This window comes from Argentina anserina, chromosome 3, assembly GCF_933775445.1.
Source record: "Argentina anserina chromosome 3, drPotAnse1.1, whole genome shotgun sequence".
NCBI lineage: Eukaryota > Viridiplantae > Streptophyta > Magnoliopsida > Rosales > Rosaceae > Argentina > Argentina anserina.
In genome coordinates, this window is record NC_065874.1 from 18,455,821 (window position 1) to 18,527,909 (window position 72,089).

General features: G+C 37.9%; 4 protein-coding genes across 7 annotated transcripts; 2 read left to right on the forward strand and 2 right to left on the reverse strand.

Annotated features, from left to right (window-relative positions):
* Positions 1 to 5,492: 5,492 nt before the first annotated feature.
* On the reverse strand, positions 5,493 to 7,907 carry LOC126787987 (aluminum-activated malate transporter 2-like). The gene is made up of 6 exons (XM_050513922.1): positions 7,625 to 7,907; positions 7,378 to 7,518; positions 6,985 to 7,257; positions 6,564 to 6,679; positions 6,282 to 6,428; positions 5,493 to 6,021 (listed from the first exon to the last, which is right to left on the reverse strand). Exons 1-6 carry the CDS (start codon positions 7,887 to 7,889, stop codon positions 5,536 to 5,538), a joined length of 1,428 nt encoding a protein of 475 aa, XP_050369879.1. The 5' UTR covers positions 7,890 to 7,907; the 3' UTR covers positions 5,493 to 5,535.
* A 3,500-nt stretch (positions 7,908 to 11,407) lies between these two features.
* On the reverse strand, positions 11,408 to 19,722 carry LOC126786789 (transcription factor LHW). 3 transcript variants are annotated; one of them, XM_050512714.1, is made up of 12 exons: positions 19,183 to 19,722; positions 17,927 to 18,148; positions 17,738 to 17,819; positions 17,092 to 17,133; positions 16,948 to 17,007; positions 14,502 to 16,331; positions 14,305 to 14,406; positions 13,837 to 13,977; positions 13,626 to 13,751; positions 12,537 to 12,684; positions 12,401 to 12,455; positions 11,408 to 11,862 (listed from the first exon to the last, which is right to left on the reverse strand). In XM_050512714.1, exons 1-11 carry the CDS (start codon positions 19,275 to 19,277, stop codon positions 12,436 to 12,438), a joined length of 2,868 nt encoding a protein of 955 aa, XP_050368671.1. In that variant the 5' UTR covers positions 19,278 to 19,722; the 3' UTR covers positions 11,408 to 11,862; positions 12,401 to 12,435. The 3 variants fall into 3 exon arrangements, with proteins under 3 accessions (XP_050368671.1, XP_050368672.1, XP_050368669.1); XM_050512715.1 differs by lacking the exon at positions 11,408 to 11,862 and having other exon boundaries at positions 11,996 to 12,455; XM_050512712.1 differs by lacking the exon at positions 11,408 to 11,862 and having other exon boundaries at positions 11,996 to 12,684.
* Positions 19,723 to 34,767: 15,045 nt separating this feature from the next.
* Positions 34,768 to 40,059, forward strand: LOC126787971 (uncharacterized). 2 transcript variants are annotated; one of them, XM_050513893.1, is made up of 7 exons: positions 34,768 to 35,055; positions 35,140 to 35,189; positions 35,326 to 35,388; positions 36,158 to 36,403; positions 36,755 to 36,916; positions 38,390 to 38,479; positions 39,686 to 40,059. In XM_050513893.1, the coding sequence occupies exons 1-7, from the start codon at positions 34,793 to 34,795 to the stop codon at positions 39,877 to 39,879; spliced, it is 1,068 nt and encodes a 355-aa protein (XP_050369850.1). In that variant the 5' UTR covers positions 34,768 to 34,792; the 3' UTR covers positions 39,880 to 40,059. The 2 variants fall into 2 exon arrangements, with proteins under 2 accessions (XP_050369850.1, XP_050369851.1); XM_050513894.1 differs by having other exon boundaries at positions 38,429 to 38,479.
* A 3,665-nt stretch (positions 40,060 to 43,724) lies between these two features.
* Positions 43,725 to 44,963, forward strand: LOC126788764 (E3 ubiquitin-protein ligase PUB24-like). The gene has a single exon (XM_050514775.1). It carries the CDS (start codon positions 43,725 to 43,727, stop codon positions 44,961 to 44,963), a length of 1,239 nt encoding a protein of 412 aa, XP_050370732.1.
* The last annotated feature ends 27,126 nt before the right edge of the window (positions 44,964 to 72,089 follow it).

The window sequence follows — 72,089 nt, forward strand, 5'->3', positions numbered from 1 at the left end:
CTGCTGCTGTCGTTAGAGACGACGATAGTCGTGTGTTAAGTTGATCAAGGACTTTAATCGTCTGTCAACGTCTTATTTCATAGAGGCCTGGATCATACGGTAGTGGACCATTGGATCGAGGGCATCATAATCTACTTTGAGATGATTGAGTACCCTGAGAAAGAGAAGAAGATGATATCGACACTTATTAGTGATAGTTCGGTAGAGGAGATGGTAGGATTGACTCCTACATCTATGAGAAACTCTTTATGTGTCACTTCGCATTTGGAGTGTTCCTCGAATTGGAGACAATGAAAGACTTGTCCTATTGTGAGTGGAAGTGGAGAGTTCTCTGCTTATTTGATTGTGATTCCGGATCATACCTATGATGTGATCATAGGAATTGATTGGTTGAGTACGCAGTACACGGTGATTGATTGTTTTGACATGGTGGGTTCATTCGTAGACCCAGGAAACCAGAGTTTCGTATCTTTGACTCGAGGTGGATAATGCCATGAGAGCTTGAGTCATGGCATATGTTGAGTATGTGGATCTGAAGTAGCTATCACAGACATCGTTGTGATATCAGAGTAAAGTGAGACGTTTCATGAGATACTGTGTTATAGCCCCTATAACGAAGACGCCGTATGGATGAGACAAATGAATTCAAAGACTTAATGACTGGTGCGATCAGCTTAGAGAGGCTACAATACTCTATGAGTTTGACATGCGATCCAGATACTTGAATGCTAACAGGTTTGAGTATATAGTTTCCTATCAGGGCAGAGAACTATCAAGGAGTCTTGATAGAGAGAGTTGACCCTATATTGAGGGATGTTCAGTGTTTAAATGTTAAGGACTAGATTTTAGTTATGCAACTAATCTAAGTTGAAGCCTAACAAGGTTGAGATATTATGTTCAGGTAAGAGATGTGTAGACTATAGGTTGGAGGTGGTTAACGAAAATTTTCGTGACTAGCATCTCTAACGCTATTGGTAACAGAGTGTAGGGCGTATGATACGTCCATAAAGTGGTAATATAATTATTGAATTGAGATTCACATTTTGTCGACGTGACATTCCAAACTTGTTTTGGTTCGGCTATAGACAATTGATGTTACACATTGTTCTTGGCTGAGCAAGAAATATAAGGTGATGGAGAAATCTCAATGTGGCGATATGAATTAATTATTTGCTAGATGAGCATTTAAATGAGAACGCTGGTCTTTCAGGATTTAATTATTTTGGTGTTGGGAATTGGAACTTCATAATGCCACAGGTCCAAATGAGACGCAATGGCGGTGAAGTAACTCTATTGAAGGTAAAGTATGAGATGACCTTAGTTTAGTGGTGTTTTAACGAATTGGTCGTGACAAGTACCTTCTAACTGGTAAAGAAATGGTTGAGGACTAAATTTTCTTTTCAAGTGCAAGTGGCGTTAGTGTTGGAGACTTAGAGGTTCTTTTCCTCTATGCATCAGATTGTTTATTGTTGGATAAAGCGAAGTTGACTGAAGTGTTCAACAATGGATAAATTTTACGATAAAGAGTAATCAATTATATTACTGCTTACAGAGAAGTTATTTTGGCCGAATGCGTTGGCCATGAGGGTTCTTAATGAAAGTAAAGAAACAACTGTTTAGAGTGGTGGTATAGCGATCATTTTGGGTTAGTTTTGAGGAGATGGTAGACCTAATATCGGGTTCTGTTGAAGTAATTACTAAACTTATTAGTACTACAACGGTGGGAGGAACCAATATCTTAGATGATGCACTGGGGCATTTGTGTGGGACCGTATGTCATGCATTTGAGGCATGTATGAACCAGGGGGTAAAGTATATCTCAGTTGTGGTCGTGTTGGATTTTGCGCTGTAAAGTTCACCTAATTTTTCATGTTCCACCGTTGGGAGATAAATACCTTCTTTATTTGAACCCCAAATTGTGGCATACCACTCATGGAAGCAGGAAGCTGTAATTAATTTTCGACGGTAAGTTTTGGTGAGTGTGATGGGATGCGTGATGCGTCACTCTTGTGGTGGCGGTAGAGATTCTCTATTGCCTTGTGCGTATATTAGTCGATTCTCTGGTGAATTGTTTGAGAGTAATTATTAATCCAAGGTGGTGTTCTGTGGTGGTTGTGAACTCAATGAGTTAAGATTTCTTTATCGTGTTGCCGATGCAAATATGGTACTTGAGTGGGTATCACGCACGACAACTTTTTATGGTTATAATAAGATGATCATGAAAGGGGATTATTTTGTTGATTGGAAGGAATGGTAGGTTCGTTATTCTAACGATGATTTGTGGTGAAGTCATGAAGGTATTGTCGTGATAAAGCACGTTTATTTGAAAACCACTATGTGCGATGAAAGTAGTAGGCATGTGTTAATCATTGATTTGACTCATGTTAGATGTTGAGAGTTTTGACCATGCTTAGTGGTAGGAGCTAACTCATGACGTGAGGATAGTCTGTCAAATCGCAAGAGAGTGGTGAACTAGACAAAATAGGGCGTCGACGCCTCCATGCTGAAAACATCTTTATGTTTCAGGAGGATGATTATATTTTGAGTAGCTCACATGCGACTATTATTGTTAGGACATGTGACAGATTGTCTGATGGAGGAAGTTTGAGGTAACGGAAGATAGGTTGAGAGCTTGTATGCTGGATTTTAAGGTAGCTGTGAAATCATTTGAGATTGATTGAGTTCGCCTACAACGACAGTTACCATTCCAGCATCGGCATAGTACCCAATGAGGCACTTAAGGTAGACCATGTCGATCACCTATCTGTTGGGCCAAAGTTGGGTGCAGTGAGATTTGGCAAGAAAGAAAAGTTGACCGAGGTATGTTGGGCCTTTGAGATTCTCGAGAAGGTGGGAAAACTAACCTTGCCTACTAGCATGTCGGACGTTCACAACGTCTTCTACATTTCCATGTTGAGAAAGTATGAACCTGATGTGTCGCATATGTGATCGATCATAACACCATTGAGTGAAGGAAAATACCACTTTTGTTTTGAGCCGGTTTGTATTTTGAATAGATCCACACAAAAAAAAAAGCTTTGGAGGAAGGAAGTGGAGCTAGTCAAGGTATTGTAGAGCCATCATGATGAAGGTAATGCATCATGGAAGCTAGGGTCGGATATGAAGACGAGATACCCACAGTTGTTTATTGAGTGAACTTGAATTTCGGGACGAAATTCCTTTTAAGGGGGGTAGAAGGTAATAACCCGAATTTTTAGAAACTAAATGTCGAGTATTTTCAAAGTGTTAAACTTGTGAAATTAATTCAAAACGACAATTGGAGGTTTGCGACATTTCGAAACGAAAACGGAAACCTTCTCGGATCATTTAATTAGAAAACGTAACATTACCGCAACGTATAAATCGACTTTTATTCCGTCGCTCGATTGCGAAAACTTCCTTCACGAAAGTCGTAGAGCTCAACGATACAAGTTCGTGGACACGTTACGCGTTCGAATCGGACGTCGGACGCGAAAGTTATTAACGTTGGAAGTTCGTTTCCGATTTTGGAAATAGTATAAAAGGAAGGATAGGAGATTAAAAACCAGAAAATCAGCTCGGGTACTGTTCACCCGACCAAAAAAAATCTTCTCCGGCCGATTTCTCCAACATCCGATGTCGCCTCGTGTCGTGCCACCTATCAAACTGACGGGCTCGACGATCTCCATCTTTTGGGCTACGCCTTGCACTCCGGCGACAACCACACACGGTGCAGCAACCGCCGGAAGTTACTGTTGTGGCGGCGCCGCCTCCTCCGGCCACCATAGCTCGAGATTCTTTGAGGGTTTGGCTTGTCTCAGCCCAGCAACATTTCTACAAAAGGAATCGAGCCAAATCGAAGTGTAAGTTCCCGAATCAAAATTTCAATTTCTAGGGTTTCTGAATAGTGCCGAATTTATGTTCTTCGTTGTTTGGACTGTTTAGGCTCGGATTTAGACCTTGGTGTCAACTAGGAAGTTGTTGGAAATGTTGTTTAGGTTGTGGTGGTGAAATTTGGTGATGATTTGTGGTGAACAGTAACACCGCATGAGTTTGTTAAAATGTTTTGTCTTCGGACTTGATTTTTGTACACCGCATGACATGTATATGATATAATGGATTATATATATATTGTATAAATGGTAAATATGTATATATATATATATATATAGTTTGCTATATAATATACTGTTATGATTTTATCGTGATTTATGTCATTTTGATGACGAGATTTATATATCGAGCATGTGATTTTGATTTGTACAATATGATGTGAGATTATTGTACGTAATTTTAACATGGAGATTGTTAAAATGTTGATTTGTCTTCGGACTTGATTTTTGGTACAATATGATGTGAGATTATTGTACGTGATTTTAACATTGAGATTGTTAAAATGTTGATTTGTCTTCGGACTTGATTTGATACAATATGATGTGAGATTATTGTACGTGTTTGGCAAGTCGGAACCTAGCCTTTGGCCGGGCGAAAGTTACGATACAGTTAGAGCTCTAGTCTGTCTGCCGGACATCGGGTAGCGAGGAGGTTGCCTGAAGTCGGACTTAGGGTAGCGAGGAGGTTGCCTGAAGTCGAACGTTGGGTAGCGAGGAGGTTACCCAATGTCGGGCGTTGGGTAGCGAGGAGGTTGCCCAATGCCGGCGGTGTACTACGTGAGGGGTAACAGAGGTGTACCAGCGCTCATTAGTACCCGTATTATAAATGCATTTGGGTAAACAGAGGGGTTACCCAATTGCTCATGAGTACTTTCATTTTCATATTTTTGGGACAACCAGATGGGCCGTCCATTTACTCATGGGTGCATTTATATTTGTTGATTTGTGGATTCCCGTATATATTGATATGCGAGTGATGTTTTTATTTTACTCATACGAGCTGTAAAGCTTACCGGGTTTGTGTTTACAATCCCGGTGCACCAATTCGATGGTGTAGTGGATAACTCTGCAAGTGTGGATTAGCGGGAATTGACGGACTGCTCAGAGAACTTGAAGTTATATATTTCCAGCTGGTGTGAGGATGTTGTGTGACTATTTTGTGAGGTTGTTGTGAGGATTATACATTTCCATTTGTTATAATGTTGAATTATAATTTGGTTTGTAATAATCGGTTTGACTGAGTTGTATTTTGAACTCAGAGATGATCCGCTGTGGCATTTTAAATGATTTCGATTCGTTGAGATTGTTTGGTGTTTAACGACTTTGAAATTTTGAGTTTTTATGCTCGAAATTTTAGGGTCGTTACAATTGACAGTATTCTTGAAGTAGATTGAACATCGTACACATATTTAGGAAAATTATGTTTTTTTTTAATACATGAGTCTAACAAAAATCAGAGCCCTTCACTTGCACGTAGAAGCGAATCAAGCGATCGAATGGATCAAACCACCCACTTATTTAGAATAAATCATTAAATCTCAGAATATGGTAATTAAACTCTGGCTTCATAGATGCCCAAACTTGATACAATATCAGTTTTGGGTATTATGTCACTGCCATCAATCTATTTATCTATTATACAACTTTATATGTAGTAATATATTTACACTTCAAGTATTTGTTGACCAGATTTACCAATGTTTACTGGCAAAACTGGGGGTGACTCTGAAATTTTGATAACAATATGGGGGCAGTCCATCTTATGATTTTGTCCTTCACTACAAATTTTTATCAACTCGTGCGATCTTTCTGGTGACACACTGGCTTCAACAGTCGCAAAATTTGCAAGAGACCCAAGTTCATAAACAGACTCAGCAATTTTCTCAGTGCAGTTGACAACATCAAGTAGTAGTGAGCCTACTGTTGCTGCAGGTACCACTTCTAAAGGATCAATGTCTTCCCACAAGCCTGATTTAAGTAAGGACTTGAGAGACTTTGCTGCAGCCTTTGCATTAGCAATATGGGGATCAGCAGAGGGTGATTTGGTCATTGTCCTGAAATCTGATGCTAGTGCCCTGAGTGCTTTGCCAGATTCCAAGCTCAGTTTTGTGCAAGATTCTTCAATTCTATTACGAACTTCGAGTGATATCTGCAACACATGTTAAACACAATGGTCAGTACGGACGTTAAGATTGACGTTATTAACAGCAGTTTTTTACTTCTTTCTTTTATATATATTTTTCCCATACTATCTAGCTAGAATCTCAACATGTATTAGCACCCTTCTTTTATAAATGGACTTAAACTATTTTTTTCCTTTTTGTATGATTGATTAAGTTGATATGCGCAGATGTTAAATTAGGTTTAGACTAGTCTTATATCTTCTATTGAGTTTTTCCAAATGATTACTTGAGTGTCGGCTGTTATCAGGCGGCTATGAAGAGCTTCAATCCGATAGGCGCATTGCCGAACTAAAGCTCCGAGCTTCAGGTATTGTGTCCATGGATGACGAAAACTGAACCTACCATGACCTGGCTCCCATCTTGCAAAGTTAGCCTGCAGATTGGGCATGAAAGTTAGAATCAGTCTCCTTCATAGTTTCAATGATTAGTAATTAAACATCGGAGAGAGATACAGAGAGAGAGAGAGAGAGAGAGAGAGAGAGAGAGAGAGATAGAGCATTAAACCCACCAAGGATTCTTCGCTGCTTTTAGAATTCAGAACACTTTTGTATCCAAGCAGAAATGCCTTGTCATCTTTAGACTCTGCAATATCCTCCGATAATTTGAAGTATTCACTTCCAAGACCTAAAAGGTTAATTTTTAATTAATTAAATGTGTAGTTGCAAACATACTAAAAAAAAAGGTAATAAAATGATAGTGACTAGAAGTAGTGGGTTATGAATTGTTCGATCTTTTTGGTTTTTTGTGAGTTCTTACGTTATAGATTAACTCCTACTAATTATGGGACGAGCGATAGTACGTACGTGACTGCTAATGGAATAATTAATTAATCTTTCTAAAGTAGTGACTTAATTAGAAAATACAATATGTCCTTGGTGCGTTATTGTACTTTGTGAGTTTTTGAATGTTATACGAGAAAAAAAAAATACCTTCCAAGAAATTTCCTAGCTTTTCAATGTTGGAAGCTATGAGTTTTTGAAGATCTTCACCAGCCCAGACAGGACAAACCAGTATGGTTACAATTATACATGCAGAGCCACCAATGAAGATGGTGGATAGCCTCTTATAAGCCAACTCCAACACCTCATCATCCCGGAAACCCGATACCGATATCAACGAGAATGTCAATATGAAAATCAACAGCCCGTAGTCATATCGTGCCTTAATTTTGGGGAAGAACCGTATGAACGTTGATGTAGCAGCTGAAAGGCATTCAAATATTGGATTATAAATTAATGAAAGTTATCGAGACAAAAGAGATTAAGAAAACTTGCTGATCATTATAAATTAACGATCGACGTTAAGAGATTATATATATTTACCTTGTAAGAACACAAAAACACTTAGTAGTATGGGTTCACCGATGTGTCCAGATAAGCTAGCCAGGTGATGAGCTCCGAGACCTAGACCACCAGCTACTAGGGTTGCCAATCCTCTATTCAAACCTTTTCCAAGTGTAGCTCCTGAAATAAAATTTACATGCATGTCTTAATGTTAATGGATATACCAGATTACCAATGAGTTAAATTCAGATAATATGAGACCATGAACATATACATAGATACGTACCAACTGAGAATTCGAAGACGACGATGACAGTCATAACAGCCCACATTGCAGAGGCACCAAAACTGTTGTAAAGTGGTTGATAGTAGTAGAATAATGAGACCATGGTGATTGCAAATCCTACTTTAAGAGAATGAGTAATTCTTCTGGGGTCATCTTCCCCAAGCTTCTTTGTTCTGTTTGCAATCTCAAAGACCTTGCCAGTAAACTTTGCAGGTAAACCAGCTAATAATGACCCTATTTTCTCACTACTTGCAGAAACCATCATGATCGATATGATATGAGAGAGAGAGACAATGAATGGCTGGAGGTAGAGGCTGGAGGCTAGGATATATTTGATGCTTTAGGAAGCGCACCAGGCTTGTTATTTATAGGCAACAAGAGATGAAAGTAAGAAGGTTTGGTGTCTATTTGAAAGCGCACCGGGCTGAAAATAATATTATAACCATATATATTTGAGGTAGGCTATGAACACGTTTTGGTGTCTATTTGTTTTTTGGTACGGGGAAGTACGAGACGCTGTTTATGTGAAACCAAGGGGGATTGAAACTTGAAAGTTATACAAAGCAAAGGAAGGTTTGAGTGCGTTGCAGCTCGGGGTGGATGCATTATGTTACCCCATGAACAGAGAGAGAGAGAGAGAGAGAGAGAGAACAAGTAGATCCTCAGTTAAACCAAAGAGGAGTCCCATCAAAGCATCACTGGATCAACTGGCTCTCTTTTAAATATTCTTTCTACCTGGAAATGACCGGTATATTCATTCATTTGCTTCTTCTACTACTACTGGGAGTAATAATGTGGAGTGGCATATATATACGTATGATCTATATCCACCTTACCCTTATCGAGCCCTTCGTTTTTATTCATTCATTTGATACATCGATAAATTAATTAACTAGTTATTGTACATTACAATTGTATTTCATTCTTCGGCTAAAAGTTCCATCGTTACTTTTCACCCGAAACTTTAAACGGAATAGTCCTTTCCCAATAAAATTATCTTCATCCATTCTATATAGGGAACTAGGGAAGGACACTCGACCAATTTTGATAACTAACTCAAGATAATTTCCTATTTGTTCTGAATTACTCACTCTTTTATTTTTTTAAGGTGGCAAGTCTTGTATTGATTGGAATGTAGATGAACGCTATAATGGAAGGCACTTTCCGAGTTAATTTGAGAAAATGAAACCATGCGAATTGCGAAATGAACTAAAACATAGTTGTCTCTATGCTGAAAAATGAATAACCATTGCACCACTAGTACCACCACGGTCCTACCACCACCACTACTCACCACACTCGAACCATTGTACATAAGAGCCTTGAGCCACAGGATTCCACAGCCTTCGGCTTATTCTTGGACCCTTGAGGACATCCTGGCTTGAGACGCATGACCGGAGAAACTTGCAGTATGGTGAGGCAAGCTTAACTATGGAGAAAAAGGTAGTTCCAAGTCTGGAACTTGTAAATTCTCGCGCTCTAATCTGGGGTCACTTGCTTAGGGAACGAGCTTTTTAAAATTTCGAATGAGTAACTCTCGTTAATGACCGGAGACTACATAAGAGGGAGGGAAGACGGTGTTGGAAAAAATGGAGAGTGGAATTAAGATATGTTGCCAGTTCCGCCGCAGAGACGACAAGGAAGGAGAAAGTAACCCTGGATGGCACCATCTGAAAATCTGAATTGGATTAGAGGTAGAGCTCGAAGATGAACTCACCTTAACGCAAATGTCAATTCGTCATTAATCTGAAACTATTGCCTATCTAAATCTCCATCACTGTAAAGAAACAACATTATATTGTTACCTTCTAGTCGCACCCGACCCCCACTATGTTTGGATAGAAGCAACAATCATCTTCAAAGAAGACGTATATATGAAAAACACACAGCTTCTTCAAAATTTCGTCGTCGTCATGTGCTGTGTGGAACTCATGGCCTCCGCTATCACCTAACGAAACCTAGGGTTTCGTCACTCGAGGCTGCTCTGTGCTACTCAGAGGCCTTCACTCTTGTACCCTTTTTCTTTTCTAACATATCGGGTTTTTTATCAAACTCTTAACTCACCCCAGATTTACAAATGTCAATGATATATTAACAGTTTAACACATCATGCCAGTTACGCGAGCTAGCTGACCAAAACAGGTCCCCGCTCACCGACATCTATGTTAATGTTGTGTTTTTTAACCTTAATTTTATCGTGCCATATTTTTTCATATCATTACCACATTCATCAATAAAGTTATAAATTCTAATTCATATTTTGAGGATCAAAATCTGTTAGAAACAAAATCATCCACTTGATCAGATCGACTAGTTTTCTGAAATCCATTCTCCACCTTTCACTCTACATCATACATGCTAGCCTGCAGAGTCGGGTCAGATATTGTACTCGAATATAACATCTCCGAAATAAAAATCTGAATGTCGAAATAAAAACTCACTTTTGGTGATGGAGATGGACTACATAGCACTGAAAGTCTGGAGGTACGATTAGAATATGCTACATCTTTTTTTGGGATTGAATATGTTCGAGTCCGGATTTACTCTTCAGCCTTAAATCACGTTTGGCACAACTCGTTGCTTTTTCCTCTGCTGCTAGCCAGTAGCTCATTTACGTACCAAACCTCTTGTAACTTGTAAGGTATAAGATTCGATGAACTAGTTGCATTTATATCTTTATTTTAAAGAATATATTTGGAAACATTTTGTGGTATATTGTTGTATAGATACATGAAGGCGGACTCCGTATATAAGTATGTTAACTTGATTTAATTGATTTCGATTTCTCGTGGATCTCTGTATCTAACTTGGAAGAGGTCCTTGAAAAACAATAGAAAAGGAACTTGGAAGAGGTTTCTTTTTTATCTGAACTTGGAAATTTAGAGAATGATAATGCAGTTTCTGTGAGCACAATCGCACTAGGCTGGCCACTAACTGGATTGTTCTATTGATTTTCAGGTGACCAGAACCATCCAAATATGACTTCTAAAATCTAGTTAATTAGCCTCAAAAGAATGGTCACTAGGGGAATAGGGGAGTAGCATCTTCTTTTGACAAGATTACGAAACTTTTGGGATATGTGATGATTAAGATGTCTACGATTAGGTCCATATCAAATTATGTGGTATACCTGTAGCAATAACCATCTAATGTTTTTTTTTTGTTAGAAACACAGCATATTTAATCTGGTTCCTGAGAACCGATTAAGACTTCCACTTATAAAATCTGAATGCTTTGAGCCTTTTATTTCCAAGGTTGTAATTTCATAAAACTAACCAGTTTGCTTTATTAAAAACAATGTAAAGACATTGAAGTTATCGAATCTGTGAGTTGTTAAATGTACTGAATAAGTCGATCATCATTTTAAAGCAACCAAGCTAGAGTAATGTGATACAATAATCAATTACTTTCAAGATAAATGGCAATTTTAAGTTTAGTTGTCAAAATTAAGGTTGGATATGCTATTTGTATACGTATATATTGTAATTTTGTTCTCTAAATTTTTTTTTTAATCTGATGCTCATTCACTAGTCACTATGCATGCTATATTTGAAACTTATAAATACGTGTAATAAAACTTACATGTAAGACTAGGCGCTAGGGTGATCATGCATCTACTTTAACATAAAGTAATTAGTTATCATAGTTTTAACAAAGTTTTTAAGTTGCAAATTTTTTTACAACTTGAGTCGTGAATATAATTAATACTAGTGTTGAAAGTGATAATATTGCAAATTTGACGACTCAATTACAATTTTGAAGATTAATTTTACTATTTTAACGACTTAAATAGTAAAATAAAATTTATGATTTTGAGAATTCTGCTACAAATTTGACAGTATTACCATTTTGAGAACTCATTTTTATCCTCGTAAGTTGATCCATACCACTTTCAGTCCGTAACACGTTTACTAGTTTTGACTTTTGACCTCATTACTTATAAAGAACCATCTGATATCAATTTGGTTTGCTATACCAGAACCGACTGCGAGGAGAGGCAGAATCGATTTCTACACCCTCCATAGTCCCCATGGTCGATCATAGAGGGAATTTGCAGAAATTATGCACTGGGATACGTATTTCCTTCCAAACCTCACGCTCAATCCTATAGCGGACTTCTCAGATGCTCTTCTTCCAGAACCAGTAGTTGGAGAATATTCAACTTTCAAAGGAAATCCGGTGGTTGGAAAACCTTCCACCTCTGTCCTTCACGGGAAGAATTTGCCCGGCTGACTTTGGATCAGGTGACCACTATGACTTGTAATATGTGCAACTCTGAACTTAACAAAAGGAAATGTATAATGTGGATAATGCATGTGAAGGTGTGGAGTTTCCATGGACTGATGATGTGGCAATATGTGCAAATGTGAATTAAGCTGAAACTAAAACATCAAGATTAGCAAGGATGAAATACAGATGAACCAGAAATAATCCATACACCCACTCTAGGAATGAAACTTTTCACCACTATACATTTGTAAAAGTCTATATCCCCCTAAATGGCACACACTAGTCTCTACATAAACAGTCTGAGTGCCCAATCATGTGGCTATGAAAACACGGCTAAAATTCAAATATATGGTACTTATCTAGGTAAAAGAAAACGCAGATGAAGAATGTTTGAGGGGCCTCAATTATATAAATCTCCCCCTCCCCAACAGTGAGAAAGTCAGGAATCAGGGTTTGTGCTAGATGACTTCAGTGAAGGTAAGAACCCCAGAGAGCCTGAGTCTAGAATACATGTTTGTCATGGCAAGCAAAAACTTGGCTCGCTCTGAACATGTCCAGACCAGCAAACTTGAGCTAACAGTTCATCTCAAACTTTCCAGCCCTACGCGATGCATGTTTAGATCAGCATGTCCAGATCAACAAATTGTGCTTGACAAGTGTCATTGAAAACCAATAGGCCTACCAGTTGCAGGTATCGGCGTTGTTTGGGCGAAAGAATGCTGGACCATTCTCTTGATGGCAGTGACTGATGGCACAGTGCCTTTTACAGTTTGCTCCAAAAGGTGAACAAGTGACATAAATATCTCCATCCTTGTTACGTCTCTATTTGCCTGCATATAGATACGATACATCAGAAATAAGGCGGTGAATGAAAAATGATACGAATTTTTTTTCAAAGGAAAATTGAATAAGGTCACAAAGAAGAGTTGACTTGGAAAATGGAAAAACACACTTGAAGAGATACACAAAGTAAACAAAACCTAGGTGTAACCTCCTCAAAAAAAAAACCTTGGTGTAACATGTGCACTGTGTACAGGATTGAATTAGTTTAAAGGTCAGTATCATAAATCACACTAAATAAATAACGGCAGAAGCAAGGCATATATACACAAATTGCAAGTCACATCAAATCTTTTTTATTGTATGCATTTACATTTGTAAGACATAACATATTTTGAAATTGATATCACTTCCAATAAAGAAACTCAGGCCATGGTCTAGAACAAACTTTTCACACTAAAGCTGGCACGCTTCTTTGCTAGTAATATGTAAGGTTCTCAGATTCATGTCATGCTATGTATCCAACAGGTTTTAACTTTTAAGGGTCAAAGAGGCATACAAGTATATAAGAACTGAAAAAACTTATTGGTTGCAGGAATTTAATACTTCACTGACGCATAAAACATAAGTTGAGTGCAATATCCCATGCTACATTTGATGCTGTACCATAATAGGCATAGTATTGAAAGAAATTTAATAGTCTTGAACCAGATTTGACTCTGGCCATAAGTAAAGGCAAGAATTACTGATGAATTCACCAACAGATTTTACACTTTTTTTTTTTTGGATCACAAAGTTCCAGCAATCATTGGTCGACTTTTTATAAAGGAAACACCAACGTGCTAATAGAAAAAACAACAGGAGTAACTGAATTAGAAAAAGGAAAACTTGTGGAGTAAAAAAAAAATCTAGAATGAAATAAATAAAAGGGATATCAAGACTCTTAACGAGAATAGTTGGAAACTGAAAAAGGCTTCTTTGTTTATATTACCTCTACAGCAAAGCGCGCCCATATCTTATCATTCCGATTTTCCATCATTCCCTTCAAGATGGTCAAGCCCAAACCTCTAATTAAATCAGCAATTTCTAAAAAGAAACCGTGTTCTTCACAAAGCATCTGCCGGAAAACAAAAAAATAAGTGATAAATACACATCTCCAAGCATTATTCCAATTTCCAAATAACTAAATGTTAAGTCGCTACCTCCACAAGCATCTGGCGAGGGGAATCCAGATCCTCAACTATGATAGGGCAGACCATAGATTGTGACCCAACATCAAAAGCCCATGTTGCCCTTCCATCAAAGTTATCTTTTAAATGAAGTCCAGTTTCTTTGCCAATAATCTGCATGGGCAGCAAAATGACACAAACCATCTCAAAAGGTTCCCGTAATTGTTATATCAGAGGCAAACAACAATGTACCATTGATCCAATAGTTGATAGCATGTAACACAGTTGTTTCTTCCTAGTTTTATACGTCTCTACTACTAATTTATGGCATTATGAGTATTATATATAGTCTGTCGATATAAACAATTTCTAGGTATCTTATAACGCACAATACATCAAAGTTTTAGACATCTCATATCTGAATCCATCGATATGATTCCTCTCATCCATGAGAGCTAGATTGTTGTTTAAAGGTATGGAGCAACTAGAAAGTGTTTGTACCTTCGCCTTTCCTGTTTGTTTTAGCTTATCAGCATGCTTGGTGACACTTTGCAGGAAAAGCATATGCTTGATGGTCCGTTCAAGAAGTGCATCTATGCTACACTGTGAAACCATATAACGGGATCAAAAGAATGGCATCAGCATCAGAATATCATAAATAATTCCAAAGAAATAGAACACAAAGATAAGGGGCATACTTTTGCTGCATTTGGCACAATTTCTCGCAACTCTTTCACACGATCTTGAATCATCTGGCGATCTTTTGGTCTTGGTCTAGGATTCTCACCAGGTTTCAGCCTTTTGCGATTTGATTTCCCCAATAGATCAGGCTTCTTAGAATATGCAGTTGAAACACTACTCTCATGCTTTGATTTATTGCCTGATTCAACCCAAGAACTAACTTGAGATCCATATATGGATGTAGTTTGTGAACAGTTTCCTGCATCATCTCTGCAAATCCCAGATAGGAAAGAATTAATCTCTACCAAGCCTGCTTTTCCAAGATCCTTAGGAAGGTCCAATGTTTCCCCAGGCACATGAGTAGATACACTAAGCTGTCCGTAAGTGGGAGAACCACTAGGTATGGAAGAGGTACTGATTTTTGTCAATGTTGTTTTACAAGACAAATTATCATCAGAGCTCTGCTTGATAGTTGAGTGACCCTTTGAGACCACAGCATCTAACAGATGGTCGGCACCTGCCCCAGAGAAGATGCTACCATTTGATATCCCTTCGCTTGCTGCACAACAATCAGAGACCAAATCCTTCACATGTGCAAACATCACTGCATTCTCAGCAAGATCTCTTTTGTTTGAACCTGGTTCATCAGCCAGCAAACTAGTCCAATTGCCATTAAGCAACTTATTTTTGAAATCCACACCCAAAACATCAAACAAGTCATCCCCTGATGAAATTTGAGCAGACACATCATCATTTTTAGTATTCAAAGATCTGGCGGTACAACTTATATTAACAAGACCATCATGAGAACTCCGAGGTATGTGATCACTCAAAGACACATGTTCATGTGGATGAGTAGATGGGATGTCAAGGGCTTGAAACAATTTATTTTCTATCCTTTTCTCCACTGGAGGCATATCACTCTGAGTAAACTTCACTTCCCTGGAAAAATGAGAGCCTTTTGAAATTATGTCCTGAGAAGCTGATTGATCTGCCAAACTAGATAAAGAAACCCCGTCTGTTTGGAATGAATCAGTCTTTTGAAATTTAACCCCAGGCAGATAAGTTCCAGAGAGATTCATGTTGGCTGCCCCATGTGGCTCTGAATGAGATCTTGTAACTAAAGTTGGCCTCAAATGAGTATACAATTCACCATGTGCTTGACTTCCTTCGAGCAATGGAGTGGTTATCAAACTTTTTCTCTGATCCAGGTTTAGAGTTCCATTTGTTATTGAGATGAAACTATTTGATGCACCAATTTTGCTATTAAGATTAGGAAACATGCTACCACCAGATAAAATCAACTCTAAGCTGCCCTGACTAGCAGCTGATTGAACAGAACCACATGGGTATTTGAGTCCACACCTTAAATTAGAAGGTGCAAGGTGGTTCAACCAGGCCTCAGAATTAGAGTTGATCACTTCAGCAACCCCAACTCCATTCCTTAGTTCGCCTCCACGAGAAAACTTTGGCTTCATCAGCGTTTGTTGAAGATCATCAGGAATTTTAGACAGAGTTTGGGTAAGGTTAGGAGTTTGACATGTTGAAATGGGAGCTTGAGAAATCTTCTGAATTTCTTGGAAAATAGAATGGGAAGGTTGACCAACAAGCCTGGGAGCCTGAGACGATGACTGATTTTGATGATTGTAGCTACTAGTCATATAACTGGAGCTTGTTGCATGTCCACCTAGATGGCCAGTTGTCAGCATTCCTGTATTATACTGCACCCCAGCTTTCTCAACTGAACTTTTTGCATCATAGATTTCAGATAAAAGAGCACCAGGAACACATCCAAGTTGCAGGATCAGATTCCTGACGTCATTAATGAATCCTATATTCTCCATAATCTGAAACAGGAAACATTTATTACGTTGGGGGGCAACTGACACAACTTAAGAAATATACTTGAAAAAAAACAAAAACAAAAAACCATAACTTTAGTCATATAAGGAGAACTGAATAAACTGAAAATGTTAGCAGTGTTTCCAATAATGGTCGCAGGAGAAAGTTGCACATGATGGTCATTTTATGTAAAATGAAAACTTCCGGTCAGCAAATTGATTCATCTGTCCCCAGTCTCATGAGTATCTTTAATGCATACAAAGTAACCAGTTCCAAAAAAGGTTTTATTAAAGTATGAGAAGGTCTTGCCTTTGTTAAATACAGATAAATCCCACGTTTTCACTTTAACATAGTACCAAAAAAAGAGGTGGAAATTGAATCAAGATGACCAACCAAAGATTTTTCTATTGGTTGGACAAATCTGGTCATGCTGATAGTTTAGTGAGGAAGCAAATGATGAGAAGAAGATATGGCCGAAAAGCAGATAAACCAACAGAATATTATATTTTATGAAGGAATCAAACGTCATAAAGGGTCATTAGAACCACATACTAAAAAGGACTGAAACAAAGGTCTTCGTAACTTTTCTTTCGAGCTAGAAGTGATAAATAGAAGACTTACAGCCAAACTAGAACCAAGCTGAACAACACCGTGAGGGAGAACAGGAATAACTGCAACTGTCTGCAACCAAATTGGACACATGTAAAGCAATGAGACAACAAATATAGAATGCAAGACGGTCGAAGATGTAGGAAACTAGCATACCTGCATTCCAGCGGAAAATTGGTGGTGCATCTCATTTAGGACCTGAAACAGCAACATATACCAAGTAAATAAAGAGCATCGGAAAAATTCCAAACTTGAATAGCAACAACTTTATACAGTAATAGCTTGTAGCCATAAATGATATCAATGTGTGTGACAGTTTGTGAAGAGTTCTGATACTGAACTTCCATAATAGAACTCATACTAACAAACAAATGCCAAACCCTGATATGGCCTTCAAAATTTAAATCTATTTCTTCAGACTATTAGGAAGAGTCCAAATGATATAGCAGCTTCCACTTGAATTTAGTTTTACCGGTTCAAGTGTAAACTAGATACATCAAAAGACATCCCAATACACACATGCATACAGATCAATATTAAATATTTTGCTATTCTACCCACTCAAAAGTTTAAATTCATCCTTCTTCTCAAGAAAATAAATAAATAGTTCATCACATGGTCAACATATAAAGATTGTTGAATCCCAATCGGATACGTCTGTTCTTATATGAGTATCGTCATCTGATTCCATTCAGCAGTTGAGACTTACGAGCATGAAATTGGTATGGTAGAAATTTCCTACACCATCTTGACCAGTAAAGGAATTTTTATTGGCAAAATTGGCTAGCTAAGTATTGTATACCTCTGGCGGATGGGCATATATAGAGTAATTCCTTGAAAGAATCCACTGATGATTTCCCGTAAATGCAGCTCGTCCAACTATTCTGAAAATTCCAAAAGAATAGTTTTTCAGATGGCTGTTTTCAGCTAACAAAGTAACCACTTACATAACGTGTAAAGGCAGATAATATGTTAAAATAAAAAGGCATACCCTTCACCCACTATAGTAAATGGTTTATCCAACAACATTTTGTTAAGAAGTGCAGAGACGATTTCCTCTGGCTGATTGTCATGAGAAGAGGAACACACATTAGAGGAAGCCCAACATCCTTCCCACTCTCCAAATGGTGATTCACCACTCTCAGTTCGAGCAGTGTTTGTATGTCGAGAAGATAGTGATGGTTCGTAATGAGATTCTTCCCAAATTATTAAACTGCAACACAATTGACATATTTTCTTATTAAAAATAAATTAAAGAGGCTCATCAATATACGACTAGACAGATACATATAATTCCAACAACTATATCCTCTGAAAGCAGGTAAAACAAAATGCACATGCAGACGTCAATTGACATGACACATGCACCTTCCTGACGATGTATCATATTTAATTTGGATTTCTGAATGTTCTGCAACAAAAACTTAAAATAACTTCTGATAAGGAAGAAAAAAAACATAAAAGACCAAATATATATACAAGACGAAATAAAGATTTCAAATCTTAATTTAAAATGCCCCAACTAAGTAGTAGCTTCAATAGCTGGACACCGATTTCATTTCAGAGAAATGTCAAATTAAACTGCTAAAGCCAGAACAGAAAAAAAAAAAAAAGCAATGAAGTATAAATTATCGTATCACAACTGATGGAAAAGAGTTACAATTCAGAAGAAAAATAAATAAAAGAGGGGGATATAGACAAATAAGGAGGATAAATACAAAATGAACACATTATAATCAACAAATTCTTTCAGAAAAAGCAGCAGGTTTCGTGAAACTAGTTTTTCGGCTTGGATTCTTTCAGACAAAGCACAAGCACCAAAATATAAACTTCCAAAAATAGAGACAAGAGACACCAGATGGCGAGTCCAATACAAGAGAACAAATAAACAATCAAACTTCAACATCTCCGAATATACTACTAATCCCACTGAACCAAACAAAAAGATACTGTTTTTATTACAGATCCACTCTGTTTGAATCAAAACCAAATTAGCAATAAATCTCCAAAAGCCTCGAAAATATATATGTTCTTGATTACCAAAACAGGAAAACCCTCGCAATCTGTATTAAAAATCAACATAATCACATATAATTGACCTCAAGAACAAAAAAATCTCACTCAACTTTTGCCAAGCTTTTGAGAGCAACAAAGAAATGAACAGCCTCTAACTAGTCTACAAATGCATGGAGTTATCGAACCAGTCTGCTTATTCTACAAATTAAGAGCAAAACGAAGCTTACTTACTTAGGGTTTTGACAGCCGATTTTCCAGAAAACGGCATAAGCCCAATTATTAGCAGAGCACAGCCTCTTAAGCGCTTCCTTGAGCAAAACGCCCATGATTATCTCAAAAGCTTCAAAATTACAATCACCAATACAAAACCGAGATTTCCAAAGCTGAGGGTAGAAATGTCAATTACACGCCGGAGAGACCACCGGGTACGACTCAGAATTTCCGTTCGAGCCTAACTCCCGCGGCACGATCCTCTCCCCGCCTGCTTCGTCCTCAGTCCGCCGCTGCTCTTCCTCTCCGGATCCAAGCTCCACGCCGCCGATCTCACTCTCCGGCAATCCATGAAAAACGTCCGAGTGCGAGAGTAACAGTAAGCGAGAGAGAAGCTGGAGTGATAAGCCTACACTATTCCACAAGCTTCGAGCCTGTACAGAGCCTCCATTTCTCTCTCTGAGTTTGAAAACGGGGTCGTTTTCGGTCCGGTGTGGAAGATCTAGAGAGCTTCAGCTGTGCTGGTTCTGCTTCTACTGTGAAATTCTCTGTGAGAGTGTTGGAGTGCGCTAAAGTGCGCCACAATAATAAAGATTAAAGAGAGAGATGAGGGTGAGGTGAGGATTGGATGACAGCCCTGTGACGCTAGCTGTCGCTTTTCATTCTTTCTTTCTTTTTCACTGTTTTTGTTTTGTTTTGTCGTGTCTTGTTGTCAGATTGAGACGTAAATGTTGTTCCGTCTGAACAGAAATAGCTAGTGCGGGTTGCGCTTGTCACGACGCCACTTGTGAGACTCGTCTTTCTTTAGTGGTTTATTACGGGAGTGCCATTCCTCGCGGCGGCGATTATTTCCGGGAGAGGAATTTTTTCACTTTCTTTTTTGTGTGTTTTGTTTTTGTTTTTTGTGTCGTATGAATATCCAGAAAATGATGAAGAATGATTAAAGTCGAGAGAAAAGGCCATGATGAAGGAGATTTGACTCTTCTCCCTTTCTTTTGTGGCTTTGCTTTCTGAATGCTCTTCTTTGATCGCTTTTTTGTTTGGCTTGTTCTTGGCCTCGCTATCGGTGGGATATATGCGGTACTAATTAAGTTTTTTTTTTTCGAAATGAGTACTAACCGGGGTGGTAAAATGGTGAATGAAATTTTAGTTTTAAAATTTGAATGATCTTACAAGTTAAATCACGATCGTTGGAAGATCTCTCTCTATATACGCTTATTTAATATTATTGATTATATGAATCGCATTACCTAAAATTATACAACTCTCATTAACTATAGTTAACCAGTTATGGGTATAGTTGCTTCCGCTAGTCTCAAAACCTAGGATTAGTTTATGAGAATTTCTTTTGATTCTATTCTATTGTTGTTTTTTGTTTTTATTTAAACTTGAATTGAATATGCCTTGGGTATGACTCAGGTTTGCTGACAATAAGCCAGTCATTGTCCCATGAAAAGCTTGAATGAAGCCAGAATATTCAAGTAACCTCTGCATTATTTATAAGACAGCCCAAACATTGTTAACTACTCTTCACTATCTAAATCATTAATCTAATTTAAAAACAAAAACAAAAAACGACTGCTACAGAATTTGTATTTACTCTAATATATGGATTCAAATATATTATAGAAATAAGAGTCAATTACAATCGGTGGATATAATCTCATCAAGAAAGGGAGGAGCAAAATTAAAAACGACATCACATGATCTATTGTTAAGAGCCCAGCGAGCAAGAGTGAGCAACGCAATTTCCTTCTCTACAGAGATGAGTGAAGGTGGAGCCTGACAACTAAGAAAAAGATGCAAAACATCCTCATAAAAAGAATTCTCATAAGGATAGCAGAATCATGAACTGAGTGAATAGCATGCACTAGGAGACTAGAATCTGATTCAAAACGAACTGGAGCAAAGCCACGATCCAAAGCTAAGCTGCAAGCAGCTTTACCGGCTAAGGCTTCAATTTGAGTAGGGGAGAACACTTGAGAACCCAAGTCTAAAGCACCATACAAACACTAAACTAACCACTGTTAGGTTTTTTCCATCCGAACCTAGGGAGAGGAGCTTTCGCTGAGACAACATTAGCTTGAAGCCTTGAAGATATTTAGCATACCATATTGGTGTCTTCTTTTGATTTCATTCTTTGCACCAAATATTAAAAAAAATAGTGAGGGCATGGAAAGATGGAGCAGTAGTTGAAGACACATGAGAGTGTGTTCCTTTTTGTGCTTTGCTCTGCTTTATGCTAAAATTATATATTGTAATTTGTTCTACCTTATATGTGAATGTGCCTTGGAGTATACAATATCAATTTTTTTGACTGAGATCTGTAGTCTTTTAAGCTAGCCATTATTCGATTCTGCATATGCAAGGGTACGATTTACTCCATCACCCGATTAAATACTCTCTATTTTCACTTTTAGGAAACACCGTTATGCATTATAAGTATACCGATCAAATATTGCTTTTTATGGCCCGAGACTAATATTTGTCAAGGAGTCATATATATCAAAATGTTTCTTCTCCTTGCCTACGAATGAATTGAGATTTAAAATTCAATCAGTATCAGTAGGTTTCGAGCCTATGTAGGGGTTACAGACCAAGCCTTTTACCAATATGGTCGATGATTCAATTCAACGTAATGCGTCAATTTTAACCGTAATCTAAGAATTCAAGGAGGTGACAGAAGTTACAGACATAATTGTGATCCGAGAACACGTTAGCTAAAAGCCGTGAGAGGGCTATTACGGTATTACCATTGAGAAAAATGATCGCCTGTTAATGAAGAATTGAAGATCTCGTAGCAAGAAATAGAACAACGGTACATATACAGTAGGGATTATACAGTTACAATTTACAACAACGTACCCTTCTTCTGGAAAATTATTACCTCCAATTAACAATTCTGATCTCCATCAATTAGCAACCGGAAAAGACATAATTAAGATATGCAGATTTTTCTACGCCAATAAAATTCCGAGTCCTACACTCGTACATAGGATTTAGATGTCTACCAAATTATATATATGATCATGATGAGCCAAACAACAATTCTAACAACGTCAGCCGATCTGCTTGACTAAGAAAATTTAGGAGAAAACGAAATGGAGGCAAAAGGTTTCTCAGAGAGAGTGAGTGGCATTGTCCCAACAAAGATCACAAAGTCAAAATTGTATTCATCAAATACAAAGAACTAGAAAAAAAAGAAAGAAAAACTAAAATGAATGAAGGTTGTGCATACATCACTATATGGATCGATGAGTGGAGATCATTATTTAGGTCCCTGTGGGTGGGGGAACTGGGGATTGAAGTGATATCAAGAAAACCCCACATCTAGGATCCATCAGTTATTGAGTTTGACAAGTCTAAAGGCATAAATCCCCATAACAACAATGTGATGTGTGTGGGAGAGAACACGGGGGTAAGCACCATGAGACAAACGAAGCATGAGAATATTGACCATCAAACATTGCCAATTAGTATGGTTTTATCTCCCCAATCCTTTTCCGATATGCCCAAATCTGCAACTTGTCTATACATTGATAGATTGGTACGTTTGAGGTTTGCGACAAGGAAAATGTGTCATATTTCTAAGATTTTATCTTTTGTGGAAGCTGATGTATATTCACATGCAGAAGATGCGCTCAAGTAAATGGCGCTCTTGATCGGTGCCCAGCTGCATCGGGAGGTTTCACGACGGGGGTCGCTGCTCCGGTGTGACATGTGATTGATGTGAATAGTTCTTAAGACGCCGCGGTGGAGTGCTTTTTCTTTTAACTCTCGATGCAGCTTAGTTATGGCACTGAATAGTTCAATTCCAATTAAAAAAGTGCAACTGAATAGTTGCTATAATTTAAACATAAGAATTTGAATAAATATTGTAAGCAATAGAAACAACATTATGTTGTAGGGAAAATGGAATGATCTACTCATCTCATTGATAATCCCTTTTATATATGGGTCAAGATTACAATATAAATAAATGGTAATTACAATGACAATTAAGGCTACATAATGGTGATTGATCTGTTACATCCGTTGACCATAAACGGCATTAACTTACTCCTTTATTTGCATTAACGAAGGCACACTAATGGTGTTTTTCTTTCAACACTCCCCCTTGTGCCGAGTTTAAAAATATAATGGTGCATAAGATGTTGCCTCATTAAAAACTTTGCCAAGTAACAAGAGCATAACGCACCTATTACATTTAAGATTAACATATATGTGCTAGACTCCCCCTGATGTCTGCACCTCCCCCTGATGTCTGCACCTCCCCCTGATCTTTACATTAATCATGAGAGTTTTGATAACTTTTGCATATTTAATGATGCATCTTATTTGGTACGTATTTCTTTACGCCAAATGTGTAACGACGTGAATAGAATTCATTCTCATCATGTCGTTTTACATTTTCTTTATAGGGACTATAAACCTAACCTTTAGGTATTGTTGTTGCGTGGGCGCTAAGCTATACATCGAATGAGAGGTCGAGTCAAGTATATTGTGTTAAGTGCAATAATGCGTCTTTGCACTTGTATAGGGAATCTCATTTCCTAACACTTATTCGTCATCTTTCAATTAGACGAAAACGGATCTATCTTTAAAGACTTCGACTGATCATGGGAGCTATGGAAGACTCACTTTTAACCTTTAGAGTACTTAAAAGCCGATTGATGGTTTAATCATCAATATTACAGTCCTCAAGATCCATTTTGAGACTGTGTCTTCCCAATGATCTTTTCATTTTTGACTTAGGATTTGTAATTGCAACATCTTTTTAGTTCATCAAAAGACTCTGTAAATCTATATTGAATACGCAATGACATAACACATCTGATCCTTATTCATAATCAAGTATTTTACTTCGTGAACGTTTCAATTCCTTTTGTAACACTATGTGATCTAGAACCATTTCTTGGGTGGATAAAGTCTGTTCTATGACTTTCATGTATATCTATTAATTTTGATCCCCATAAATATACCTTATTTCACTATTCATAAGCTGCATTTGTCAGTTTTTCGGAAAATACCAAACTGATAAGGTAGTGGAGTGCAATGACTTTCATTACGAGAATATCTCTTTATGGTCCATTACAAAAGAATATTTCCTCGTAGTCGATTCAAGTGTGTTTGTAGAAGACCTTGTGCCATAAGGTGAGTTTATACTCTTAATTCTCATACGCATCTTAACAAAGATATATGATAGGGTTTACACTTGCGGTGTCGGCTTCACCTGCCCAAATACCTATCTCTTTGTTAGTGAACTTTAGTTCATGCTGGATCGCTTCTTTCCATTGGGCCAAAGTTACTACGTTGTTATTTCTCAACGAAGTATGGTTCGATATGAAGACTCAATATCCTACATCCTCATGTGGTTTATATTTGGTAGAGATCTCTATATATTCAAAGGATTTGTCCTAACATCTGAGGCGTCCCCTAGTGATAATCAAAATCCAGGAATTCTCATGAGGCGGATTTGAGATTATGGATCAATGGATCCAATTGTGCCAAACTCGTTTTCTTCCTTTAATCGAGTATATATCGAACATAAGGTGGTCTCCCACTCTTCCTTGGAGAGCCACGGCCTATGACACCATTTATGCCACTTTATGGTGTCAACATGCACCATCCATGGTGGCAACGCAATGCCCAATTCCTTTTGGATGGCGTCATGTCCTCTTCTTAGGACATTGAACCTTGCAAGTATATTTGCAGCTAATATCTGTGATCTCATCACTTTGTGCAATAGTGGGGATCAATATGAGACATAGTGGGGACAAACGACGAAAATTCATGTCGTTCCACTTGAACATTCTTTGTTCTTATCTCCCCCTAACGACAAGAAGACTATCTCATCAAAGTAATATTCCACATATCTAGCGGAAAAAGAGATCGCTTGTCAAAGTTGCAATATAACGGACTATCTGGATGCTCGTCTCCAGTGAGAACATTTATTCACATTAGTTGGCTTCACCATTATGCGATGTGGCGTCGCAATTTGGCACGTAGGTTAACCTAGTTGAGCTCAAGGATTGTAGATCCGTGTCAATCCTGGCGAGCTCAAGTATTTCGATCCTTTGATGTTATCGATTATAATTCCTTGTACAATGATTAAGGTGATAGCCAAAAACTAGTGAGTAATAAGTTGTTTATGCAAAAATTACATTACCCTAAACGGAAAGATTGGTGTGCGTTACAATTTACCAATATTAAGACTAGTACTTTAGTCATTTTCCGTGAGACCAAGTGGGTTTGTAACTAGCATAAGTAACATTAGTTTTAGTAGTGAATGGTGTGATGACACGTGACCAGCGTGTCAACACATCAACCAACACCATAAATTATTTAAAGTATCCGCAAGTTGGTTGAATTAATCCACATAATTTTCGTTGGATTCAATCCTTGAACACAGTGAGAATACATATCCTTTGTATAGGATGATCTCAATCCAAATTTCTTTGAAAAATTGATAAGATTTGAATGATTAGCTTTATATACCTAATCACAATAGATATAAGAAGCATAATATGGTGTTAGTGCATATACTTATGCATCAAAAATATCATTGTTCCGTCTTAGGGGAGCGACGAAATCTGAGGATGAACTTACATCTTCAATTCCTCTATAAAAAAAAATTTAAGGATTTTAACAGTTCTTTGTTTTCTTAGTTCTTACTTCTATTTTATCCAAAAAATATGAGTGTCCTGGTGTAACTCCTTTCATATACGAACACATATAGCACGACTGGGTATCCCAGTAAATCGTGTCAAAGCCCAAATATGCCAAAATCATGAAGGTCAATTTATTTTGACGTTGTTGGATTTATTAAGCAGTTTCATATATACTTGCTAAATGGACATATGAACTTCTATAATACTCGGTTAAATCCACATTCGTTAGAGATAGTGCAAAAGAAGTAAACTGTAATCTCACTTATTCATTTTACATGAAAAAGTCGTTGACATAAATACTCCAAACATTGAAAGGTCATATTCTCTCTTGTTGGCTCTTGTTACATAAGATACTAATGAGGTATATAGTTAAGACATAAAAATGGAATATAAACTCAAATTCTTTAGAGTAATTTGATAGAATCGTAAAACGATATCTCCATATCATAATGCATGTATATTTTGAATCCCGAAGGATTATATATTAGCGATCATTATTAATATTATTATTTATATCCACGGATATAGTACGATTATTCTTCAGTACTACTATTGTGGGGATCGCATGATGCATTTTTTTGCATTCAGTTATTCATGTCATACTAATATTTTGTGAAATTGTTTTACTTTATGCGGTACTTCGCAAAGTCAAATATTAAAAATCGAACAATGTATATTAATATTCGAATATTCTCAATTCATTGAGAAAATTCATAACCTTGGTTGTATGTCAACAATTGCATTAAGGTCTTGTCCAATCCAAAAGCACTTCAATACCGAAAGTTTAGGCATATATAATAGCCTACAATTATATCTTGGAAAATTAGTGACAGACTGTAATTGAAGTCTGAAACATTTTGAATTGGCATAGATTTATGTCGCTCTTAAAATTGAGGAGGTTTCTACTCGTAGTTTGATATTAAATATACTTTTTCAAATTGTCGTACTCTCATTACTCTACACTCTTTTTGTAAGAGCGCATTCAATTGCTCATATCATATCCCCTATGCATTTTTTAAACGGTACATTGTTATCAATTATCATGGATCGGTTTGTATGAACTTACATGTTCATAATATTTGCCATTTGCTTTAGGGTTATTTATTCATTATTATCCACAATTCATTCTAAGAATTGTTTTTTTTTCTAAAAGACATTTATTTGTCTTGAGAGACATTTCTTTGTCATTCAAGATTTTAAATGTGCTTCCAAGTTACATGCAGGAAAACATGTTTGCATAATTCGATCATTGTTGAGCCTTGGTTGGCTTGTAGGGGAAGTTGGTACTCAAATTCATTAGAGTCCAATATATGTTGTGCTGGTTTAACCAACTGTAAATAGAGTACGAGACTTATTAGTTTCGCAGTCTAAAATTCTAAATAGACTTACACGAAAACATACCAAAATACATTATGGCCATTTTAGAGCTTTATGAAGTTGCTTTATCACCGTAAAGATATACAATTTAATTAACTTCCAAGAAATACAAATCGGATTGCAAGACAAAGAATTGAAATGGTCGTATTTTTCGATCCTTCATGAAAATACTTTATCACAAGAATATGATTGTCCTCTCTTTGTTTTTGAATTATAAAATTATCATGAAATTTCGTTATCATGACAATGCTCATATCATATGCTACATAACATAAGTATAAAAATTATATAAACATAGCATATGCAATAAATAGAGCATATCATTTAACATGGTTAAGTAATTTAGCAAGATTAAGTAGTATACATAAAATAATTTGCTCACATATGCTCAATAATCATAATGCCAAAAAATAGCATGATAGTTCATTCACATGCCGAGTAACAAATTTATTTAATAAAAATGGCATAGCATATAACATGTTCAAAATTCGGAGAATACTTTGCTCACGTAACATGCATAATTTCATATATATATATGAATGAAATTCTATAAGTAAGAAATATAATTGAGATCTTACTTTCATGTGAGTTTGTCCTATAAACCGCATATTAAGCGATTTTTAATCTCATAATTTCATGTTGCTCGTCACATGGTTATGAATAAATCACATGCAAAAACAACAATATTTACATGATTAGTGACTTTAATCATATATATGTGATTTAATCTCATTTAATTTACCTTCCAAAAATAACTTTCAAATTTACTGATTTAATCACTAATTTAAGTTGTACCATTTACTTTTGGAAGAAAGAGTAAATCAGGGAACGGTAACTATAGGAGAAAATTGTTTACCAAAAGAGTTAGAAACCCAGAAAATCTTTCTCAGCCAACCCGTATTCAGGGATTCAACCCGGTTGGAATCATCACCTCCGACGACTGGTGTTGTGGGCGCCAACGTAGATCGGTTCCCCATCCGGTGGCGCTCTCCTGTGGCTTTGGATCACGCCGGTTCGAGCCTTCATCAGTGGATCGCCGAAGTTCAAGGCTTTCTGCGGTGGTGTCCAATTGTCCAAGGTAGATTGGCAACGTCCAATGCTTGCAGCATCGTCCGATCTAGGACGATCGGATCGTCAGGGCTGACATGTTATGGCTGAATCATCGGCGGAGATCGCGTCTCTGCGCTGGGGTCAAGGTCTGCTATTGTAGATTTGTGCCAGGCGTGGTTAGTGAGAGGTGGCGTCAATGCTTCTAGTCGTCGGTTGCCATTGTCGCAAGGCTATGCGTTGGTATGGGCAAGACAAACGGAGCAGATCAGAGAAGACAGAGCCATGCAGATCGGCGACGTTGATGAAGCAAACAAAGATGTCGACTGATTCTGGTGCCCAGAGAAAATTTTGGGTGCCCAAATGATATTTGATTTCTACTGTCTTTTTTCTTTCGTCGTCTTCTGCAATTTTCTGGATTTTTTCTGTTTTTCTTCTTTGGCTGAAAAAAAACTCAATTGAAGGCATCGTGCTGATAACGTGTTGTAGGGAAAATGGAATGATCTACTCATCTCATTGATAATCCCCTTTATATAGGGGTCACGATTACAATAGAAATAAATGGGAATTACAATGACAATTAAGGCTACATAATGGTGATTGATCCGTTACATCCGTTGACCATAAACATCATTAACTTATTCCTTTATTTGCATTAACAAAGGCACACTAATGGTGTTTTTCCTTCAACACATTAGTAATTTTCTGGATGGAAGATAAAAGATTCAAACAAACAGATATCTACCTTCATTTTCATTTATAATGTGGTTCACAATCAGATACACAGTAACACCTACTTGTTGAACGTTTTTCACAAAAGTTGACTGCTAGGCTACAAAAGGGCAATTGTATTCTCACTTGCATATTAGAGCAAAAAACTATTGAGTTGTCACAGCCTCATGTAGTCAACTTACAATTGTAAAAGATCTATGCACAGTACACTGAATTAGTGGTGAGGATGATGTACTTCCATTATGTTGTCTGCCATTTTATGATCAACTCATTGCTAACAATGTATTTTAAGTTTTTAACTAAGAAATGTGATAGGTGATATAGAAATAGAAATACAATTTTGGGATTTTTAATTAAGGTTTTCAATTGAATCTCTATGTAACACAAACTGAGAATAACTCCTTTTTTTTTTAAAAGAAGAACTGAGAATATGCCTTAAATGGTAAATGATTGTAATAATAATGTGGCAGCTATAAAATACAAGAATGTCCTCCTTTATCAGACATCTATTATAGATATCACTCTTATTAATAGCGTGGAACAGCTCCCTAAGAGATTTCATCTCTACCTTCTAACTATAATTGATTACATTTATTCAAATTTGATTACATGTATTCTTCACATTTATAGTTTATATTCAATAGAAAATAAGTGGTTACATATCATTACCTTCACGAAAAACATGTTCTTGAAAATACTTCATCCTTCTAAATCGATAAAATGTATCTGCAATATACATTACAGTCATCTTCCAGATCAATATGAAAAAAATAACAAAACACCCACTTATACTTGAACTTTGTACCAAATTCTAAATTACTTAACTTATCCATGAAATATATTAAAGAGTGATGCTCTATCAACTTATTTCATTCAAAGGAGAACACATTTCTGAACTCCTACAACTAAGAATCAACTACCAAATATATAACTCATTATAGAAAATATAAACAATAGTTCGAGTATGTTTGAAAATAGCACATCCGCAAACTTGAGTACAAACTATAGTAATTATACTACCAGAACATCTACACAGTTGTAGCTTTTAACCTAAGAAGTTAATCAATTGTGAAACTATAGAAACATACTGATGAAACTGACATCTAAGATATTGTCATTACATGTAGGCCTTTCAGTCAGCATTCTATTTCCAGATTTATTCCCAAAAATATGTCGCTCCCAATGTGCCTCTTGGCATGACAAATTTTCAACAAACAAAACAACCACGAAATAAGAAACAAATGTAATGAAATTAAAACTACCTTAACCTTAAACAAATGCAAATGAATTACATCAATTAAAAAGAAACAAACTGCCGAAAAGATACGAACAATACCCATATCTCCATTGCTATAAGGATCATTCACATAAAAAATGATGTTGTTTCTATTGGCACTACATTATCACCCCACCATAAAAATATGTTGTCCAAAAAAGTCCATTGCCGACAACCTGCTCTGATGTGGTTGATGATGCATAGCTACAATACAAAATTAATAAATCAATAAATCTTATATTCTTTTGTTTCATTAACATTGAATTGAGATGTGTTACTAAAAGATGGATCACTCAATCAGTAACTCTAACTAAAGCTAACTAAAAAGGCACATTGAAATTATATTAAAAACAAAAATATAGGTTGACGCTAAAATGTTTTTTATTCGACTTTAGTAAGCTAATTAATAAACATATCAGATCTAATAATTTAAATAAGAATTACCTTTCACATAACTAGTGAGAAGAATAACGTATTGCACTTCAGATTAGCAAAACTTAACTGACTTCTACCCAAACCCACAAACATGAAAAGCGATGAAAGGATCAGATAACAAACATATTCATAAATTATCATTCCATAAAAACAGAATATTAATGCAGATGTACTCTAAACAACACATAACAAACAAAAGGAAAAAAATAGAGACAAATCTATATAAGATGAGAGAACGAACAAAAATGAAGAATTGAAACAACACCTGTTTCATTATCATTTGGCTTTATTTTAATTATTTAATTATTTTACCAAATGTCCACATTCAAGTCAAAACAATACCTTGATGAGTAAAGAAGCCTCCAACCTTCTAGAATGAGAACAACCTTGGTCATAATCATTAAAAAAATTGATCAACCAAAATTGAATAAATAATAATCATCAAATATAAAGCAAACAAAGTATAAAATTTATTACCTAAATGTTGTAAAGTAAGACTAGCCTGCAAAATTAACAAAACTCTATTGGTCATTATAAAGGAATAAATGAAGATAAAGAAATAGATGCACATCATCAGTTCTGGAAAATAAGGAGCAAGGAATTCATTACGCAAACCTTATAAATTGTGAAAATCTGCAAAATTAAAAGACAAAGTGGACATCATTAAGAAAGACAAACATAATACAATCTAAACGGAAGCAAATACTATTGATATCAAAGCAAATAGGTTTTATAGGGCATCATACATTTCCAACATTTGGTTCTACCCCGATCTCTCCTTCACTTGAACACGCAAATGAAACAAACAATGAAAGTAAATTAAGCTTTTCAGAAAATTCAATAGAAAGTAAATATCCAAGTCATGTAAAGAAACCAACTAAGCCAAAATTTTATTCCATAAGAGTGAGATATAAAAAGTGCTCTTTTTGTTTATTCCATTGAACATTTACGCTCAAATTGATTATCACAGTATGTTAATACTAAACTAATATCATAAACAAAACCACAACCATTTATACATAGACAATTATATTTAAAAATAAAAGGCCTAACATGTCGTGATCTAAAGTGGCACTGTTGCTAAATAGAACACAATTCCTTGATCATGTTGTGCTTGAACTCTAATCAGTAACAAAATGCAGCAGACTCTTATCAACACAACCTATAAAGAAACATCACAAAATTAATTAATTACATATGACATACTGATATACCTATTATCTGACATAAAAAATGGATGACTATCATAATCATGCAACATTAGAAAATTAAGTCTTGCTACATCCAAGCAAAACAAAACCCACAGCTAGATAGGAAAAACAAGAAACAAAAACAGAGACCAACAACAAATAAAGGAGCAACAATAGAAAATTACAGAGAAGAAAACAAAATCATAAAAATATTATTTTAGGCAACCTATGATGAAAGATTATGAGGATGATGATTTAAAAGAAGAAGAAAGTTCATAGATTATCAACCTGACACCATTTTTAAACCCAGAAAGATATTCAAATCTCCTGTTGTAGATAGAAAAACACACGGATTAAGCAAACAAAACCCACATTTAATTGTAGAACGACCACTTCGATCGTATCCAACGAAACTGAAGAAAATCGCAGACCGTCCCTAAGAAAGAAACTAAATCAACTGATCGGATGGAAAAAAACCTAACATGTGGCGGCTAAATCCTAACATGGAGGAAGAAGAAAGTGCCAGTTGCCCACCCGAATTGGTTTTGGACTACTACACAACCCGACCTGGACCCAAGCCCGATATTGTTGAAAACTGTTTTGTATTATGGCCACGATACTGTTCCAAACCTAATCTAGCAGCAATACTGTTTCGTACTATAGCCGCACACTGTAGGTATATTGTTCCAAACCTACAACGCGCATAATATATAGTTAAATAGAGAGAAACGACCAAAGTTGCTAGCAACAATTTGACTATAGTTTGGTAATAGTTGTGGACTATCCCCAGATCTCTCAATCACATCAATGCAAGTCGTAATGAAACTACTCAAATCCAGATACACGCCAAAGTTCTACCATGAAGCCACCGTTGCTGCCCAATTGTCACATAACGTACCCGTTCAAAAACAACGCTGCAGAGCCGTATCATATTCACTTCAATTACCGATGGAGATATATACTAAAATCACCCTTGAGACAAATCCGAATATCTCTTTTCACTTGGATCTTCCTCGAGGAGATCCCTCGTTGCTAGGATCAGGGTCGGCCATAGGGGAGTGCCACTGGTGTGGTCGCACAAGGCTCCTCATCCAGTGAAGGCCCCGAATTCAGATTTTACCAAAAACAAAAATTCTAATAAATACTGATTAAAATTATTTTATACATATTATGCATTTTTGTCTCGTTGATAAGATAGCTTATCTTTTCTTGGCTAAGTTTGCAAACGTCTTGGGTTCAAGACCCAACAATCACACTTTTTTTTAAATTTTTTTTCTAAATCAATATATATTATAATTTTCAATCAATAATTTGATACCTTAATTTAACATTTGTATAGAAACACCAAAAACACCCGACAATCATATTCTTATTAATTACCTATAGAAAGCTCAATGGCTCGCTCATACTAGAAAATATTAACTAAACTCATTTAGAGCAAAATCCTAATGAAAAATCGAATACCATAATTTTTTAATAATTATTTTTATGTAAGCCTCATTTCAAGTTTCGCACTAGGTTCTCGAATTCTGAGGACCGACCTTGGCTAGGATCATTCTTTACTTAAAAGTTAAAACTTCTCGAAGAAACTCACTTCTCACTTGAATCACTTTCAAGGAGATTCTTTGTACAAAGTCTCTTTATTAAATTGTTAGAACAAACACCGTTATACCAACCTTCACATCTTCTTGTTGCTTCTCTTTGTATGCATGTGTGGGTTTCTTAAAGTTCAGATTTCGTGTGCAATTGCAGCTTATCAGCTTGAAACATCAATATTTGAAGGGCTCACATTCCTTTATTCTTCTTTCGTCTTCAGTTGAATTTTCTTAGTATCTTTTCCGTATTTGTAAATGATTACCGGTGCCAATTTATATGTTGAGAACGTTCCCTAATCAAGCATGCGGTTTTCTGAGTGTAGAAAAAACAGTATGCGGTTTCTGACTTTCTGTACATTGATATTTTTTTTTGTTACCGGCCACCTTCTAATTTTGTCAGTCTTTGCTCCTTGTACTGGATCTAATGAAACACAAATTAAGGAGGCCTTTTTGGGGCACACAAGATATCACTCTCCTCATTTGCATGGTTAGGAATTCCAGATTCAAGCTCACGTTCCATTCCATTGAAGTCGAACCTTGGTGGCTCTTCCATATGTAACATCTACATGATGCCACAAGATCATTCATAAGAGTATATAACAATTGTATTTGCATATTGATTCACGAATTAGGAAGGAATAATACATATATAGGACCCGTATATTAATTCATTGAAGACGTCTCTTGCACAAGTGTTCAACAATCCTCTAAGGTTTTGAGCTTCTTATTAATAGGGCAAGAACTTATGCTATATGTTAGTCTTATAGAGGTTGTGGGGACTTACATGTATGAGTGCCTTGAACCCTTCCCATAAAGGAAGTTCAAACTTCACTCTTAAGAATTCTAATAATACCGTGACTTATAATTAAATTAATAATCAAGTAAATAGAATTCTATCTCATATCAATAGATATATACATTAATTAGGTTAAATGTTAGCGGTGATGGCGTATACGAGGTTGAGTCGAAGTCACAACCTCCCACTTAATAAGAATAGTCTACGCCACTAGACCAAAGGAAAACATTTTTTTTATCGAACAAATAACTCAAATACTACAACAAATTTGACTGAGGCCGCAAAACCAAATGATATTGGGCAAATGAAAGATAGTCTTAACCAAAATTTCTGAAGTAATTTTCTGAATCTTTGATTTTGTTATCGTCTTTATTGGCTTTTACATTGTAAAACTTTAGTTGGCCCTTTATTTACCAGATTGTAAATATTACTTACTGCTCGATCAAAATAGAAAGCTCTATTTCCTGAGTATAGAATTGCCGAGTTTTGTGGAGCAAACAGAGCAGAGAGCAATGGCGAGAACAGAACAAGACAACTGGTCCGAGGCAGTGGAAGATCTCGTAACATCCGGAGACACCGACGCAGCCATATCTCTCTTGGAGTCCGTAATCTCCAATCTCGGAACAAATGACTCCCCCGATTCTGCTCCTCAGTTGGGCTCTGCTCTCTCCGACTTGGCCCAGCCCTACTCCTCCAAAGGCTTCTCTCTCAAAGCTGACGACCTTCAGTCTCGCGCTTCCCTCATCAAGCTTCGTCACTCTTCCTCCTCTTCTAGGTAGTACTCATCTCCTTTTCTTTGACTTTGTGTTTAGTTTCGCCAGTGATCAAGTCCCGTACTTAATCTTAATTTTGGTTTCAGTGTTGCTACAGAGAAGCAGAGCTTGATGCCCGGACAGAATTCAACTGATGGTACTTTTCTTTTCGTTTGTTTTTTCTTTGTTTAGTTTAAGCTGATCATATGTGAATTATCGGAACTCTCATTCATTAACTTAGATTGTGTGTGTGTCGGAATACTTAATGTGCGCTTTTGTTCTGTTTGACAAAGGACATATTGAGAACTCAACGAAATCGCAGGAACCTTCTACTTGCAATGGGTCTTCGGATGATGGTACATCTCTCCTTTTCCTTTTCTGTTATACTTTGTCTGAGGGTCAATTGTAGTTTTTTGTGTTGAATTTACTTGTGTTTGATCGTTCTGCGTTTGTGGACGGGCACCTTGAAATTGTTTGTAGCAGCTTTAGTTAAGAACTGCTTTCAATCTAGTATAGAATGGAAACTGTTTAGCTCTTAGAGTTTGTTTCAGGGAGTCTCTCATTTCCACTCGGCCACTTCGGTTGATCCTTGTTTGAAAGTTGCATCGTTAGAGTATTATGACATGGTCAACTAAAATTTGTTTGCTGAGTTGTATCTTTTAAACTCTAGTATAGTTCCACAGGAATTTATATCAAATATGCTTTCTAGCAACTGGTTCGTACGCATATTGTCCTCGACCACAATCTGTTAATGGATGGGTAAAACACAAGTGTCGTGAAGCATATCAAAAGATAACGGGAACCCTCATTTGCTAAGCTGGTCTGAGGAATGCTATCCTGTATACATGGTACACATAGGTGCTGGCTATGTACCTTGAGACCAAAAGGAGTAAAATCAGTATAAGAGATACTGAGAATAATACAAGGAGACAAATTGTAATCTTATATAATATACCATTGCTTTATCAAATAACTAATCCCACCTTTCTTTGAGACTCCCTTCAGCGTTCCTGAAGATTTATTGCACTGCCATTGTTAGTGCTATGGGCGTTATATGATATTAGTTTTTCCTGTTTTCAGTAATTACAGTACAACTATGATCAACTTGTTATTTGTCAACTACAGATTGGGAAGCTATTGCAGACCGCACACCTGATGAATTATCATCACAATCTTTGCCCGGAGTATCAAAACTTTCTTTTGAAGATACCAAAATTCAAATCCCTAAGCGGCGTGGAAGAGGAACATTTGCATACAAGAAAAATGAACTTTACAGTGATCAAATATCTAATAAGATAGTGGTTAATAATGCTAGCTTAGAGGAAGAAAATGAGGGTCATAATTTGGAGGAAGGTGAAGAGACAAGAAAATGTAAGTTAGTTGTTCCGATCTCTGCATTGTGAGTTTACAGGGTCATAATTCTGTTCACTTCATGTCGTAATAGTAACTAGTGAAGCAAAACGAATAGTCACTGTCAATCAATTGATAGAAATTGCTTCCAAATATGGATTTCTGTTTCTACACCTTATTTTGCTTATTTTAAAGAAGTCTGCATGAGCACACAGAACATATTTAAGCTAGTTAATCATATGATATAATCCAGCTATTTTTTATTGTGAGCTGCATGAGCACTCTCAAGAAGAGCATCCAGGTGGTTTAGGTCATTAAGTGATATTATCTTACATAGCATGCAGAAACTAACGACTTTTCTTCTGACTTCAGCAAAATATGGTACACACTACATTCTTGTGTTATCTGGCTTTCCACCAAGTACAAGAACGATTGAGTTGGAGAATCTTTTTGAGGACTTTAAAGATCGTGGGGTTGTTATTCGCTGGGTCAATGATACGGTTGCACTTGCAGTTTTCCGAACACCAGCAATAGGTAAGTAGTATAATTTTGTTTTTCAAGTAATTACTTTTGGCCTTTGTGTAAATACATAAAACGTTCAGTAACTTTTTTTTATTTGAGAAACAGCGTTGAGTAACTTTTGGGTTCATGTGTTTTAGTAAAATTTCAATTAGGTCCTTTTGCAACCAATTGAACATATTGGTGAGCTCAAGTCTTTTTAATCTTGGTCGATATTGTCAAATTCCATGAAATTGCCAATTAAAATCACACGTGAGCGGCATTGTGCACGGTTCGTCTCTCCTTTTTTCCTTACCCGAATGACTTAACTAATTTAAACACCACGACCAAAATACTAAGTTTCTAGCACAGATATCAATACTTTTTGATCAAAATATAAACTAGGGGAAGTTAAGGGTAGATGAGAGTGATGTAGGAGCGGTCAGGAGAACTTACCTCGTTATATTTGTGTGCTTGGTTGGGTTGAATTAAAAGGACTTAGGGTTAGTTGGACTTTCTCCATGTTGGGAGGGTTTGAACAATTGGGGGAATTTGTTGGAATGCCAACATGTTTCTACCAATGTGAGGATAACTCTTCAAGTGTTAGGAGTGAGCTTAGCCCTTACTAAATTTACAATGCCAGTTTACTGGATATATCCCACATGTTATCCTTCAAAGAACACATTCAAGTGGTGGGCTGAACAAGTTCAATGGTAAAAAACAATTGGGGAGGGAAACAATCAGTGATGTTTAGGGAGAATAAGTTGGAGGCTAAACTTCAAGAGTTGGACGGAAGAGATGAAAAGAGGTTTAATGCTGATAGGTGGAGGTGTAGAAAAGTTTGTGTCATTCGATGACCAGGGCTTTAGAGAAGATTACATTTTTTTGGACAATAGGAAGAAAGGTTGTAGCAAACTAGCAATACAAGGTTTCCTTATACAATAGTTAATTACAGAAGAAAGAGGAACTCAACAAGGTGGGTACTGGCTTGGGTGAATTGGTAGACTCAAGCAAGGAAGATTATATACATATGTATATATTATATTTTGTTTGTCTTTTTTATTTTCGTCAGAAGCATAATGATTTTCGTTTTGTCAAAGCGTTGAAAGCCATAGTTATTTGGGGATTCGAGTGTTCCTGAGGAAATCAAATTAAGCAATAGAAGAACTTTATTTCCTGAAGTCTTTTATTCTCCTCCTTGGTAATTACGAGAAACTGGGTCTTGCTACTGGACTGAAATTCTCACAAGCTTATGGGTGTTGACATCCTCATCACTCTCTTTTGGAGTTTCGGTCATGTGGTCTTTGCATTAGATAAATATTTTGGAACAATAGATGTCCCATTAGGAAACTAGATTTTCTCTGTTTCTAGTTCATCTATGCTCTTTTGCTCCATTTGGCAGCACTACCTTCAAGCATTAATTGCAACTTATTCAAGAACAGTTGGTGAATTTTATGTTTAGATTTTGCTTCAGTAATATATGAAACTTGGTGAATTTTATCGATGCAGCACTTGAGGCTCGTAACCAAATGCAATGTTCTATGACAGTTCGAGTGCTTGATGAGGATGATACCCTTCTGAGCTCAATTTCACTAAAAGGTGATTTACCTAAATAACTTGTAACTTTTATATCTGTGTTATCTACACAGAAGTTTTACCTGGAGTTTACTAGTAGTTTTCCTTGTCTATATTAATTTTAAATCCAAGAAGCTTATTTAGGGTCTTCAAGAGCACTTATTTCTCTCTCTGAATAGCTATATATTTTTTATCTTCATATAACAGTATATCTTCCCTGCAAATAATAATGAAAAGCCAGAAAAGGTGATTTTGTTGTGCTATAATCACTTTCTGTGAACAATCATTGGGAATAAAACTGTAGGCGATTGAAAAGTAAGAAATCAGAATAATCAAGTAAACTTTAATTCCTGCTCTATATACCCTTCTAAAGAGAGATGTTAGATGGATGCATCACTGTATAATCTCTTCTAGTTTAGGATTTTTTCAACCCTGAATGGATGTTGGTGATTCTGTAGGTAGACTATTGTGCACAGAGATATCAAACAGAAGATTTTAAGAATAATAGGAAAGCAAACATCCCAACTATATTCAGAAAGCTCGACATGAAATGAGCTATAAAAATCTCCTTATAATCTTTATCAGGAAACCTTCTTGCTACTGCATGTTACAGGTCTACTTTTACTCTTGAGTTTCAAGATAAGGTCTTCCAGGTTAGTGGTTAAGTGTAAAGGCCCCATAAATAGTGGCAGCCAAAGCACATATCACACTAGAAAACAGAGGAAATTCTCAAACATCCTTTTTCTGGTACTGGTACTATAACCAAGGAAACATGAGAACTTCATTCTGAGATGGAGGCAGTAGAAAGGAGAAAGATTTTCAGATAAGAGTTAACATATCAAGTAGACAGATCCTTTTGCAAGTTGGGTTCACCCAATTCCGTCAATAGAATGTATGACTATTCTCTGTTGCGAAGATCTCAAGCATAAGCGAAGATTAAATCTGTGTTTATGGCTATTGAAATTTAGGTAGCATCTGCTTTTGACTTATTCTTCTGCTTTTGCTTGTCTTGTTGATAGATAAACTCTAAAACATCACTGCTTAGGGGATTAAATAATGCATTTGTTGATATTGAATCATAATTAACTGAATGTCTGAAACAACGTAGTTGTGGATGCACAACCACTATATCAACATGAAAGAGCATCATCAATTTTTTAGTGCTTGTCTATGTACTGCTTATATGGTGTATTTGTCCATTTGACACACGTATTGTGTTATTCATTTTAGATCTAGAGCCTCCTCGCCAAAGGCCAAAAACATCGGCAAGAACTGGGCAGAGGCTCATTGCACATGGAATGGGGATGAAATTACCTTCAACTGCCTTCGGGTCTCCAGACTTGAAGAAACAGGAAAATGATCGAAGGAGCCGCATAGTCACGAGGCAAAAATTAAAAGATGATGCTTGGGGTGGGGATGAATAGTGAATTATTTTGGAAATTAAAAATATTAATCACTCCATCTACTTGTATGCAATTTCGGACTGTAAAGTCTGCCATTCAACTCTCTGATTTCAGCAGTTGAATTTCTGGGTATTTAGCTTGCGTATACTTCTCTAGAAAGTATCAATGAAGGGCCGAAAAGTTGCTTGTTTCTGTGGTCTAGTACTAATTTTCTGCTGTTACGACTTTCGCTTCCTAGTTCAAGTTTACATGTAGCTGTGGAGTGAAAATTCAAGAGTTTGCGACAAGATGAGTGGAATATATTCCTGCGGCTCAGGTTCCACCGCTTCCTACCATAATAAGGTGGATGAGGGGCTGCTTTAGATATAATGGTTCCTTTGGAGACTACGATTTATTTTCTATGTGATCGGCAGTACTATTGGTCCTTTTTATCATGTCACAGAAATGAGTTCATTATTGGAACAAGCTCTATTTGGGATCATTGCTCGGTTGTGAACATGAAGTCTGGTGGTGACCAGTTACAGCAGCTTCTTCAAAAGTTAACATGAAGTCAGGTACTTTTCCTTCATTTTCTTCTAAATTAGACCAGGTTGTGAACTTGTGATCGACCGGGAGTTCTAATGCATCAGCTTCGATCATTGCTACAGTGGACCGCTGGTCTCCACCAAGACATCCTTAAAATTGATGTTTTTATTTGATCATAAAAGAAGCCAAATTTGGCTGGGAGCTATTCATTCCTTACACAAAAGGAAGCATGAGTTGTTTGAGCATCCAAAGAAATTCCCGAGTTTGAAAATAAAGGATCATTCACCACGTCCCTAACTGCCATAAGAATTAAGGGTTCTATTTGCATTTCCGTAATTGCTGTGTAAGATCGGCATTATAGAAGAGGACGTTGTAGGCTTTATAGAATTGTAGATCTTGGACTCAGCCTCGGTTCATTTTCTGGTTGGATTTTTGTCTGGTTCCAATCTCATACATAATCAACCCCAATGGGTTCTCTCATTAGTCTTTTAATTTCGGGTTCTAAATCTCAAACATGATGATATGTATGATTTCATTGATTTATCTAGGCTTAAGAAATCAACTTGCAAAGAAATATAAGTTGAGATCTCAGTTTGTGAAGGAACCCCTTTGACAACCTTCATGGATTTCTTCCCAATAATTAAACATAGGTCTTGTCGGACTTGTTCGGTTCCACTTGCAGATGCAGAAGAAAAAACTTATATTGCTTTGTCATTAAAGAAAAACAAGGAATTGGAGAAGAAATTTTGTGAATTTAAATCTCAAAAGCAAAGTTTCTGGTCTATTCCATCTGAACGAGATCTTTCTACTGAATACAACAATTAACTGATTGCTAGTGATGGGAGAAGTAGAGAAGATTACTACATAAGAGAAGACTCTGCAAGCAATCAACGATGTTTTTTTTTCTTTGAATGAGCACTGGTATTGAACATGGAGAATGAGAAATAAAACGGCGTTAATAGCTTCACTTAGTAGAGACGCGTGTTTCAATATTAGTAGAAGGAGAACCACGTAGTATATACTACGGAAGGACTGAAAAATTTCTCCATTCTTTACTATCTCCATAATTGCTATATATTTTGCCTATAAAGGATATTGGTTGGGTGTTGACGTCGGGTTTGGTGGTGATCTTCGAGGAGTGGTCGTTGTGCATATCCGATTTCGAGAACGTTGTCAATGGCACCTTAGACAGTAGGCGACGTGGTTTCATCTTGATTTCACGGTGTCATGAGTCTTGGAGCGCGTGGGACGAGCAACTGTTCCGTTGTAGCTAGGGTTGGATGCAGAGGCATACTAATCTTTAAGTGGGCTGCTAGTAGTGTTGGTGCGATTAGATCAAACTCATATTTACTCAAGACTGCAATCTATGGAGGGCTTGAGGTTAGGTCAGGCCGACTGTTATATATTTAGCTTAATCTAACTGCTACTTTTTATGCCTTCTCTCGGGCCTATATAGTCTTATGACATAAAATATAGGCTCACTTCAAAGCGATTATAATGAGTTTTAATGAGTAGTACTCTTCTATGTACCGTTGTAGATATGTAATGATTTTTCTAGTCTTCTTATTATACACCGGAATGTCAATGGTTCCCTTCAAAAACAAAATTCGTGACATAATATCCGACAAAAAAAAAAAAAAAGCTAATTTGTGCAATCAAACTAAAGTTGGCGCATAGTATTATATTTTGTGAACCTAGCTAGGGTCAGGAGTCAACTAAATTTTAATATGTTAAATAACTTAGATTCTAGATGTATGAGAGCCACGACATTGTAGTTGATCGAAAAAAATAAATATTGCAATAGACAAATGATCAACAACGGCCGAATCTAAATACCACATACTCAGATTACTAATATTTGACGTAACATAATATTTATTTTCTTTTAATTTAAAACCATAGCAATTCATTGATCATGAAATTAAAAATGAGGGGTGACAACATGAACACACAACGCCTGCGGGGGATACGAAAAATATCAAAATGTGCGATATAGGCGTAAACAATAAGTCTAGCTAAAACCTAGCGATCAAACAACTTCAATTTCGCAAACCTAAATGATCCAAAGAATAATGAAAAAAATAACTGTAGTCTAACTCATTAAACGAACCAAAGCCCCTACATGAGAGGAGGCTCCTCGATCCATAGGAACAACCCACCACAGAACTCTCAGAAACCGACTCCTCTAGCACTCCCATCTCCACCGAAAGAGGACTAGAGGAGGCAGTGATCCCCAGAGTTACAGAAGCAGTACCTTCATCACCAAAGTCTTACGAGACTTGAAAAACGACGCTTCGAAGCCTTGCTGTTAGGACTTAGGACTAACGCTATAGCAGTTGGCTGTCCAACCTCGCTCTTAGTTTCTTCTTCTTGTTCCAGGCCGTCCGACTTTCTTCCTCTTGTTCCGAGACACCTTAAGCCTCTCATCTTCATGGGGGATGAGCCATCTTTGTTTCTTCTTTCATCTCAAAGGGCACCAAAGCCAACGAAAGACCAGTTACTTTCAGTTTCTTCCCGACAGAACGAATGGAAAAGTCTGTACCACATTTAATCCCGGCTACGAGTTTAGTGATCACAATCAGCTTCTCGGAAAATTCTATGGTGCAGCGCTGCATACTATATATACCTCTAATCCACAATTCATACACCACACGGATCCCACATGCATTTTAAGACACTCTCTATCTACCGTCCGATTTGGTATATATGGTATGCAGCGCTGCACTATAGACGAATCCTCAGTGTCTCCACTACCCAAATAAAACAGTAACTACATATTATAATATTTGACGACTCAAATAAAGAAAACATGCTGAATTACAGAGCAGTAAAAGAAGCACTGGAAGCAGCCCTTTTATAAATAGTACTGCAAATGAGTTCAACATGAATTTTCTTCATTCTCGCCGGCTTCTTAGAGTCTCCAAGTCTCATGTACGAAATATTCCACAACGTCGACTGGTGAAATACCACACTTAACCATTCGAGGCCGCCATACCATGAAAGAGTCCACAATAAGTAAGCACCACGTGGAAGAAAATCATGCAAATGTTGTTAATTACTTAATTATTCTAGTCGTCCATTTGAGTATTGACCACTAGAATTATGAAAATACGACTGGTAAACTGACTTTTGAATCTGCTTTCGGTCATATAATACTTCTGTATATATGAGACATTCACTAGGTTGTTTACTCTCATTATGTTTTTCTTTAAAACCTCAACACCAAAGCTAAGCAAGGCCACATTCTCTTACCATAATCCCAATTCCACCTTCAATTTCTCTCTATTAATATATATACTTCTGGTCTCTGGCAATACCTTCTCTTCAAATTATCAATTTCAATGGGGGAAGTTGATATACCAACCTACTTTATCTGTCCGATATCGCTTCAGATCATGAAAGACCCCGTAACGGTGGCGACCGGCATCACTTACGACCGAGAAAGCATCGAGCAGTGGTTTTTGACAACCAAGGACATGACATGTCCGGTGACCAAGCAGCCCTTGCCAAAAGACAACAGCAACGAGTCCATGACGCCAAATCACACCCTACGCCGGCTGATCCAGCAGTGGTGCACTGTAAACGCCATTAACGGCGTCGACAGAATTCCGACGCCGAAATTTCCTCTGAATAAGATCTACGCCGTGAAACTGGTCAAGGATCTTGGGGTGCATCATTTGCGGCAAGCTGCGTTGAAGAAAATGGAAGAACTTGCAGCGGAGAATGAAAGAAACAGAAGATCGATGGCTGAAGCAGGTGTCGCAAAGGCTTTGATTTTGTTCATTGTGACCTGTTTCAGGGAAGGTAAAACCACCGGTCTCTTAGAAGCATTGAGAGTTCTGCATCATGTATGGAGTGTAGATGAGGAAACCGAGGTTGCTGTAATTGGAAACAACGATTTGCTGGAATCTTTGATGTGGGTTCTAGGGTTTGATCATGAGACTGGTCATAGCCATATGCTACTCCTGAAAATAGAAGCGATACTAGTATTGAAAATGACGATATCCGTCATCAATACAGCTCAGCTCGAGCAGTTAAAGCCTGAATTCTTCATGAATATTACAAAGGTTCTGTTGGAAAAGAAGATCTCACGGCAAGCTGTCAAATCTGCATTGCATGTGCTGGTTGAAGCATGCCCATGGGGAAGAAACAAGATGAAAATAGTCGAAACCGGTGCAGTTTTCCAGCTCATTGAACTGGAATTACTCAAACCCGAAAAGCACATTACCGAGCTGATCTTTAATTTGTTGGCGAATTTATGTTGCTGTGCTGATGGGAGAGCTCAGTTCCTGAAGCATGGTGGTAGTATGGCAATGGTGTCCAAGAGAATTCTTAGGGTTTCGCCTGCTACAGATGATCTGGCGCTTCAAATACTTTCATCGATCTCAAAGTTCTCCGCGACTCATGGAGTTGTTCTGGAGATGCTATTGGTTGGAGCTGTGTCAAAGCTTTGCATGGTAATGCAAGCAGATTGTCCAGCCTATTTGAAACAAAAGGTTAGTAGGATCTTACGGTTGCACTCTAATGTCTGGAACAATTCACCTTGTATTGCCGTGTATCTTTTAACAAGACCTAGGTAACACAGGCATGCACCAGAATGCATTCTCACTTTTATGAGTGTATATAATCATAAATTTTGTTGAGAAATTGTTCTTAGCATGTTATTCTATTATCCTGATTCTGCTACTTATCGAGATCAATAATAGTTCTGATAAAAATACAGATAAACAACCTCCCTGGGAGTCTGGGACTTTGTTAGCTAGTGTTAATTTTCTTTTTATTTAGTATTGAGAAGTAGACCGTACATGACTACAAACTGTATGTGCATGACACTCGAATAACTTCAAACGTTCAAAGTAAATACATACCTTGATCACACAAGTTAGCAATCTCGCAACTCACAAATGGGTAAATCAAGGTTCAACCGGTCAGCTGATGTTAGGCCCCGTTTGGTTAACATGAAATTATGCCATGGAAAATGAATTCATTCAGTTTTCATCTCTAAATGTTGTTTGGTTGTCATTTGATATTTGAATAAAAATGATTTGACTAGAAATTGACTCCCTCTTAAAGTCTGAAATGAATTCTCTAGCTAAGGGTGGTATTCTATTTCCATTCCAATCGATAAAGACTAATTTCCTTTTAAATTGTATTTTATTTCCTCATAAATGAGTTTTAATGAAAATTTTGATCAAACATTCCATTCTAATGACTTACCAAAATAATTCTAAATTTTAGATTCCATATCTAACAAACACTCGTATGGAATTAACAAAACATTTTCCATTTCCATATGAGCCTGGAAAGGAAATCAAATCATTTTCCTTTTCTCACATTCCATTTAAACAAACAGGGCCATAGAGTTTACAGCTCACCCCACGATTGTCTATCAACTATATATGATCGATCCACTAGCATCAAGAGCTATGACAGTCTGGAGTAAGCTAGTAAGAGTCAAAACTTGATCGAGTTACCATAATTCCACCTAATTAAACCGAGTTTGTCAACGCTCCGATGCCTAAGTCAGCTACAAAGATAGACATATAAAGTTAGGTAGGAGAAAATGGTGTGAGTGGAGGTGTAGAGGCTTACCTTTTAATGGAGAGGAGAGGTCTATTTATAGAGGCAAATATGGTGTGACCAGTAAGATTACCAAACTGCCCTCGTGGGCTAATAATGCGCGTAATGGGCTTTTGGGCCAATCAGATCCTAACATGGCGAGCAATCACGATGTTTAGCTCTTTAAAAGGGCGTGGCGTTAATAAGTCCCCAAATTCCCGGTTAAGAGATTCTCTTGGGTAGGGATTTGATCAATCAAAACATCGGGAGTGTGAGCCCGAATGAGTGCCAGAGCACTAAAAGTGACACTACCAGTCCCCAGTCCCCCAAGTCCCCATGTAAGAGAGGAGATGGACCAGGCGGTGCTACATTGTGGCTAACAGCCGGAACCTCTAACTAACTGAATTATTCCAGCATGTAGAAGGAAATGTGTGCAATGATGCAAGGTCCCGGAGAGACCGTATAATGCGAGTATGGTCCGTGGGACATGTGATGGCGATGCATGATGAGCATGCAAATGGTGCACGATGAGTATGCACTTGATGAATGATGAGTATGCACGTGATGTATGATGAGTATGCACAATGCCGGATGAGTATATGCGGCGAATGTGATGTATAGTCCCCCAGTCTCTGTCTGGCAGGGACAGACCATGCGTAAAAAGATGTTAGATTTTGGAGAGACCGAGTAAGGAGATAAGTATGGTGTCAGGAGAACCGAAATCAAGACAGTGAATGTTACAATCAGGGGGAATACGCGACGGCGCATACGACATGTCGACATGATATTGGGGATCACATGGCGATGCGTGTGACAAGATCCGAGGGATCATATGGAGATACCTGTGACATGTGATCGTGATCCGGGGGATCATATGGCGATATGTGAGACATATGTGTGATCCGGGGGATCATATGGCGATGCGTGGGCGAGATGGTTGCTTTTAGGTGTGCTAGAGTGCCTACGTACCCATGCGTGAGATCAAAGCAAATGTAGTTCCTTAAGAGCCAAGTCGAGCCGTGCCGTGCCGAGGAGTGCTAGAGACTCGCCTCGGTTGGCGTGGCAAATAAGATGCTTAAGTTCCCCATTATTCGGGTTATTGTTTGATTTGTATGCTTCGATTTCAATTTCAATTCTCACTTACTTCGAATTTTCTGTTTGCCATTCAAATATCAACTGGCAGAGTAGTCCTTGCCGGTGGAGCGTCCGCCATAACTTTCGGCAAAGCTACTTTTCAAGGTAATGTTTCGGATGATGCTTGTTATTTGTTTAATTTCACTAAATTTGGTGCCGCTATATGTGGTTTTGATTGGGCTTTGTAGGAGGTGAAGAGCTTGCGGTGCAAACTGGTGGTTATTAACGAGTACACATATTTAAAGGTGCAAAGATTGATTATGGAAAAGTATGGATCTCCTCAAGGTATGAACCAATCCGATTTCTCATCTAGTTCTTATAGGTGTTTGATGGATTGCTTTAGTGAATTGAGACCTTGTATTCTTGTTATGTGTTGCTTGTGTTAAGTTAAAGCATAGATTCACCTTTTTGGCTTGTATTTGTTTCGCTTAGCTTAATTATAAATCGTTTTTTAAAGCTTGATGAATCGTCTTTTCGCTTTGTTTCTAGTTGTTGTATTTGTAACTCATACCTAAATGGTTTGTAGGTATATGATGAAATGCTTGTAGAGTAAATTAATGACTCATAGAGTGTTGTTTGCTTTGTTTAACTTTGATCTGTTTGATTCGGTTGTGATTCATGTATACAAAAGTTGATCCCATCTGGTTGTATAGGTGTGATGAAATGCCTGAATGTATTGGGACTTTAGAATGTATTGGCGTGTTGCTTATGTGAATTGATAACTCATAGAATATTAAGTGAGAACTTAGAGGTTTTCCTTTCTCATCAATCTCGATCTATTATTTGTTTTTCTCATTAGAAAAAAGGATTGCGTGAGCTTGGAGGTAAATGTTAGACTGGGAGAGTGAGATGCTTCAAAGGCAGATGCGGAGGAGCTGGATACAGTAGTAACACCAAATGGAAGGTATATGTATTATCTACTTGAGTGTTATATACATATGAGTTAAGAAATTTTTGACTAGGGTGCATTGAGTGAATCCACCTTTGAGGCAGGAAGCTGCTCATCTTCCTTACATTAAATAGAGCAGAGGTCTGAATATTATTAAGTAGAAAGTTTCATTAGTGCATATATTTGAGTGCTATCCTGTTCCTAACAATCAAAATAAGAACATATAGAAACCATTTCAAATGGCCTCAGATGAATTAGCTGGTTGTGAACATTTCATTCTCCTAACCAACCTAAATATATTCAAAATGAAAGTTACAATGACTTGTTTAACTAACTTAATACATATACGTTTTAATCATGGTTTCCTATGTTTGTTTGAACTGTACATACTAGCTCATTCAAAAAAGGCAAATCAACTGATGCGATGTTTTTGGTTTTCCATGTTACAGGTATTTTTAGGATCTTTGGCACCAAAGGTGCAAGGGACATGACACATAATAATTTGTATCTTTCTTTAATTCTGTAATTTAACCGAGTAATCTTGTTGTTATCTCACATTTTAGCTATTTCTAAGCGTACATGTGCAAACAGTTTTTCAACGTAGTATACATGTCTTGTAAAGAATGATGTATCGAAACTTCATGAGGAATATTTAAATGCAATTGTGGTTAAGCCAAACAAGTGATAGGAGCACAAAGTGTGACGTTCTTAATATGTTTATGCTCTATTCTTACTCTCTGTTACCTCTTATTTAGTATATTTTAGTTTCTTTTGTATGAATAAGTGTCTAGGTAGAGCTTATATCGATTATGAGTGAATTGATGATGAAATCGTGATAAGTGTTAAAAATCCTTGTTGAGATGTGATTTCTTATTCGAGTAGGATTTATCCTTTCCTATTTTTTTGTTTCTAACGTACTTATTCTTATTAGGAAAGATAAATCCATGTTGGAGAAGGAAAGCAATCTTAGTTGCGCAAGGAAAGAGGAGAGACTGAAAATCAGTTTTCTAGTAGGATAAGGAGAGGCCGTGCGGCATTGATGGTTTCTTATTAGGAGTTGGATTTCAAAACCAAGTTAGAGATGGATTTCAAGGTGTATATGAAGATATTTTCATGCATATAAATCAGAATTATCAAGGAGAATAAGATATGCACTTAGAAGCCCAATCCATGCCAGAATCAGAAAGCTGTCAGGATTCGTAGTCCAATTTTGACGGGCTCCACTAGACAGCTCAGATCGAATTAGAAGACGTGCCTTATATGGATGGAAATCTCTACGAGTTTATCTTCGGTAGGATTTGGAATCGAATCAATATCTTATTCATACATGGATATATGACAGAATCGTTACTCGGAGGTCCAGTGGCTCGACAAAATTATCTCAGCCATTGATTTGCTTTTAATCCAAGGGCTGTGTGGGAAAGCTGGGGCATTTTTTCTCATATATATAGAGGCACAAATCTAAATAAGAATCATCATAAATTCTTGCACCAAAGAAAGTCAAAGAATGCTGCAGCAAATAAATGAGAAGAGATAAGAAAAACAAAGAAGTCATGCATCAAATAAATGAGAAGATTTAAGAAAATCATAGAAGTCTGCAGTAAATGAAGGAAGAAAAATCAAAGAAGACTGCAACCAATAAGATAAGAGAGAGAGCTGCCTCCCTAATTCAAAGGAGGAAATTCGTGCAAAACAAATCAGGATTAAAGGAGGAAGAAGACCTGCATTAAAGTCCAATCCTTATCAGAATCAGAATTCTGGCAGTGCACGTTATCCTCTTTGATGGACTCTTCTGGACAGCTCACGATGATTTAGATAACGTGTGATATATGGATGAAAAGCTACGGAAGTCTATTCTCTAATGGAATTGGAATGACCTCAATAACTATTTTTTAGCGAGAGTTATGACGACAACAAGACACAAATGTCACCTCTACTCAATTGAGAAAATCTAAGAAACCTAAACCAATTTGGTTTCAACTTTGTGGCCGGTCTCCCTAGGGTTTTTTCTCTATATAGAACCTCATTTCCACAGAAAAGATCATCAACCTTGCACACAAGATTAGCCAAAGCTCTACCCAAACACATTCATTCACCAAGAACCCTAGAATCCGAATTAACTACCCTTCACCATATTTTATGTCCAAAGTTTGTGGCCGTGCCACATTCCTAGTTGAAGGAGTCTATGTTGTGAGCCACATTCTGAGTTGGACTAGGAGAAGACATGCCATGCAGCCCAAAGGTGTCTCCCATTCAGATTTGATTTCCTATTCAGAATTAGAGTTGGAGTTGGAGTTCAAGAATCAGAAACCATATCAAAGAAGATTTCAATGTCCATATTGGATTGTATCTCTCTCTCTCTCTCTCTCTCTCTCTCTCTCTCTCTCTCTCCACACAGAAAGGAGGTCTGAATGTTCTCATATATATAGAGGCATGACATCAACATAATATCGTCATCCTTCTCTGCACCGAGTACTAGCTAAAACTCTGCTAAAACACATACTCACCAATAAGAACTCTAGTTCCGAAAACAACTAGCCATTTACCAATCTTTTGCTCCAAAGCTCGAAGCATAGGACATTCACCCCCTTGAAGATCTCGTGCTACCTCCTTATGAAGCATCAGATGATAACTTAAAGTGTATACGATGAACTTCTTGTTTAGATTTCTGTTTCTATTATTTTTGTTCTTGGATGATTTCTATTTTGGTTTTGTTAAAGTTTATTATGATTTTGTATATGAGATTGTTCTTGACTTTTGAATCATGTAATGAATAAAGGATTTTCAATTTCTATTCAATGATTTTAGGTTTTATGCCATGAATTATGTTTGAATAATTTAGAGACTTTTCAGTGTGTTCTTAATATGATGCGTGTGATTCTATACTCGGAGATAGATTGCATGTATTAATCAACCAAGATATAAACGTTTAGGATGCTTGGAGTAGACTATGTGTTTTTTCTTATGATTTAGTTCATTGATTATTTGCTTAGCTGTTATGATTGCTCGGAGTATAGCATGATTATCTAGGTTTCGATTAAAGACTTGTGCTAAGAACATGTTTATCTTCTTTATGTGGCTCGGAGTTGCATGATAGGATAAGTGTGTTAGATTTTAAGTAAGGTGCAGAGCAATGATTGAATGTGTTAAGTGTTTATGTAATACGACAACCTCAGAGGACCCTAATTGACACAACCATTCCCAAAATTTACCCCAAATATTTCGACATAGTTTCCCTTGAAAATAGCGAACCCTACCTGCACGAAAACAACACTTCTACAATCTCTAGATCAACTCAACTCGCGGAGCCTCTGTGTCCCCACAATTTCTCAAACTGCACAATCACAAATCATGAATATAATTCAAAATACAACATAATGTACATTACGGTATAACGCCTCACACCCCAGAAAAATATTTTCTTTAACTTAAGGACTTTGGGCGTTCGTATTTTAGTTCGTCGCATTATTAAAGTAGTATTTCACTTTGCTTCTCGCCTTAGCGTCGACAAAAGTTGACTTTTATTCGTCGACATTATGAGAAACTTACTTTCATTAAAGATAGAGAGGACCTTGAACTGAGTTCGTAGACACGTGTCACGTCTAGTTTAGGGATCGTATGTGAAAATTATGATCTACCGAAGTTTAAACGTCGAATTTAGATTTAAGTTTCTGCAAGGGCAAGATTGTATATTCATAATAGCACCCTAAGCCTTTAATTTCTTCTCTCCCCTCTCTCAGCTGCACACACTCTTTTCTTTTCTTCCTTCTTTTCTACTTTCTTCTTCTTCCCTCTCGCTGAGTTGTCCTTCTTCTCCCCTCTACGGACCCCGACAAGGCCTCCTCCGGCCACCACCTCACCAAATCATCATCACCATTCGAATCCCCATGCTGCTCCGACCAAAATCCCACCGAGTATTGAAGACGCAGGCCGCCATCCTCACAGCTCTATCTTACTAGAAGCCACCCTATCCAATTCCGACGACTCCTCGCCACCACATTGTCGTTGCGTAGCCTTAGGATGATGGATGGTGCACCCAAAACGACTAGGTATCCATTGAGGCTGGCAGATCATGCCAACAACGCAGTTGAGCTCTAGGCTCTGTCCTCTGAGTTCTCCGACTTCCGGCGACGATCTGGCCTAGCCACCACCAAAATTGGAGTCAGAAGCCCCTAATTATTCAAACCCCTATCCCTGACCTTCGATTGGTCGAGCTCCGCCTGTAGCTCCGCCACCCATTGTGGCAAGGGTTTTCAGAAACGATTTATGATAGGTAATTCTTGTTTCTCTCTCGTTTTGAAGCCTATGTTTATGTTGGAATGAGTTCTAATACAATCCTTTGAATTTCTGGGTAAATTGTGCCCATGTGGTTTATGAAATTGGAGAATCTGATGACGTTGTGGAAATTTTTGGTTTGAAGCTTGCATTCTGGACATGAAGGGAATGCATAACTACTTTGTCATAAGTATGGATTAAGGTAAGGACAATAGCAATAGTGTTTTATTAAGGGACTCATTAGCAATTAAGGGTTGGTGTTGATGTTGTTCTTGCGTGTTAGGTATTGAACTTGTCCGAGGACAGTAGCAATGAAAGGCTAAATTGAATGGAAATGAGGGCATGGTAAGGGCCTTGGCGATCTCAGCATTTTATGATGTAAATTGGGATTTGTTTGTGAATCATCAATAATCATAGCATGTTGTAAGAAATGGGATATGTTGGATATAGAATCTGTTTTGGTTTATGGCCCCTTGAGCTACGGTTGATATTAAGGTTTTGAAGGAGTGGGTGAATTATTAATGCCTACAATGTTTCCGGTTGTTTGAACCTATAATTTGCAAGGCCCACGTGGCATAGTAGGAGAGATGGGCCGCGCGCCCGCGCCTACGATGATCTCTAGAGTTACCGCAACCATAATATGTTACTGCGGCCATAGCTATTATACGATCACATGTACAGAAAGACGATTTGCATTGTCAACTTTGACAATTTGGCCGCCTTAATGTTGGAGCAATCAGTGCTACCGTTTGTTTTTCTTATTCATTTGTAATTAATCTAAGCAATTATTGCTAAGATTTCATTCTCTTTCCTTTTCTTAGTTTCAGTATAAATAGGGCCTTAGGTTTCATTATTAGAGGTCCTCGACCAAACGCTTAACGTGGCCACACTATTTTCTTATCAATACAATTCTACAATTCACAACACACCAATCTCCTTTCAATTTCCAAGTTTACTTCATCGTTTTCTTTACCGGTATTTATCTTTCTGCACTTTTCTATATCATTCTTTACTATATTGTTATTTATATTCTTATTTTATATTTCTCTGTCTTTTCTTTATATTGCTTACATTAAGTATTAAGAAAATCACAAAAAACCACAATCACCATCACATTCACCTGTACCACACAACACTAAGATCACGGCTAGCTAGCCAATCCGGATCCGTGTTAAAGTCCTTGTATCAAGGCATTGTGAACCCCGCGACCGAGAGTGATCCTTTCTCGGCCCACAGTCGTTTGATTACAAGTTAGATATGCGCATACAACAACTTTGAAACCTCGCTTGGCCCCTTGGCCGCGAGTTGGCACGCCTTAGCACACGTCAAAAGCCAGAATGACACATGGAAGCCAAAGAGGACCCCGGCCTTTTGACACGCGGCCGGGACAATTTTTGAGCCAACACCGGTTCAATGAAATGTGTTGGAGAACTAGAAGATTTTAGTGAATGTTCTGAACGAAACTAAACGATTAATTGATTAAAGATTGCGAATGGTTGTTTTACCTTTAAATCAGTTAATTATCGAGATAAGTGTTTGAGAGTCAGGAATCAAACTAGTATGGGTGTTCATAGTAAATATGAAGGATTAATTTAGTTTTGTATTGAGAAATGGAAATCAGTAATTAGAACCATTTTGTTGTTCTACTTGGAAAGAAGTGAGTACGATTGGGTGCCCTTAGTAACTTCGGCCTACTTTATATAATCGTGGAATTCATCAAAAGCATGATTTAGCTTTGATTGGTAAATTCTTGGAATGAACGATTTATTATCCGTTGTGAGTATTTAAACATAGCAATAATTTATTAATAACAGTTATGTCAGACTAAAGACTCTAGCTACTGAGAAACGGAAGGTTCGTCACCCTCGGAATAAGTGAGGAATATATATGGGCTTCGTCAGGCTTAGGCCTTAAACAGTGAGTTGGACTTTTGTTTTTAAAAGATGTGCATGCAATTACTTATTGGCTATGTATATCTTGATTAAATCATTTTATTTTAAGGGAAATCGTCTAATCTTCGCTACTGGGTCGATCTGGGATTTCAAGGGAAATCCAGGAGTGGGTCTATCATACGAAGTATGCAATATTCGTTACTTAATACCATTGGACCCCTGGAGCCCGAAGCTCGTCTTAAACCGCAACCGCCCAACCCACTAAGAAGACGAGGTCAATAACCATCACACAACACACTACATGATCGCACAAGAAAAATCAAACAACATTCTCTAAAATCGAAATGCGTGAATTTATATTTAAAACAAAGTCCACTCAGAAAGCAAATATGAGACCACACAACACTCGACGAGTCACCAGTCCTCTCTCTTTCTAAATCTCTATCTGGAGTCCACGAGTACTTCCCATCTCTTCTAGTGACTCGGTAACATCAATACCATTGCCGGTTCATCTCCTTTATTCTGATTCCATACTCTAATTTCATTGCCGGTTCATCCCTTCTCTTCTGATTCTGTAATATGCCGGTTCATCATTTCTCTTCTAGTTTTGATCTAAAGAGACCACTAGTTCATCCCCTCTCTCCTAGTGTCTCAACATCCTGCCGTTTCATCCCCTCTCTTCCAGTTCCATAGACTCACCACAAAGTATCCGACACAAGCCCAATCACATAACCCCAAGTCTCACACAAACAAAAATACAACCACCCTCCCAGACATAATATCAAACCATCATAAAAGTATCATCTCTAATGAAATTAACAAAGGGCTAAGGTGCCTATACCTCGTTGATTCCAATGGAATAGCCGAGTTGATAGGGTTTTTTCGAGAGGAGTAAGGTGAATCAAAATAATATAAAATACGTAAACCTCAACTTAGAAATTTCATGACATACTCATACGATTGCCATGTTCATCAACAACTAACTAAATGATCAAACACACATACCCACATGAAACTAAACACACCGTCCTTCTAGTACGCTGTTGATACCATTGTAACAACCCAACTTGAGTTTACGCTTTGAAACCCATGGTAAATCATTAAAGAAATGATATCTAATCTAAAATAATGGTGGCTGCACCCAAACCTTGGTCAAGCTACCTACGTACCATTTTTAAAGGGATCAAGACATTCGTAGTTCAACTATGCATCAAGCAAAACACTTCAACCAATTGAAACCACAGATAACACAACCCGAACAATCAGACACTAACTAACGTCATAACCTCACCACAAGCACACAATACCATATCCATTATCAATCAAGACAATCACATTATTAACACATGACTATTAATCAATGATTCTGGAAAAGAAAATCGCATGCATTTTATTTAAAATCAAGGTCCACTCATAGTAGATGGATAGTAGCGCTCGGTGTAAGGGGTCCTTGTCAAGAGAAGTGTCTGTACCACGTCCTGAGTCAAGCAGTAACATATCAACAACGATTCACATTCATATACAATCACAATTTTGTAATTCTTTGCTACCAACTCTATCTACGGCTCCAATGATAATCAGTTTCGTCAAAATATGTCGTTGGGTTCATATCGATGAACACTACTCGATAGAGCAACTCACTGCCCGATTCGCGGAAGAACTTCAGAACAGTGCACCAATTTCGAATTTGTGATCTAGCCCAATTCGTCGCACAACTCTGATCGTAACATACCCAGAATGAAGGATTATGTCGATTAGTAGCAATCCCGAGCTCCCGAGTCGCTTTTTAAGAGGCTGCACAACGGCGTTGACTTTGTGCCGGATCTTGCGGTCGTTGCTGCTCCGTGTATTGAGGTCAGCGTGGCATGAGACTGGTACAAATTGACTGGAAATGACGAGACTGTTTGAATGAGACCAGTGGCGCACCGATTGGTGGTCATACATCGGAGATCGGCACCGGAGAAATTTCTGGGTCGGGGGGAGTAAATAGTGGCACGAATCTGATTTTCGAACTTTCTGATTTTCTTCAATTTAACCCCATATTTATACTATTTTCTAAAATTGCCGCACTTCCTTTTTGATTCGTAACTTTTTCATACAAACTTCGATTTGGGTGTGTCATATATCTATAAACTCGTATCGACGAGTTCTACAACTTTCGTGAAGGAAGTTTTCTCGAAAAAAACTTACGCATTGAAAAGTGAACTTTTAGAGTCATTACACTTAGTACGACTCTCAATTCGAGTAAAAAAATAAAAGTAAAATCGTAAGGAATTGTAAACGATTCGGGGTGTATCACTAATTCCATAATCGATTCCAGATTGTGTAGAGAGACCTACTGCATAAACTTAGTTGGAATTGGAATTCGTATTCTCTATTCTTATGTAATTTGTTTGGTGATTGCTTTTGTATTGATTGATTGATCATTGTAGATATTAGTATAGGATTTTTACTTTTTGTCTTTAGATTCCAATCCAAAACTATAAACCTTTAAAACCAATTTGCGAATTTGATGTTATGTGGTTATGTAATTCATCATTATCTTTGGATCCCCGACTTGTAACGATACCCTTCTTGCTCACACTACTAACAATTGTCTTACAAGGTTAATATTGATGGCCTTAGCAGCGTCCATCAATATCTAAGCATTTCAGGGGCATTATTATGCTGCCATTGTAGAACAGCCTGAAGCCTAATAGACCTCTCTATCTAACCGATGTGCAACTGCATTTGCTGTGCAAGAAATATATGACTGATAAAAAGATTGTATATCTTTACCATTAAGGATAATGTTGCAGATATAAATCATATGATAGTAATTAATAAGTTCACCGAGCTACTTAGGCAGAAGTACGTGACATGGTTTACACTTTACCTGGTGAAACACAACTACCACAATGCCTTTAGAAAGGCTCGGAGTACTCGATCATACAACGCCACCTTCAGTATATATGCTATGGTACGTAAGTGATAGGAGCACAAAGTGTGACATTCTTAATGCGTTTATGCCCTATTCTTACACTTTGTTACCTCTTATATAGTATATTTTAGTTTCTTTTATATGACTAAGTGTCTAGGTAGAGCTTATATCAATCATGAATGAATTGATGCTGAAATCGTGCTAAGTGTTAATAATCCTTGTTGAGATATGATTCCTTGTTCGAGCAGGATTCATCCTTTCGTATTTCTTTATTTCTAACATACTTATTCTTATTAGGAAATACAAATCCATGTTGGAGAAGGAAAGCAATCCTAGTTCCACAAGGAAAGAGAAGAAGATATGCACTTAAAAGCCAAATCCATGCAAGAATGAAAACGCTGTCAAGATTCGTAGTCCAACTTCGACGGGGTCCCCTGGATAGCTCCAATCAAATTAGAAGACGTACCTTATATGGATAGAAGCTATGTGAGTCTAGTTTCTGTAGGATTTGGAATCAAATCAATATCTTATTCCTACAGGGAGATATGACCGAATCATTGCTCGGAGGTCCAGTGAGCTCGGCGGAATTATCTCAGCCATTGATTTGGTTTTGATCCAAGGGCTATGAGGGAAATTTGGGACCTTGTTTCTCCTGCATATAGAGCACAAATATGTATCAGAATCTCCATAAATCCATGCACCAAAGAATGTCAAAGAAGGCATGCAACAAATTAAATGAGAAGAGGCAAGAAAGTCAAAGAAGGCATGTAGCAAATTTAATGAGGAAATGTAAGAAAAATCATACATGGTTGCAACAATTAAGACTTTTGCTGCCTCACTAATTCAAAGGAAAAATTTTGTGCAAAAAAAATCAGCATTAAAGGAGGAAGAAGATATGCAATTAATGCAAAAGATATGCAATCCTTATAAAAATCAGAATTCTGGCAGTGCAGATCATCCAACTTTGACGGGCTTTCCTGGACAGTTCAAAATGATTGAGAAAATGCATGATATATGGATGAAAATCCACGGAAGTCTAGTTGAAATTGCTAGTTGAAATCATCTCAATATCTATTTTCTAGAGAAAGTTATGGCCACAACAAGGGACAAATGTCAGATCTGCCGAATCTAGGAAACCTCAACCAATTTGGTTTCAACTTTGTGGATTTTGTGGCCATCCTCCCTTGGGTTTCTTCCTCTATATATAGCACCTCATTTCTACATAAAATCATCATCAACCTTGCACACAAGTTTAGCCAAAGATATGCCCAAACACTTTCATTCACCAAGAACCATAGAATCTGAATTCACCACCTTTCACCATATTTTATGTCCAAACATTGGGAGCCTAGGATATCATACTCTTGAAGATCTTGTGCTACCTTTGTAAGGAACATTGGGAGGAGAATTATAAAGTGTAACTCTATGATCTTCATATTTAGTTTTCGGGTTTTTATGTTCTTGTTCTTGGATGATTTATGTTTAGGTTTTGTTAAAGTTATTTTTATTCTTGTCTATAAGATATTTGTAACTTTTGAATGACATGATGAATTAAGGTTTTCGATTTTAATTCAATGATTTTAGGTTTTATGCAATGAGTTTCTGTTTATTTATGTTCTTAATTCATTTTCGATGTGTTCTTATATTGCATGTGTGATTAAGACAAGTAGTTGATGTCGCATATGTTAATCATTCAAAGTTAAAAACGATTTTGATACAAGTAGTTGATTAATTGTTTGTCCCCTTTGTTCCTCCACCAATTATGATCTTAAGTTCGACATTGGATAGGTGCTTTAAACATGTTGATTTCTCTTTGTGATACGTAATTGCATGAAGAATTGGTATGCTAGATTTCGTAGCAAGACAAGTAGTTGAGCTCGATAATATCCATGTATTAGGAACCAAGTAGGAACTTGATGCATGATCGAATTTAAGATGAACTATGATACTTACGGCATGAACATGATTGAGAATAGATTTCGTTACCTTTGTTCTTATGTTCTTTGTTTGGTAATTGCTTATGTGTTGGTTGGTTGATCACATGTATATATTAGTTTAGGTTTATTTTATGTTTGATCCGAAATATATCTCAAATCTTTTAATCACTTATGAATTCGTTGTTAAATGTTTGTGATTCTTTACCCTGGTTGGATCCCCGCTTTGTGAACGATACCTTCTTCCTTTATACTACTAACGATGCTTACAGAGTTAATATGGATCTCGAGTAATCGAGCCAATCAAATGGCACCGTTGCCGGGGATCCATCTTTATGGATCTCTAATATTTTAATTTCGAATGTACTGTTCATATTGTAAATTTGTATATGTTTTTTTTTTGTAACATAAAGTAAATATATCTTAGGTTGTTGTTTTGGTGATTGAGTGAATGATTATTGTAGGTTGTAAATCAAATGAAATAGGTAAAGTCCCTTTTGTTAATATTAGCCTCAACCCCTCATGTTTTCTTCCTAGCTAAGTAAGGGGCACGCTCTTTCATTACACTGGTGTATGGGACCAAAATTGGATCTCAGAGAACTATTGACTGACATACATCTCGGTGATGGAGTCGATAGGGGGCATGCCCTCCGTAGTTCAACAAATAAGTCCTACCATGTTCACTATCTCTGGCTATCAGGCGTTCTGAAAGAATGATTCAAACTTGTGTCTAGGCATCCATACTTAGGCCGCACGTACACCTTGGTTTACAACTTAGAATTAATCGATCATTTAATTGTTTGAATGATAACTTAAGAATGTTGACGCATGAAATCGATTAAAAAGTAACTTGTAAAAAAATTGACATATAGTAATTGTAATCATGTGTACTTTATTAGGTTTTTGAGTTTAGAAATTAAAACGAACTTAAACATAACATTTGACAATATGTTGGATGGGTTGTTAAGCTAGTTTTCGTTTCTTTTCTCCCCTTAACATGTGCTTAATATTTGAATGACTTTTGAAATGTTTGTGACTCGTATATATAAATGACTTCTTAATTATTATTCTCTAACTTTTGCATTGCATCTTAATGATCTCATTCTAATTGTATTCATTTTGCATCTCATTCATGTTACATTTTAAATTCCACAGAATATCATATGGCTAGAGGAACATAGTCTCTTAAATACCAAGTGTCATATGTTATGTTTGGTAGGTTCCCACTTATACTAATGATTTTAATTGAGATTTTACAGATTTATAGTGAAGTGACTAGCAATGAGCTTGAGAATATACTACAAGGTTGGACAACAAAATGGCGGAGGAGAAACCCCAAAATATGTCACCTACAAAATGATTAAAATGAAAACTCGGTCTAAGCTATTAGACTTTAAACTTAAACGCTTGTTGGGAGGCAACCCAATTTTGATTCTTTACTCTTTACTTTTTATTTGGTTATTGTTTTTGTTCTGTTTGATTTTTTTTATACATGTGTAGATTAGTTTTCGAGAAAACATGAAGAGGAGCAAAATATTTTCGTTCAACAGAATCTGGCAGAAACAGTCCGTCGACTTCGACAGACTGTATCTCCGAGCTCACTGGGAGTTGGAAAATGTGCTTTATATGGAAACAAAGGTATTTGAGTCTAGTTGCTGTAGATTTTGACAGAATTGGATTTAGAGTCTACATCATTCCCAGTTGCAATTTGAAGGCAGCAAGGTAGTGTCAGAAATTCAGAACTCGTGCAGTTGCAGTCCGGAAACGGCAAACCAGGGAGCACTTCCGGCCTAACTGGGCAGTCGTGACATACATGGATTTAAAGCTTGTTGTGTTATCTTCAACTTTCATTCAGGACACGTTTTCATTCCGGATATTTAAGTCAATGGAAATCAGGTATAAAGAGGTAAAGGTCATTCTAGTTTTTGATTCTATGAACCTGTTTTATTTGACAACTTTGCAGGGGCATAACTTTCTCCTCATTTGGAGTTAGCAGACGTACTTTATATGCTTGGAAAGCTAGAAACATCAGATTTATATTCCCACTGTTGTCTTACTTATCGGAGATTATTTTCAAACGTTATAAAGTATGGAATGCAAGCTGTTAGACCGCGCCATAGGGGAGCTTTTCTCATCATTATTTTCTACTTTTTCCCGGATGAGTTGATTGTTGAATAATTGGTTGAAAGATGATCACAAGATTGGAAATTGAACTTAATTGCTATTTGATGGTTAATCGATATGTAGAAATTGTACGAACATGTAGTAAATGAAGATTTTGAAACTCAAGTACATAATGAGCATGTTCCCTACTTGTTTGAATTCATGTAACCTTTGTGAGTTTCGAGCCATATATGTGCCTTTCTTTGGAGACTTTAATCTATCGTTTCTTGGCTATATAACCTCATTATATCTATTTTGATCAATTCATATGCCATATAATTGCAATGAACTAGAGAATGCTAGAACTTACTTTGTGAAACTTTCAAAACTTTTATCATAATATACCCTGATTTTGAAAAATGATTGTTTGATCTTTTTAGGAATTTCACCACTTAAGCCAAAAAGCCTTTTGCCTTGTTTGTGCCCTGCTTGGGACACCTTAGTATGAACCCCTTTGAGCCTATATTAAGCCTTTTATGTCATCACCAACATGTTAATATCCTTGCTTAGTATAGTTATATCTCTACCTTGTTCTCAAAACTCGACAGAGCCGATTGTTGAATGTTAATATGGAGTGATGATTCGATTCAAGTGTGGGGTTATGTTATGTATGTATTTATGCCGTATGAAAAAGGTGAAACGAATGAAGAAAAATAGAAAAATGCCGTGAGAAGAAAAATAGAAAAATACATAAACACGGCTTGAAAGAAAAAAAATATAAATAAGTTACGACATAGCTATGTTTGATGTGAATTTGGAGTTGTGATGTATTTGTTGAAGGCTCAATAATGTTGTACTTTAGCCTTTGTTTGTTTTCATAATGTTTAGAGTGAAGAATTGGTCCAACATGATAAAATTGGCCCTTGTTCTATGGAGTATGGCGACATAAGGTGGATGATTCTTGCTCTGCTAAGTCTTGAGGATGACCTTTGTGATTCCTTTTACCTGAAAAATGATATCCTTACCGAGCCTATGCCTATCTTTTATAAAGATCCACATGATTCTTAAAATGAGTAGCTCTTGATTTGTGGAGTTTATTTCATGAGTAAGCATATGGTTTTGGTTCATTTGATTGGTATCTTTCATGAGGATTTTGAATTCACTATGTGTTCATAACTCTTATGTGTGAAAAGCTTTTAAGCATATGTCATGTTCTTGAGAGAAAATATTTGGAGTGCATATCCCTTGTGAGTTGAATTTGAACTTGAACTTGTTTTGAACATGTTGAGCTTAATATCACCTATGTTTCTGCCATGTCTTACTTGTCATGCGAGATCTCATGTTTATAACCATTAAATTCATTTTATTTATTTCGATTAAGTGTTATTCTTGATGCTATGAGTTTGAAGATCTCTGAGATAAAATGTTGAAGGCATTATAGTTGAGTCATTAGTTTAGTTGTATTGATTTTTGTTTTATGTTTTTGTTTCCCTTTTCTAGTGTTTGCTAAGGGACTAGCAAAGCTTAAGTGTGGGGTTGTAAGCATTTCAGGGGCATTATTATGCTGCCATTGTAGAACAGCCTGAAGCCTAATAGACCTCTCTAGCTAACCGATGTGCAACTGCATTTGCTGTGCAAGAACTATATGACTGATAAAAACATTGTATATCTTTACCATTAAGGATAATGTTGCAGACTTGATATGAATCATATGATAGTAATTAATCAGTTCACCGAGCTACTTAGGCAGAAGTACGTGACATGGTTTACACTTAGATCTTAGGTGACCATAAGAGTAAACTTCGTCGCCTTAACAGTTTATTAAGCAATGAATTATTCTCTGTCACCTTAGATCTTTGCGATGAACCTTTACAACTTAGGAGACGAGTCTTAACCTAACTAAATCTATGGTGACGGAACCCTTTAAACCTTAAGCGATGAAAGCTCATCGGTAGAGTTCTTAGCAGAGATAATTTCTTCCATAATTTTCGACACTTAAACTTTTTTGCAACAACTTTTATGTCACTTCTTTGTACATTGAAGTGATGAATGTTTTGGTTCCATCACCTTCATTTATTTATTTTTAAGAAAAAAATTCATTTATTTTTGTGTACCCTAAACCTGCATATTACATTAAATCTCTAAATCTACATATTTCACAGCCAAACCAATTCTACATTTTAGACTGATCCATGAACTGTATTCCCCATCTATCACAAAAAAGTTGCATAAACCAATGCCATTAAGTTTCTACACATTGAAAAAAAAATACACATGATACGCCCTGAACCTTTTTACTCGTATAGCGTTGTTAAGTGTAATAACTCTAAAAGTTGACTTTTCGGTGCGTAAGTTTTTAGAGAAAACTTCATTCACAAAAGCTGTATGGCTCGTCGATACGAATTCGTGGACATGCTGCACGCCTAAATCAGAGTTTGTATGAAGAAGTATGAATCAAAAACGTATTTGGCCATTTTTAGAAATTAGTATGAATATGGGTAAAATTCTGAAAAAGGAGGAGGGAGGAAAAAGAGAAATTCGGGATACTATTCACCCGAGGTGAACCCCGAATTTTCCCCCGCCGGTTCTCACTCCTCCGGCCACCACTCCGGCCACCACCGGTCACATTGGAAGCGCACGACCGACCCCATTAGGTCTATGGTAGTGCACACCCCCTCTCGCCGCCTGGTGGCCACTGCAACGACGTGAAGCCAAGTGGCCTCATCGACACCGCTCACTTCTTTGGCCACCATAGGGTATGAACTAGTCCTAAAAGGAGCGTAAGGAGTCGTGTATCATACCCTCCAAAGGAATCGGGCCAACTCGCATCGAGGTATGATAATGGACAATTTGAAATTCTAGGATTTCATGAATGGGGGCTTTTCTATTTGTATTTCATGAATTGATGTGAGGCTTTTCTAGAAATGTTGCTTAGTTGATGAAATTTGGTGATGATCGAAGGCCGCTGGTAGCTGTGCCGCCGCCACTGTTTTGGCGGCCCGTGGCGCCGGAACGGCCGAGTTGTAGGGTTCAGAATAACCCTCACGGTGCAGGGAATTCATGAGTAGATTGAATCGATGAAGTTAAGAATCGTTAGAATTTATTGAAAGTACGCATTCTCGGATTGTTAATCGTGAAAATCCACCCGTTGGATTGATTTTGTTTTCGTCATAGGGAGTAAAGATTAATTAAGCGGATTTACTAGATGTGTTGGTTATTTAATTACTCTAGAATATGATTCTTGACTTATCTACTCGATCATAATGGTGCTATACCTTACTAAATTGAAGTACGAATGGCTTGATCCCTTTTAAAGGGTACGTAGGTAGCCCAACCGAGACTTGGGTGCAGCCAGAAATATTTTAGATTAGAATATGGGTTATTATTGTTTTAAATCAGATTTTTTTGTTGCATAAATAGGTTAGTTTTGGGTCGGGTTGTTTCAACACAAGTCTGCCAATTGTATTTCTTACCAACTAGGAATTGTTCACATGTCTTTTCCAAATCTACTAATTACCAACATACCACAAACCACCCTAAACACCTTAAAAACAACAACCTAATAGTAAAAAAGATGAAACCTAAAAATTACCTCCCTCAGGGTGATCTTAAGGCTGTCTTTGTGAAAACATAGTCTCCAAGGATGCCAAACGCGCTTCAAAGGCTTGTCTTGCGACATTTGTTGCTGCCTTGTATGCCTCTAATTCCGTAATTGCATGAGTGGCCGCATCATTGGCAAGCTGCGCCTCCTCCCTTGCAAGCCTCACTTCCTCATTGTTGCCCGTCTTATGGTTGCTCCCAACCCTACCATAAAAACAACACTATAATAAAGAAGAGAATAATTTTGCAGCATCAACATATTAAACAAACATCATATACATAACTAAGAAGCAAAGACGAATTAAAAGTCACAAAAAAATATTGTGTAAGTATTCAATTACCTCTTTCTTCAGTCTTCTTCCATTCTCCGACGCCCGCCATAATGATTTCCACTTCTTCCCCAATCTCCTACGCTTCATAGCTGCATATAATAAACATTCAAGCATTCAATGAAGTTCAAGTAGAATGAAAGATGTACAGATCAATGAGGTTTGCTTTACTATACAACATTGCTTCTTACACCATCTAATTCCAACAAGGAACAACTGACTTTTTTCCTATAATAATACGAACATACTTTTTTGATAAATATGGTTGAATAATGCAAATATAGAATTTTGTCTGTGGAGGCAACAAGATACTCAATCAACACATATATTGAAACGTATCACTCATCACTAATAATCAACAGAACATCATGTTAAAGTTTTCATTTGGATATGGCAATAGTGATTAAACATCATAAGTTTACAACCATTGATTTCGTGTTAATGTTAGCCTATACCGTAACCCTTTATTCTTCCAAAGTCTGACTCTAGTAGTAAATGGACAAACTATAGTATTATATATATACACAGACACAAATAGATTTTGCAAAAGATTTTGGATTTTCCAAATAGAAAATTTGCCTCACTTATATGTAACTTTAATTTCTGTAAGTAAGGTGGATATGGCATGATACATTCAATATATCCAATGATCATGTCAGTCCTAAGTCGCTGGACTACGTACACTATAATGCATAGCCCTAAGCCCTAATAGGGCATGTCAGTTGCTTGAAAATAGAAATGACAGATTGAATATTTACACAAACAACAAATGTCACTGTACATATTCAGACAACACAAAATAATCAAAATTTCTAGATTTGAATTTATATGCAGACAACACAAATTTCCAGATCTCAATTTCTGCCAAATCTACCTTTAAACAAGATAATCATGTTTCTAATACCTGTCAGGGTTATAGGGGCGGAGCCGGCCGCCGCGGTGGCTATGGAGCTCAGTGGAACTGAGCCATCAAGTGAGGGAGGCGGTAGATGGGCATGAAAAAGCGGAGGAGGCGGCGAAGGAAGAGGGTTGGAAGTTACAGTTGCAGTCCTTACTGCTGCAGTAAGAGCTGTTATAGCTCTTTCTCAGCACTCCTGGGCAACTCGAAGACAGTCTGATTTTCCAAGAGCTATCAGAGATGAAGGAATCAGAGAATTTGAGTTTGATTTAAGGTTTTCAGCGATTTGGGAATTGGGGACTAATTTGGGGGGATTGAATAAGAAAGTATAAAGTTAGAGAGAAAGCGAGTAGGTGATATATGCAGAAAGGTTTGGTCGGAGATCGGTGGGTTTAGTGTTAGAGAGAGAGTAGTTTGGTCAGCGACATGAGAGAGAGAGAGAGAGAGAGTTTGGGTTCAGTTTACGGTTAAGAGATCTCGATGGGTTTCTTAGCTTTTATACCCTGAAGCTTAGCGACACGCTTAAGTGACTTAACCCAATCTCGTCGCTTAAGCCCTTTTAAAAATTTCATTCTGTTTGAGGATGAAATACTTGTGTATTATTGAATGATATGGGGGCCTATATATAGGCATTTACAACACCACAATCCCGTAGGATTCGGAGTCCTAATCTACTACGGAGATGCTAATCTATCTCCTAACAGGAAACCTATTAGGCTAAGACACACACAAGGGTAGAAAAGTAATTCTCCCGGAACACTCCCCCTTGTGTCGCATGCCTAGGTTGCATGGTGCACACATCGTTGCCTCGGTAAAAACCTTGTCAAGCAAAACAAAAACCTCTTGGGTAAAACAAAAGCTTGATCGAAGGGAAAAAGAGCACAACGCACCAACTACTTAAGGATCTTAACATGTGATGTAGACTCCCCCTGAAGTCTACCAAACTCTAGTGTTCCGATAAACGACGCATGCCAATTCTCTTCACATGTTTCACAAAAGTAGATTTAGGCAAAGACTTGGTGAACAAATCCGCAACATTGGATTCTGAACTCACTTGATTGATCTGAACATTCAAGAACTTTTGTTGTTGAACGTTGTAGAAGAACTTAGGCGAAATATGCTTGGTGTTGTCTCCCTTGATGAAACCTAACTTTGTCTGCTCTATGCAAGTACCATTATCTTCATAAATGCACGTAGGTTGATCAGTTGTAGAGACTAATCCACAAGAATCACGAATATGGCGAACAAGTGATCGTAGCCAAACACATTCTTTCACTGCTTCATGGAGAGCGATGATCTCCGCGTGATTCGAAGAAGTAGCAACAAGAGATTGCTTTGTGGATCTCCAAGGTATCGCCGTATTCCCAATGGTAAACACATAACCGGTTTGAGAACGAGCCTTGTGAGGGTCAGAGAGGTACCCTGCGTCGGCATAACCAACTAACAAGTTGTTTGGAGTCTTTGCATCGGGGGATAGAGCTGCACGGGACCGGTGGCTGCTCTCGGCACCGCGCACGGTCTCCACGCCATGGCGGCCGGCGGCGTCGCTGCGGCGTACGGCGGCAAGGCCGGGGTCGGCGACGGCGGTGGTGTGGGGAGATACCGTGGCGGTGTTCTCTCTGCAATAGGGGTAGAACAATCCCATGTCAAGGGAACCTTTCAAGTATCGAAACAAATGCTTGATTCCATTCCAATGACGTAGCGTAGGTGCGGAGCTAAATCTAGCCAATAAGTTCACTGCGAAAGATATGTCCGGTCTAGTGCATTGAGCAAGATACAATAGTGCCCCAATCGCACTAAGGTATGGAACTTCAAGACCAAGAACGTCTTCATCATCCTCTTTAGGACGGAAGGGATCCTTCTTGATATCTAGACTTCGGACGACCATGGGAGTAGACAATGGACTGCATAGATCCATATTGAAACGTCGAAGCATCTTCTGCGTGTAATTTGACTGATGCACTAAGATGCCGTCGGCCCCATGCACAAGCTCAAGGCCGAGACAGAATTTCGTCCTCCCTAGGTCTTTCATCTCAAATTCCGACTTCAGATAAGACACGGTCTCTTCAATCTCATCAAGAGTACCGATTATGTTCATGTCATCAACGTAAACCGCAACGATGACGAATCCGGAATTTGTCTTTCGTATGAACACGCATGGGCATAGTTCATCATTCTTGTAACCCCTTCTCACCAAGTATTGATGCAACCGATTGTACCACATTCTTCCGGATTGCTTTAACCCGTACAACGAACGACGTAATCTGACTGCATGAGCACTCCGTGGTCTGGAGGCACTTGATGGAGGTAAAGGTAGTCCCTCAGGAGCTTTCATGTATATCTCTGCGTCAAGATCCCCATAGAGATAAGCTGTGACCACATCCATAAGCTGCATGTTTAGTCTTTCGGACACTACCAGACTAATAAGGTAGCGGAAGGTAATGATGTCCATAACAGGAGAATAAGTCTCTTCATAGTCAATACCAGGTCGTTGTGAGAATCCTTGCGCCACGAGTCTTGCCTTATAACGCACGATCTCGTTCATCTCATTACGCTTACGAACGAAGACCCATTTATGTCCAACAGGTTTGACATCTCTTGGAGTCAATTCAACCTTTCCGAAGACTTCTCGCTTCGCTAATGAGTCAAGTTCTACCTGGATTGCTTCCTTCCACTTCGGCCAATCTGCTCTGCGTTCGCATTCAGCTACAGAGCGAGGTTCAACGTCGTCTTCAGATATGATCTCAAGTGCGACGGAATAAGCGAAAACGTCATCAATGCATGTGGTGGCTCGGTTTCGGACCGACTGCTCACTTGTGTAGTTCACTGAGATTTCGTTGTTGTCTGGCATCAAACAAGGTTCCATAGCGTCCCACGGAAACACTTGAGTTGATTCATGGACATAGCTGTAATCAGAGACAACTTCATACGATGGTGATTCATCGTTGATGACGCGCTGTGCCTTAGTCATTCGCTTCTTTCTAGGTTTTGAATCCCTAGAGTTTATCGGTCTTCCTCTTTTTCTTTGAGGAGCCGAGGCCGAAGCTGCTCCATGCCGGGCCATCTCGGCATCGTCGCCACAAGGGGCGCCGGCAACACCACGGCGTACGGTGGTGCCGCCGTCGGCCTCCGTCCCACTGTCAGGGGCGGTGCCAACGTTGCTAGGTCCAGGAGCTTGTCTTCCACGCCCGTATTTCGGGACATCCAACCGTGCCGGTACGTTCGCAGCGGGTATGTTTGATCTCGTCACTTTAGCAATATCTACAAAGCCGTCGGGCATCGAATTCGCGACTTTCTGGAGGTCGATAATGCGTTGCACTTCTAACTCACTTTGAGCAGTGCGGGGATCATAATGAGACATAGTGGGGACACACCACGTCAATTCCTGACGTTCATTTGGAATGATAACATTCACATCTCCCCCTAACGACGGGAAGCATGTCTCATCAAAGTGACAATCTGCAAATCTTGCAGTAAAGAGATCTCCGGTGGTTGGTTCTAAGTAGCGGACAATCGTTGGGGAATTATAGCCAACATAGATACCTAATCGTCTCTGAGGACCCATCTTAGTACGCAGCGGAGGCGTAATAGGCACATAAACGGCGCAACCAAAGATGCGTAAGTGTGAAATATTGGGTTCGTAACCAGTTACCATCTGGTACGCACTAAACGCTTGGTTAGCCGCGGGTCGGAAACGAATAAGTGTCGCTGCATGCAACACTGCATATCCCCACGCAGAGACCGGCAGGTTAGTACCCATAACCATTGCCCGAGCAACAAGCTGAATACGCTTGATGGTAGCCTCTGCTAGACCGTTCTGTGAATGAACATGAGGAACGGGATGTTCAACTTCGATCCCAATAGACATGCAGTAATCATCAAAAGTTTTGGAGGTGAATTCTCCAGCATTATCCAAACGAATGGATTTGATAGTATAATCAGGGTGGTGAGCCCGAAGTTTGATGATCTCAGCTAATAACTTAGCAAATGCAGCATTCCTTGTGGATAGCAATGCGACGTGTGACCAACGCGTCGATGCATCAACCAATACCATAAAATATCGAAAAGGTCCGCATTCTGGTTGAATAGGTCCACAAATGTCACCTTGGATACGTTGTAAGAATGGAATGTTCTCGGTTGAAGCCTTAGCAAAAGAAGGACTTCCTTGAAATTTAGCAAGAGAACAAGTTTTGCAAAACGAGCGATGGGCATCAGAAATTGCCATGGAGGCATGTGAAAGCACGGGAGGCATCACAAGCTCCTGTGAAGGAGGGGATGCCGCCACCGACGGCATGAAAGCCGTGGAGCTGCCGAGTGAGGCATGCTCGGCCTCACCATGCGGTGCATGGGTCAGCACGGCCTCACCGTGCGGAGCACGGGTGAGGTGATCCTCCAATCGCTTCCGGGACTTGAAAAATGGATGACCATGTGAATTCTTAAGAATTCTAATCATCATATCACGTCCAGGGTGCCCAAGACGGGCATGCCAAAGCATATAAGAGTCCGAATCACAAAAGTTGCGTTCAACCGCATATGATTCAAAGATCCGAATGGAAGTAAGATACAAACCATTCCCAAGACTCTTCATCTTCTCTAAGATGCGGCGATGGCCTGCTTTCTCAGAGGTAACGCAAAGATATTCCTCTCCATTCTCAACATAAGTATCGAGGTGAAAACCATTGGCACGTATGTCCTTAAAACTTAGCAAGGTGCGGGGAGACTTCGGCGCATAAAGAGCGTCTACGACGTTAAGAGTCGTACCATTAGGCAACATGAAAGAAGCAGTGCCTCTTCCTTGAATGATGGATTTCGAGCCAATCATTGTAGTCATCGAAGAAGTCGAAAACACTAGATCCGTGAACAACTGCCTGTGCCGTAGGACAGTGTGGGTGGTTCCGCAATCAGCTAGACATTCGATTTCACCGCGGGACATCTACAAAATGACAATTAAGAGAGTCAGCGACACGGGAACAATTCTATACAATACGCCGTAGGATATTGTAAGAATGGGAATCAGAACGAAGGTCGATCCCATCGAATGTATCACATGGCAATAGTACTACATTCTTCAACTAAATAGTTGGAAATCATGGTATTGAAGCAGTGAAATACCAAACAGTAAACTAGGGTGTGGAAACACACACAAAGAGTACCGGTGAGTGCATATAACGGACTTGGAGAAAACCGGAAAAACAAACCGGAAAACCATGTCAAAAGAACTCTAAACCGGGTGAATTTTGGATGAGGAAAACGTGGCAGCAGGGGCTGCTGCAATATGCCGGAAGAATCACGAGAAAACGACGAAAAAATCGTCGAAAAACTCGGTGGAAAACCGGCGGCACCTATTGCCGGAAAAACCGGCCGGCGGCTGTCGAAACTGGCCGGTATGGAGGCCGGGACTTGAGGTCTGACAGGGGACGCCGGCAGGAACCGAGTGGCGGTGACGGAAACGCCGGGAAATAGCCGGAAGACGGCGAATACGCCGGCAAAACGTGCCGGAAACGCCGGAATAGTAACCGGGGCCGGCCAAGGCAAAACGACGTCGTTTTTCGACGTTCCGAGGTTCGTTTTCCGAATTTTAAGTTCCAAATTCATAATGTAGTGCTATTGGTGTCCCATGTAACCCAAAAGCGTCCAATTTAAAAACCACGTGAGTTGCACACGTTGATCATCATGCTAAGTGTCGAATAAATAAAATTCTCAAAGAGATCGTCTTGTAAGCAAGAAATGAGAAATTTTATTGAATGCCAATCTTTAATACATCACACATGAACTTCTAATTCCAAAATCAAAAGACTATTACAAAGTCAATGAAAATAACAATGGCGGTCGGCCATAACGATACTTGAATCATAAAGCTAAAGAAGCTAAAACGACTAATCAAAGTCGGGAGTATCCATGGTAGCAACCAGAGGCCTAGCTTTAGAAGCAAGGGGCTCGGGTTTCATGGAGATATGGTGAGTCTCGATCTCATGGTCCTCATCCACTTGATTCGATTCGGGTTGTAGAAACTTCTTGTAGGCGGAGTAAGCCTTGATCATCTCTTTGCTAGCGCGACAATCGCGATTAAAGTGCTTGAAGGAGCCACATTTGAAGCATGGAGACTTGCCATTACCGGAAGTGGAGGCATTAGGAGGTGCACGGCCTCCTTGGAGTGTGGGACGGGGACGGCC

What these genes read in the sequence shown, in the direction of transcription:
- LOC126787971 (XM_050513893.1), top strand. Translation starts at nt 34,793, where the DNA reads ATGGCGAGAACAGAACAAGACAACTGGTCCGAGGCAGTGGAAGATCTC. An exon ending in CAATGGGTCTTCGGATGATG is followed by an intron (nt 35,389 to 36,157) that starts GTACATCTCTCC and finishes TGTCAACTACAG; the next exon opens with ATTGGGAAGCTATTGCAGAC. An exon ending in GAGCTCAATTTCACTAAAAG is followed by an intron (nt 38,480 to 39,685) that starts GTGATTTACCTA and finishes TATTCATTTTAG; the next exon opens with ATCTAGAGCCTCCTCGCCAA.
- LOC126786789 (XM_050512712.1), bottom strand. Translation starts at nt 19,277, where the DNA reads ATGGGCGTTTTGCTCAAGGAAGCGCTTAAGAGGCTGTGCTCTGCTAAT. An exon ending in ATCGGCTGTCAAAACCCTAA is followed by an intron (nt 18,149 to 19,182) that starts GTAAGTAAGCTT and finishes ATTGTGTTGCAG; the next exon opens with TTTAATAATTTGGGAAGAAT. An exon ending in TATATGCCCATCCGCCAGAG is followed by an intron (nt 17,134 to 17,737) that starts GTATACAATACT and finishes TTGCTGTTTCAG; the next exon opens with GTCCTAAATGAGATGCACCA.
- LOC126787987 (XM_050513922.1), bottom strand. Translation starts at nt 7,889, where the DNA reads ATGATGGTTTCTGCAAGTAGTGAGAAAATAGGGTCATTATTAGCTGGT. An exon ending in TGTTTTTGTGTTCTTACAAG is followed by an intron (nt 7,258 to 7,377) that starts GTAAATATATAT and finishes AATGCCTTTCAG; the next exon opens with CTGCTACATCAACGTTCATA. An exon ending in TGATAACAGCCGACACTCAA is followed by an intron (nt 6,022 to 6,281) that starts GTAATCATTTGG and finishes CATGTGTTGCAG; the next exon opens with ATATCACTCGAAGTTCGTAA.
- LOC126788764 (XM_050514775.1), top strand. Translation starts at nt 43,725, where the DNA reads ATGGGGGAAGTTGATATACCAACCTACTTTATCTGTCCGATATCGCTT.